General features: G+C 42.3%; 3 protein-coding genes across 4 annotated transcripts; all 3 read right to left on the reverse strand.

Moving 5' to 3' along the window:
- Positions 1-7,764: 7,764 nt before the first annotated feature.
- RIPK1 (receptor interacting serine/threonine kinase 1) lies at positions 7,765-30,953 on the reverse strand. Its single transcript, XM_058813394.1, has 12 exons — positions 30,731-30,953; positions 26,201-26,412; positions 24,474-24,627; positions 23,423-23,560; positions 20,882-21,110; positions 19,894-20,043; positions 18,653-18,729; positions 15,529-15,619; positions 12,800-13,360; positions 11,216-11,287; positions 9,230-9,382; positions 7,765-8,556 (listed from the first exon to the last, which is right to left on the reverse strand). The coding sequence occupies exons 2-12, from the start codon at positions 26,350-26,352 to the stop codon at positions 8,270-8,272; spliced, it is 2,064 nt and encodes a 687-aa protein (XP_058669377.1). The 5' UTR covers positions 26,353-26,412; positions 30,731-30,953; the 3' UTR covers positions 7,765-8,269.
- A 3,340-nt stretch (positions 30,954-34,293) lies between these two features.
- Positions 34,294-43,856, reverse strand: LOC131562643 (ribosyldihydronicotinamide dehydrogenase [quinone]-like). 2 transcript variants are annotated; one of them, XM_058812476.1, is made up of 7 exons: positions 43,758-43,856; positions 43,365-43,424; positions 41,806-41,970; positions 40,856-40,986; positions 38,038-38,151; positions 37,553-37,654; positions 34,294-36,402 (listed from the first exon to the last, which is right to left on the reverse strand). In XM_058812476.1, exons 2-7 carry the CDS (start codon positions 43,369-43,371, stop codon positions 36,229-36,231), a joined length of 693 nt encoding a protein of 230 aa, XP_058668459.1. In that variant the 5' UTR covers positions 43,372-43,424; positions 43,758-43,856; the 3' UTR covers positions 34,294-36,228. The 2 variants fall into 2 exon arrangements, with proteins under 2 accessions (XP_058668459.1, XP_058668452.1); XM_058812469.1 differs by having other exon boundaries at positions 43,365-43,417; positions 43,758-43,822.
- A 4,674-nt stretch (positions 43,857-48,530) lies between these two features.
- Positions 48,531-54,315, reverse strand: LOC131566664 (ribosyldihydronicotinamide dehydrogenase [quinone]-like). Its single transcript, XM_058818023.1, has 6 exons — positions 54,305-54,315; positions 53,053-53,217; positions 52,051-52,181; positions 50,999-51,112; positions 49,585-49,677; positions 48,531-48,704 (listed from the first exon to the last, which is right to left on the reverse strand). The coding sequence occupies exons 1-6, from the start codon at positions 54,309-54,311 to the stop codon at positions 48,531-48,533; spliced, it is 684 nt and encodes a 227-aa protein (XP_058674006.1). The 5' UTR covers positions 54,312-54,315.
- Positions 54,316-70,960: the final 16,645 nt, after the last annotated feature.

A 70,960-nucleotide genomic window follows, 5' to 3' on the forward strand; every position in this document is an offset into this window, starting at 1 on the left:
GCGCTGTGAGCGCCTCCCTCCTCTTCAAGAGACGGAGACGCGGCAGCGGCCGGAGTGCCTGCGGGGAGCAGAGATCCCAGCCCCGGGAGATAACGGGGGCTGAAGCCATGCACTGCCCCTCCAGCACTGCCCGTGATGCGGAAGCTCCTGTGAGAAACATAGGGGACACGGGGTCGTGTGTGGCTCCAGGTGTGCCGGGGAACGGCTCCCTGGGTGCAGGGACACTGAGGGCAGCTCTGGGCGGTGCAGCCTCCCCGATGGCCGTGCCCTCAGCCTCTCAGAGTCCAGACACTCCCAGCCCCGGGCAGGAATCATTAACCCTGCCTCGCCAATGCTATTTGTAGGGCCTGCTGGTGGTGAATAGGCTTTGCCCTGGCAAGTGCCCGTACTGATAAGGGCTGGGCGCTTCTGGAGCAGCCTGGCTGCTTTCGTTTAACGCAGCACATGGCCTGGCTTTCCTCTGCACATTCTCACAACTTGCACATAAAACACCAAGGAGACCAGCTGCTTTCCTTGGTGTCCAGCTGTGTTCATTGTTGTCTGTTTTCCAAGCATGGAGGAGAATGGATGAGTCTGAGTCACAGCCAGCCAGGGTGATGATGGAGAAGATGGTGAGGAAAATAGCAGAAAGCTGCAGAGCTGATACAAAGCTTGGAACAGACCTAAAGATCTCCTGCCTTATACCTGGATGAGGGGAGTTTCCTCAGGACAGGTCAGTGTCACGTATTCCAGTCCGGCAGAAGCTCAGAGACTGCCCTGAGAGTGAATAGTTATCAGCTTTCCTACCCCACTGCCATATGTGTGCATGGAACTAAAAAGTCTTAGAGACGAATGACACTCGTAAAAAATCCCAGTGCATAAAGAGATTAACTCAACTGTGTAAGCATACTGGTTCAGTTTATCCCCTGAGCAGATCAAACCATTTAAGATTAAGGTCTTTAGTAGGGATAATTACAAGATATCCTTCATCAGGACAAGCTGCCTTTGCTCTTGCCTGGTGACATTTACAAGCCCCTGCAGTTTCCTCAGTTCTTAGGCTACTTTCAGAGGCTCATCTTTGTTGTGAGTCTCACCGTCTAAGTTTCTTTCTAGTGGAAAATGACTGGAGGGAATGGCTGACTATTCTGTAGGACAAAGAAGTAGCTTGGTCTACTGCTGTAAAAATGTAAATTTTTTTCTGAATTCTGCATTTTCTTTGAATCAAAAGGAGCTCCTACCTCGTGTGTCACTATGAGCTTTTAGAGGGAAAGGTCTCCAACTTGTATGCAATTTCATGCTGGTTAAAATGCCTTCCAATCTATTCTTCCTCCATATCCACTACTTACTAAAGCTGAAGTAAACATAAATTCTCAGAATGTTTGCTGAAGGATGAGGTAGAAAGGGTTTGTCATACAGTATAAGGGTGGGGGAAGAGGTAAGTAGAAAGGTAAATCCAAATGCCCTTCCTAGATGAGAGAAAAGGGAGATAGGGAGATGGGGAGATGTATGTACCGCCTAGACCTGGGAAAGTTTCAGGTGGGTTAACTCCATTGTCAGAGTGACAGGAATTGGGAGGTCCCTCTGGAAAAAGGCTGTCACAGTGGAGCTGTTGCACTGTGTGTCATCTCCAGCTGCAGTCACAACTCTGGAGCATTGGAGGCCTGTAAAGTGGACATTCCTCTCCCAAGTGCCTGCACCATGCAACCCCTTCCACAGGCAGTGTCCTGTCTGAAGAGAGAAAAATAGTGTGGCATTTGGGCAGAAATGGCATTGGCAAAAGACCCTTGTCTGTGTATATGTTGAAGGACTGGCTTTGTGACAGGAGCAGCTCAAGGAGAGTTGCTGTCTGGGCCTGAGGGAAATGGCCCCAGGAAGAGATGTGAAAGTAGGACACTGCCAAGGCTGAATGCACGTGGTGGATGATCTGAGGACAAACAGGGTAAACTCACGGATTCAAACTGTGTTCAACCTACTCAGTTCATCAGAACATCCAGTCTTGTTAATAAAGCAGATTTGCACATAATGATGGGCACCTGGGAGAATAAAGTATTTCAGTTCAACTATGTCCTCAAATATGTTTTCATAAATTACTGGCTGAAAGGAGAGGAAAAGCTTTGAGCAACTCAGACAGAGGCTGCTCAAAGCTTTTTGCATTTTGGCTTGCTTTTACACACATGAAAGAGTTGAGAACTGGAGCACTAGTTTTCCTGACCACTCCCATAAAATATTTTTTTTTGTCCAATTACTTCTGATGGTTCAGGCTGGAAACTACCCGTTTCTGGGAGAAGAGGAAGAGAAGAGAAGAGAAGAGAAGAGAAGAGAAGAGAAGAGAAGAGAAGAGAAGAGAAGAGAAGAGAAGAGAAGAGAAGAGAAGAGAAGAGAAGAGAAGAGAAGAGAAGAGAAGAGAAGAGAAGAGAAGAGAAGAGAAGAAGAGAAGTAGCAGGTGCTCAGCAGGTGATGTGTTCCTGAGGACAGATTTCCCTTTTAACCACCCTGTCATTTTTTGACCCCCTTGGTGTTGCACCACTCTTCACTGTGGTCACCTACTACTGGTAGGGTTCCCCTCATATCCAGGTAATGCTCTGCAGGACATCACTGCTGCACAGTGGCACTTTGTCACCTCTGATGAACCATCACAGTCCCTGCAGCCAGGCTGCACTGTTGGTGCTGCATGGATTTGTTCCTTATAGACCTGAACACCAGGGAAGAGTTTTTCACAACTTCTTGTAAGGGACAAAACTGCACAACATTGAGAATTTCAGTATGCCTATTAAATTACAAGGAGGAGTCTTCTGACTCATGATTGGATAGAAAAAATGTGTCTACTATTTTTGAATTTCTGCAGGTTGTAGAAAATCTAGAAAAGACCTAGTCAGTTATTGACATAGTGGGTCCCTTGAGATCTGCTGGATCATCAGGCAGAAAGACTAATTCCAGGTCTCAAGAGGCATTATTTTCACCCACACAGGTGATTCTTCTATCAGGAGCTGCGATCCCATACAAGACACTGGAATCATCAACATTAGCAGGGATTTAACTCTGGAGTTTTCAAGAAGAAGCTCATTTGTCAGGGCCCTTGGGGCACTAATTGGCTTTAATGGCCACAATCAGCCTCAGCTGGGGTCTCCATACACCCTGGCTCATGGAGCCTAATTTCAGCTCAGAACAGTGCTATCACTCCCTGCTCTAGCTGTGCTACAGCCATCTCTGTGACTTGGGGTCTCCTGTGATCCAGGTACTGTTGTAGACTTTGGTTCCTGAGTCTGTGAACACACTGACTGTTTATTTTTGCTTAACTTATTTTAGCTGCTTCTATGAGGGGAAATGTCTTGCTACTTCAGGACTGTTTTGTTGCTTGGGCTCTTGTGCCTCTTGGATGTTGATTGTTATGTTTTCACCTTAGGATAAAAATCTTGTTGCTTTAGCTCCACAAAAAGGTACGATTTGGGTAGTGGGGAATTGCCAAATTCAGAACAAAGATGTGAAAATACTGATACTTCTGTGATTTGGTATTGACCTTCCAAACAAGAAAGACTGAATATGACATGACTTTTGAAGCTGTGAGGTGTGGGGAGTGGCAGTATGTGGTTTTGTAGCAGGAGGCCTGTTCAGTTAGAATATTAACCAAGCACAAAGGAAAGGATGCTTTGTCATAAGCAGAACAGATAATAGAAAAGATCCCAGATACCTTGGCTCAAAGAACATTTCAGACTGATGAAGAAACTAAAACACAATATGTAATGATTTTCTTTGCTTGCCTGCAGTTTTCTTATTCTAGCAAAGGCTAGTGTCTGCCAACTGAAGCAGTGTCTGTGTATCTTTTGTATGTTCATGAATAACTGCATTATAAATCTGACACACCTGTACTTGGGCACTTCAGTGGGAGGTGGTTTCATAATTTCAAAATTGAATATAATCTCAATCTTGTAAATCCAAGCATAATCTTGGTATAATTTCTGACCATATTTAGGACATTCTAGACCCAGAGACTTGAAATTACTCCAGATACTCAGCTATGAAGGAAGAAACAGCTTGTCCCTTGGAGAAGGCAAGAATATAATTTAGAAGATAGTTCTTTATTGGTTAATGGAAGGGGTTGTGCGAATCTATTTTGATGAACTTGGTGACCAAGATATCCTTTCCAGGGCTGCATTTAGGTTTCTTAGCTAAAGAGAGAGGGGTGTGTGTGGGGTGCACAGGAGTTGCAACCCATCATTCAAAATCCAGCAGTATTACTGGTTTATGAAGGAAATTAGTGTGGGTTTTTGTTTCAAGCAGCTCTTATCTCTCAAGTGTCTCTCTGAGCTCTATAGGCTGCAATGCTTATTATCAGATCACATCTTAGTTCTGGCAGAAGTTAGTATCTGTACCAAAAAGATGAGGAAACTGTGCTAAAGAGTAAGGAAGTGACCTACTTTAGAGTTGTAGAGGAGGGGGAAACCCAGCATAAGTCAGAATTCTGGTCTGCTGTGTTTCACTCATAGGCAATACTTCCTCCAGCACAAAGATCACTTCTAGTCTCTGCAGCCTATTCTGACTCTGCCTCCCCCCTTCCCTTTTCCCCAGGGGCTGTGTTAAGGGGCTGCACTTTCACTAGCTGCTCATGTGCATTGAGGAACAAATGAGCATGGTCGGCTGACTCCTATTGCTAATTGGTATGCTAGAAGGGAAACCTAGCATGCTGCAAGGAGCACTTTCTCTAGCCTGTAGAGACTGCAATGAGGAAAGGGTAGGAAAAAATGCTTGGAGGACACTAGGATGCTGTAAAGAAAACTCTCCCAAGTGCTACTTGGGAGCAATGTGTCCCTGCTTGTACTGGATGATCCTTCCTACTTTGTTTCCCTGTAGCTCCTTCTCACTGTGTACATGGCTGAGTTTGCCTAAGCCTCTGAAACATCTCAATTTCCTATGTGCCTCCATGCTGAAAGATGGTTTTCATTTGTTATTGAGCAGTGCTGAAAAATCCATCAGAGAAAAGTGGCATAGTTTACTTAAAGCTGTTTGATTAGTCAGAGGTTAAGTGCTGAGTGTTGCCTCTCCTTGGAAACTGGCCTCTGAGGAAGAGGAGCTGTATGTAGCCAGCTCAGCTCAGCGGTCACATATCAAATACTTGCAACAGTATCTGAGTTTTTAATGCAGCATTATTAATTGGTATTATTTAGCAACTCTTTTGGAAGGAGTAAAAATTCCTCATATTCCTTAGCTACTTGTACACTGTTAGTGGTGGCATAGTAACAAAATTAAACAAATTAATTGCTCTGAATGACATGGACTCAGTCCTCCCTGCATTTAAGCGTTTCAGCACAGATTGAGTGTTGTGGGATAAGGGTAGCTACTGGGCAGGGGTTGTACTTGACTTGTATTTGATCTAAAGTCTCCAAGCACTTACTCTCCTTAGATGGGAAAACATAATGTCCTTGTGCATAACTGGATGAGTTCACCTCCTGCTCTTCAAGGAGAGACCATAAGGAGGGCTGCTGCAACCCACAGCCTTTTCCTCCCTGTCTTGCACCTCACCAGTCTTAAGAAAAATCTCTGTAAGGCTGCTGCTGCCTCTGCCCTTGAGGCTGATGGCTTGCCAGTTTGATGTGAAATCACTCTTCTGTCCTTTCTCACCTTTGTTTTGCCATGAAAGGTATCAGATCTATCCCATAATACATCACTCTTTTTTCATCCTTGTCCCCATTATTTTCCTGCACTTTTTATCTCTCATGAAAGGTTGCTTTTCAAAACTCAGCTCCATCCTTAATTTTTTTCCTTGGTTTTTTTGAGCAGTGGGAGAGGCATAGGGGGTGGTGAATGAAACGTGTAATCCAGTAAGCTAGTATTAGCTTCTCTCTCTTCCATACTTAATGTTTCTGTAAATTTTTAGGTCAGGGAGAGCACCAACTTTTCCTTGGACCTCTTGTACACCATTTGCTTTTACATGTCACTTAGTTAACCTTGTATTGAGACTTAAAGCTTTGATTTCAATTATAGCTGCCTTAAGAAACAAGACCAGTCTTAATTAACAGGTAGTAAGAAGATCCACAGACTCCCTAGGTAGTTTATCCCAGTAGTTCATCATCCTTATTATTGAATATGTATTCTAATTTGGCATGCCTGGCTGCTGCTTTCAGGCATTGTGTCCTATTATGTGTTTTTCCACAATATGCTAAAGGACTTGTGGTATTTTAGCCCTTCTGCCCAGGAAGCTGAATGCTCTCTGTGATTGAGTTCTGCAAGGGCTGTAGTGGAGGAGTTTGTCTCCAGGTGAGTTCAGCTGTGTTCTGTACCATCTACAATGTCACATGAACTATGAGCACTACTCTAGAACCAGACTTGACAAGGACCAAAGCTAAAGTGACTTTCATCTCCCACGTCCTGCCTTAAATATCTAGGACTGCCCCATGTCTAAGTCTTGTTCTAAAATGCTTCATGTTTGTGCTCTACATCTCTGTTCTTCTTGTTTCAGAGAGTAAGGTCCAGATTTGCTTTAATAAAGAGGAAATGAAGCATTTAATGTAGGCCCATTAAATGATCACCATTCATTCTGTGTATCAAATAAGAAATCAAAGATCTTATGATTGAAAAATTGCATATTGTTTAAATAAAGACTGCAGATATGGGAGACTTTAAAAACCAATGGAGGCTCAGGAATTGATGTAGCAATACAGTGCAACCAGCATTAACAGGACATAAATGGACTTTGTGATCTGTCCAGGGATCTGTTTAATGAATTATCACAGTAACTGCTGGCTGTAGCTCTATGGACTGACGTAGAGAAGACACCCTATACCCCATCTCTCTATTTGCTTAAAGAATATTTTTTCTTTTTCTGGGAAGTTTATGCTTATTACATTAGACAGATAAACCACATCATTATATTGTACTCTAGAGTTTATAGAAAATTTAGCATGTTGCTAAGTCAAAACTGTAAGGCAATGCACTATATTTTAAGTAGGTTTAAAGATGACAATTATGGTGATGCTTGCTTTGATTACAGTTTCATTTTGCTTCCACTGAAATGGTGGGTATCAATGTATCAAGGAGCAGAAATCCATTCTAACTGCACTCCATTAAGTTATTAGCTTTTTTTTTTGACAATTAAAATTAATAGTTATGAGCACTGATGAACACCTAGTGCTCTATGCACAGCTTAAAAAATTACCAGCTCCAAAACATCTGCTTGAAATATCTGTAAATCTGATGGAACAGGAGGCGTTGTCCCTCATAAAAAGAATTTGGCATAAATCTTCAGACAAAAAACTTGCAGTAATTCTTCTTTCACAGATACTGCACAGTGAGATTATGTCAATATTAGGAAGTCAGAGTGACAAGGAACATTTCCAGGCACTGGGATACCATCATGTAAACTATAGATCTGTTCCAGTGTTCTCCAGAAACAACCTGAGTGCTGTGAAATAGTCTTTGCACAGCATTTTGGAGGTTTAAAGAACGTGCTACTCTGGCAGCAGGCTGTAGCCTGTTTACCCTTGGCATCCAGTAACATTTCCAGGCACATTTAACCAACTGATATAAATGCAGCCTGAGAGATCCAGAATGTAGTGACACTGAGTCTCCAGAGCAGATAGGAGAATGGGTCTTCAGTCAAGAGGTAATAAGGCACCTTTCACTTCTCAAAGCTCTTGTATTCTTGAGATTTTAATCTGGATTGCATACTGATTTAACATATTTTTTCATTATTTCATAAAGCTGATGAGTCTCTTACCCTGTAAAATATTTTCTACCAAACAATGTAAAAATATAATGCAACATTATAACTATAAAATATCAATTACAGAGTTTTAAAGCCAGAAATAGGTTTTGCTTTTATTTATGCTGGTATTGTGCATAATTCTATACATCTATATTTAATTAAAATTATAAAAATATCTGAAAAATATTATTGACATCAACCAGTCAAATATTGGCATGATAAATATTGGCACTTTTAGCAAAATGTAAGGGTTGATTTTAGTTTCTATACAAGTTTTTCAACCAATAGGTCAATCTTCGGAACTGAATGAGACTACCAACATGTTTCAAGAGTAGAATGTAGAAATTTTGAGTAATGCATTCTCCTTGAATTGATACTTGTCTTGTATTTTGTTGTTATCATCTTTGGACAATCGTTCTATTTGAAAGGAAGATGCTTTTTTTTTTATCCTTTGGAAGACCAAAATAATGTGATGTGCACTTTTTGATTTATTGGAGGTATTAACTGGTTGGTAAAAAAATAGGTTCAAAAAAAAAAAAGGTTCCAAAAGTGTGCAAAAGGAGAGCTCTGGAAAGTCTGTTCTCAGTAAACTTACTCTTCTTGGGTTTGCATCAAACTACTAAGCAGATCCAGTCTTTGGCAGCCAAAGAGGGCCTTGGCCAGTTTTCCAACTGTAGCACCTTTGGCACCTTCCCTCATCACCCACTTGAGCAGCATTTGGTAAACTTTTTCCTTTAGTCCATCTCGTTCGTAGTCATGATCGATTTCATCAATCTCGGGATCACTGAAGCCCAGTTTCCGAGCACAGTGCTTCCACTGCTTAGCCAGCTTTTCCCTCACTAGATTCAGATGCTTTTCTGTCAGGACAGTAGTATTGTCTGCAAAAAGAAGATGAGTGTAACAAAATTGCATCTTTCAACAGTTCTTCTGTTCCTTTCACTCCCTCTCTCCTGTCCTCCCCCAAATACTTATTGGTAATATCTACAGACAGAATCTTAGTGATGCAATCAGAAGTGGATTTCATGAAGGCAGCATAACCTAATGATGGCAGGCAAGAAATGTCCAGACAGAACATGTGTATTCACAGGTCAGTTGCTGGATTTGCTCTTTGATCTGAAGCTATCATAGGTTGTCACTTAAACCTGCAAGATTGAAAAAGCCTTTTCTAGAATTCCTAAAGAGTTGTATATGTTTTATATTCTGAGACATAAATGTTACTTAGGAATACACTGAGATAGTTTAATTCAGCATTGACCAATGAAAATAAATTACGTTTCAAATTTGTCCAACTTCTATCTGAATGAAGTTGTTGTGGCTCTTGCTTACATGGTTTAACTTTTAGTTTTCCATGTGTCATGTCAGGCACTGGACTCTGTGATCTGCATGAGTCCATTCCACCTCAGGATATTCTATGATTTAAACTATAAGTCAGGTGAGGATCTCCAATCCTAGCCTTGCTTCTGCCTGTGTGTGTTTTATACATTCCAAACCAAATGATTCTCAGGTAATTATGAGGTGAATACATGAAAACTAGGGAGGTATTTCTCTTACCAAATACACCCACTGCTTCATAATGAGAATAAATATCTTCCATAGCAACAGAACAAGTGCTGAAATGCGGATTCTGATCTTCAATTTTCATGTGATTGTAGGATCCAATTTGAATTCCAGAGCTGTTAGTTATGTTGTACTTGATTGAATCATCTGTATAGGGAACGTTAACACAAATTTACAAACAGCAGCATAAGGTTCAAATGTCAAGAAGTAACATAAGGAGGAAAAAGTTCCACTAATAAGGGGAGTGATATTCATTGCACTTGATGTAGAAATAATTATTTACTGGCAACTGTGAGTGTATTTTCACTGTGCAGTGATACAGATGTGTACTTTAGTGAAAGCCCAGTCTATTTTATGACAGAGTGCCACAACCAAGCTGATAGTTACTAGACTGTAAATAATGTTCTCTGTGCCTTGGGAATGCATCGTAGCAGTCTTGTTTTCTGCTGCCTAACAGCTTCAGGAGGTCAGCCTTGATTCAAATGCTCTTTTTGTTTACATTTTAAAGGCTCACCTCTGCCTGTCAGCTTTATTTTTCATAGATGTAAGTGCAACTTTACAGTTATGACTTCTGAGTTCTGCGAGACGACAGCAAATGTAGTTTCACGTTGCTCATAAAATATGATTAGTACAACACATAATTAGATCTTTGGTTTACTGTTGTCTGATTTCCACATGCAGCATGAAGCTAAGTCACTATTCAGTTTAGGAGAGGGCAGTTTTCTGTTCTCTTGACAGTGTTTTCTGAACTCTGCTTGGATAATTCTCCACTAAACATTCTAACTCTAGCTTAACTGGTGAATCTCATAACCTGGGTCTAAAATTGAAGTACAGACACTTAAAATGATACACCAAGCTCTGTATTTAATCACCTGGTATCATGGTTACATCCTTGCTACACACTCAGTTGCAATGTGAAGTGTGAGCATCTATAGTTATGTATGAAAATCTGATTAAGAAAACTTAATATATGCTAGCCTGGGACTGCAGGGCAGAAAGATCATATGTATGCATTATTAGATGAGGTTGAAAAAAAGGAATGCATTTTATCATGCCTCATAACATTATTACTTCTACTCATAACATTATGATTCCTGTAATTTTTTTAAGAGCCAGAGGACTCAGGAAACACATCATATTTGTAGTTAAAAATAGAAAGAAATCTCATGTTTGCTATGTTCTTATCTGGCAACAAAATGAATTTAGCATAACATATGAAAATATATACACATACTTTGTCAATATTACAGTATTAACAGGAAAAATTACTACACTTATAAATCTCCTTTCCCAAGCCTTTACACTTTGCAGCTTCTCAGGTTTGGGTCATCATTTAAAGGGGGCAGAGTCAAGAAGACAAAAACCTCCTCTTTCAAGTTTTCTCTGTAGTGTAGACCACTTAGAAACTGGACAAGCCTTTGAAAGGGTTAATGAAAGAATTCAGAGTGCCCCAAGCAAGACAACTTTAAAGGAGCATATATTAATAACTCCTGAAGGATGTTACATGACTTTAGGGGTTCAAGCCAGTAGAACTGTAGAGACCTGTGCCCCAATGAAGACTGATCAGCATGAAGCCTGTAGCTAGAAATTTGTACTAAAATGCAAACTAAGATAGGACAAAGTGTTCCAGATGTGTGTGTGGTTCCAGAGCTGGGCAGAGTGACAGCAACTTGAAGTTTAATCTAAGGAAGTGACTAGGTTAGGTGTACAGGAGATCTTGCACTGCTCTCATATTTTTAAAGTTCTTGCATTAAAGAATATGTTGTCCATGATTTATCAAAAACACATTTAATGCTGTGTTTAGGTCCTGATAGAGACAGGACTAAGTTTTACCTATTGATACTGAAAACTTCAGCTATGGTTAGAGGTATTAAGCAATAACAGAAATTATTTCAAGTTCCTGAAGTCTTTTGTTTTACTGGTCAGGATGCAATGCACAGCCTGTTGGCTACCAGGGCAGATGAAGGCCACCGCACTTACCTAAGCTTACTCTGGATACACTAGGATAGTATGCAAACGTTCCCCTTGGGAAAGAAGTGGAATCCCTGTAACCTGTAGAAAGAAAAAACCTCAAAGAAATGCCAAAAGCATTATGTAAATAGAAAAGTAGATATACTTAACAATGGCTGCCATATTTGTGACAATGTGAGTATACAGTGCTCTTAAATACAGAAATGAGAAGCTTTTTAATTAGCAAGATTGTGTCTCCTTGAATAACTCTAGTTTAAGCACTGATCTTATGAGGTTTTGCTGAGTTACTAATAGCCTTAACCATCCTTGGATCTCAGAGAGGACAATGGGATTCCATGTGGGTGTAGGAACACCGGGCAGTGTGGGATCAGAGCACACTGAAGTCACAGACTGAGCTGCATGTATGAGGTATTCAAACTGGCAAATTCCAAGCTCCCAAGTGTGAGTTTTTGGATACTCACAGATGGGCGCTGCAACTCATACTGGGGCAGCAGGAGCATATGGGTTAGAGTCACTCAACAAGTCAGTGAGGAACTGAAATGCAGCTCTTGTGCACCTCAGTCTGGTATCTGCTACACTATTTCACACAGTCTTCCTATAATAAATGTTTTCTTTATTTCTTTCAAACAGAAGGTTTTCCTTTATTAGTGATGTTGGAAATTCTAATGCATGTCTTCTTACATGACAGCCCTCGGATTCATGTCAGTAAATAAATTCACATAAACAACTAATCACAGCCTCTGCATTAATAATTCAACAGAAAAACACTTTTGTGGCATTCTGCTTGTAAAAAGCTAGGCATTTTCTTGTGAGATGACCTGGAAAATAACACCATGCTAAAAATACTCAAGAGTAGGAGCAGGCATCTCATGCTGTCTCTAGTTCCTCAAAGTTTTATCTTGTAGGTCTCCAGTTACCACTTATTTATATGCTTTGTTAATGCCTGATATTCTCTTCCTTCTTTGTCTCCATACCTTTCTACTCCATGGCTTACCAGCAAACACCAACAGCAGCTCTCCCTCAGCACCAGGCAGAGCTCTCTGGAGAAACCAGTTCCAAACCTCAGCTCCTTGCTGGCTCCCTAGGTTCAGGATCTCTCACCTTGCTGCAAGCCAAGCTAAAAAATAGCCATATATTTTTTGAAATGCTACAAGTGTTTCTTCATGAGTAGAACCTATGGTATGAATGTTACAGTTTTGAGAGTCAAAGTTCTGGTCAGCTTTACTAGAATGACTGGTAGCAGCTCCTGGTTTTTGGGAGCTGCTTTAGCAGTACTTGCTGTCTGCTCTTCCTTGGCTGTTGAGTCAGCTGTTGGGTCTCATACTCTTTTGTTACACTGATGCTTTAGAAATGGTTCATTTGCAATTGGCAGCCTGACATCAGTGAAAGCAGCATAATGAAGTCAAAGCTGCAGTGTTTTAACTTTGAGTCAACAAAAAGAACTTAATGAAAAGAATTCACCCTTTCTATATTACACATCAGCCTGCAATAAGCAGGTTGTTCCCTGAGCTACAAAACTCTCTTGACCACTTCACTGAATAGAGGAAAAGTGTGTTTTCAGAAACATAAGTGTTGCAAAAGGAGGAATCTCACCTGTATCTGTGTCTGAATTCTTTGAATACCAGTTTACATTGGTCGGTGACGTCAGGTTTTGTCCAGATTCTGGCACAGGATGTTTACTTAGGCTAAAGTTACTGGCTGAACACAATCCATAGGGATCCACCAGGTTTCCTGTTGGAAGACTGTTGGGACTGGGCCCATAATAAACATCTACATTCTGTTTTGGTGTTGTTGCAGCTGCCGGTGGCCAGAAATATGGATTAGTGTTTGATCCTATTTTTTCAGCTCTTGGATACAGTTCACTCAGTTGAGAAGTAGGGGATGGCTTTGCAAATGGATCGCAGGAAACTCTCCTCCTCCTCTCCTCCTCTATCATTTCAGGGCTGTACAGCACAGGTGGAACTGCTTTATCCATCCGGCTTCCAAAGGCGTGGTAGTTGTATTCATGCTCAAGTTTTCTTTCCAGATTATCAGGAGGTACAAATGAGGTCTCACAGCTCTCAACAGGCTGGTTCTCAGGGGAGGCAGCAAACAGGGCTTCATTAACCTCACTGGTCATGGGACCCTGGGAGCTGTGCAGAGAATTAGGCTGATCTGAAAGGAAAGCACATTAAATGTTTGAAAACATTCAAATGCAAGTATTTAACTTGTTGCAATGATCTATTAACCCACTTTATTATTATTGTATATCTAAAAGGTTTCAATAAAACATTACTTCCAGCATAAGACATTCTATAAAATAAAACATAGCTTTACTGACAAATAGAACAGATTTTTATCTAGGAAGTACAGGTTTGCTTAAGCTATCAGTGTTAAAATCTCACTAGCTCGAGTAGTGTGAGAATTCACTGTGTACTCTACTTGTATTTATATCAAGTTTTCAACCACTGAAACAAACATTCCTGGAGGCATTTGTAGGATCTGCTTTACTGGTGTGTCTCCTCTGGCATTAACTGGAGTTTGATCAGTTCAAAACTAAGGTGTAACAGGATGGAAAATAATGTCACTGTAATAACAGGTGTAATTTCATACAGCACATATAATTTGTCATTAAAATCTTATTTAAAATGATTATGTAAAATGTTCTGTCTGGGTATGTCATGATATGAATACTCTTCCAAAGAATACATTTTTACAAGTAATGTCTACCAGATAAAATAGTTTGTGTCATCTATACCTTTCAACCTAATTGTCAGTATCAAAGGAAGCTCTACTTCAGAACTGAGCTAGATGGAGTATAATCTGTATGATGCTGTAGCATTCTGAGACTAAATAAGAAACATAAAAATATGTTTGTTGCTACTTGTAATTATTTTTTAAGGGTAGGACTACAGATGCTTTCTTAAAGTTCTGAAAGCTTCACACTTTTCTAGAAAATATCATACATTGCTTGAAGCAAGGGACACTTACAGAGCACTGTAAAACTGGAATGAAGTGTATGTATGTGCTTCTGTTTAGCTCAGATAATGCTAGTGAACTGGGGTCCCCCCAAATTACATTATTTCAGCCCGTATTAGGCAGGACCAAAACTGGTTCCTTTGGGTGGCTGCATATTAGAGCACTTTCAGTAGGACTTGCTCTGCTTGTTTTGCTATCACTGCTAGAGAGGAAGTGGGAGGAATGGTTAATACAGAAATAACCCCATCCAAAGTGACAGCTCTTAGCAATTCAGTATTAGCATAAACTATGTGGCATCTGCTCTCCAGGGCAGGCTTGAGATAGATGTATGGACAGATCCTGTGGGATGCCTTCACTGCCACTGTCTGAGTGATGCCCATTGACTAGAGAGAAACCCCTGCCTTTGACTGACAGGTTGGCAAGATAGCATCTTTCTGCAGTGGAGATTCACAACAAAGTCTCTGGACTTAAAACTTGAGAGCATCTGCAAACTGCAGCAGTCATACATGACTCTTTCTGCACAGGAAATGTAACTACACTCACTTAAAAATAGAGCAGTGGGGCTGCCCTGAGTCCATCAGTTCTACTGAGGAACAGTTGTGGGAAACCTGGCTTTGGGGAAGATTTATTAGTTGCATGTTACAGTTTAACATTACTAATTTAATCGTGATAACTCAGCAGAATTTTATTTTTACTGGATTGTTTTATTATTTCTTGTAAATCAGTGTTGCAAATAAGATCCTGTGTCCCTTGACATTAAGAAACTTTGGTAAGAGAATTCCAGATACACTACTACAAAACTCTAACTTTATCATATTAGATATATTATCACATATTAGAGAGCCAGCTCTATAAAATGGAGCTCATCCAAGATTTGATGAAAGTATGACAGAAAAGAGAAAAAAACCTGTCTACCAGTGTTCCTCAGATTCCTTAGAGAGCAAAGTCCTAAACAAAGGAATAATTTACAATTATGTATCTTGGTCATATTCAAAGCATTCATAAGAAAGGATGGAGGGGGAAAAAGAAAGGTCTTAATGAAACTAAAGCCTACAAACCAAGCAGTTGGCATGACTAAAAGATGAGAAGAAAGATCAAGTATGAAAAGTAATTAACAAAGTGACACTGTAAAGCTGAATGTTGAACAAAATTTTTGGCATGGAAGAGGAAAGCATAAGAGCGTAAAAGGAGATAGAAATTGTAAGTGTAACTTCTGGGAGCAAATAACATCATCTCAGTGATTACAATTCTTTGAGGTGCTGAATAATTGAGTCTCTTCATAACCCTTAATGGTAAAGTTACTTGCTTTGTACACAACTTTATCTTTGGCAAATAGACAGAGTAATTATGTGCTGGTGACTTACCTACTTGACCATTGCTGCTATCTGCTGGTGCAGCATCTATTTGAAGGGATTCCATGCTATGCAGCAGTTCATTTGACTCAGGCTGCATTTTCTGCACATGAGAACAAATGATCAAATTATAGGCAAAGGCTTAAACAAAGGGAGTACCTGTAGAATATGAAACAGCACAGCTTCACTGTGAAGTGACCTGGATGAATAGACTCTATCAGTCTCTGGGAAAAGATTCCATCTCTTTCAGAGAGCACAGCCTGACAGGAAATACCCATTGCTTTGCTACAGGTGGGCAAAATCTTTTCTTCAATGAAGGGAAAGAGGACTGCAGTATAACAGCAGTATATAATACTCTGACTTGACCAAACAACATCTTTGCCTACATGAATGTGACCTTAATCCAGAGTGGCTCTGGATTGTCTGACTGGTATTTAATTGCCAGACTTTTCGCAAGCAATCTCAGTGAGGGGATGCTGCTGAGGTAAAGGTAGTAAACATGCATCCTGATTTGTGGATCTGTATTTAATAAGCTCATTCATCAACAGGGAAGAAGAGGTGAGAAATCATTAACATTCAGGTTTAGGCACATTGACTTTTATGAAGATTATTAGAAATTAGGGGTTTAGAGTAAATTTTCAGAAAGAAGCAGTGCAATTTCCTTTCTATAACCCTCATCCTCACTTAACTAGAGTGAAGGCAAAATCTACTCTTTTGATGTTCCCATTATTCGGGCTTTGCTGGAAGTAATTTTTTATTAACCTGCAAAAATTATTTCTCAACTTCCCCAAGTGCTGCTTACTCATAAAATAATTTCCAAAAGCAGAGTTTATGTTAGTATTTTTTAATTAAACCAAATAAGTACTTTCTCAGATTAAAAATCAACAATTCCTACCTATCTCTTCCCAAAAAATATACTTCCCTCCAAAAGCAAAAGGTAGCATTCCAACACACATTACCACAGGACCATAGGTCCTTAAATTTTACTTGAGTAATGGAATTGTTTGAACAGAGGGGTTAAACCAAATGACTTCTGGTTGCTTTCTTCCTCAACCATTCTGTGATTCTGTGATCCTTTTAGTTAGGAGGCTTCCATGATTGCTGGGCAGACAGCAGAGAGGCTATGCCCAAACTCTCTAAGCCAGGTTGCTACTGAAGCTGAACTTGTAATTCACATAATGACTTGCCCAGGATCCACTTTTCACAATCTGTGCCTTGATTGTAATGGATGCTTTCCTTCCTGAGAAAGTAATAAACTCACAGCCCATTTCCTAAATAGTCATTTTGTCCCTATGATACGAGAGGTGCATCTGTAGAGAGCTAATGCATGTAGTAAAATTTGCCATGGTGCTGATTTGGGGTTGCTGTCATAAATTAGACATATATATATATATAGTTCATAGTGGGAGTTTGATCAAATCAGTCCAAGAGATCTGCTTTATCAGTTTCACTTTGCAAAACTCTCTTGCTTTTTTGAACAGTTACTGGTGCTTCATAAACATCACATGAAATGAGTAATTTTTATTTCCACAATTGAAGACTTGGTGATAAGGAAGCATTTAAAAAAAAGTGAAAGAATGGTTTCACAAGGAAGTTTGTTTTGTTTTGTTTTTTTTCTCAGTTAAGAATACTCTCTGTATTGTCTGTGAGTGAAGTCTATACAGTCAAGTGATGAAACTCATAGTATCTGTGATAAAAAGGTTCCATTATCAGCCCATTTTTTCAAGAAGTTATGATTCTCTTATTTTCAGTCAGGAAATTATTATTTTAATCATAATTTTAAAACTTACAGCCAGAAAAGTAAGACAAACCAACTTGGACACAGGAAAACGATCTGATTTTAACTTTTACCTGTTAATATTACTGTGGAATACCTTCCTGGTCTCAAGCAGGCTGAGACTCATGAGACACTGCCTGAAGACAGGGCAAAAATTACCAAGAATTTATGAAGTTACTTTAAATTAGATTCTGCCACTTTTTAATTTATATGAATAACATTTTGTGAGTGAGACTTAGTGGATATATGACGAGCTTTTGCAAAATATCATCATAGAATCAGTGTGCCCCTCAGGTGGAAATAGACCTTGGGCCCACCTCCTGCTCAAAGCAGGGTCACTTATGGGACTGGAGTTGGTAGCTCAGAGCTTTGTGCAGTCAGGTTTAAAAACCTCCAATGATGGTGACTGGACAACCTCTGTAGGTAACTTGTGCCACTGCTCTGTTCTCCTCAGAGGGAAATGTTTTGGGTTTTTTTAATTTCACTCTTACATCCAAGTTTGAGTCTCTCTTGTTTCTGTATTTGTCTTTTTTCTCTAGTCCTCACACAATGTGCTGCTGTGAAGAGCTTGGCTCTCTCTTCTCAGACTCCTCACACACAGGGGCAGGCTGCTATTTCTTTGTCCTCCAAAGCCATTGCATGTCTGTGCTGAATTGCCATCTCCTACAAGGACTAACAAGGTCTGAGCAGACCTGCTGCCTGTGACACTGCTGGTGCCAGGCAGGCTCTGGCTGGTGCCCAGGTCGCTGCTCTCCACCACCCTGAGCTTCTTCTTGGCAGTGCTGCTCCCTGGCTGGGCAGCCCCTGGGTGGCACTGAAGCCAGGGGTTATTTAATCCCAGCATTCCTCCTGTGCCTTCTGAATTTCACAAGGTTTCTGTCACCACATTCCTCTAGCCTGCAGCTATCAGCCTTGTCCTTGTGACTGTCTTGATTAGCCCTTCTAGTTTGGCGCACACCTTATGTGTGTTCATTGTTTCTGTCAGGTCACTGAGAGAGGAGTAAACCAGGTCAGGTCCCAGCCCCCTGCACTCCTGCAGCTGCTTTTGGCCTGCAGGTGAAGTAGGACTCATCAACTGCTCTGGGACTCACCATCCAACCTGTTTTCACCTGCCCATCCAGACAGCAGCATCTGAACTTGGATACAAGAGTAGTTTGGGAGAAGAGTGCTGAAAACCTTCTGAAGGTTGAGATAAATGCCATGCACTGCTCTGCCCTCATTCACAAATCCAGCTATTTTATCACAGCAGGAAATTGTATCAATCAAGCATGATCAGTGTTGAAGTGGCAGAATCTGGCCATAATTGGGGTTGGGAAGAAGCAATGTGGGGAACTTTAAAATGCTTAGAAAGCTACTCACTTTTAAATTCTTCAGATCTTCTTCAATATTTTTTCCTAGCTCTTCATAGTAAAATGGCTTGTATCTTTCACTGATTTCTGCAAAAATAAAAGAATTAAGTGAAAATGGTTTTCAAAGGAAATTAAAAGTGAATTGTACTGTTAACAATCTTGATGGAAAAGGAATGACAAATGAAGACTTCGATGTCAGAAACAAGAAAGGTATACATACATTTATAATTTGTTATAAATAACATGGTACATTTAGTCTCAAAAAGTGACAAGAACAGGATGACTTCTATGGATTTGTTGTTGTTGTATTGTTTTTTATGGTGAAATCTGTCTATGATCAGTGGCTGACAACATCTTTCCTTGGCTTGCATATGGGGAAATCAGAAGCTAAGATCCAACACAAGCATAAACTTAATCTATTAGCACTACATTATATATGTTTAATATGGAGATAGTAGGTGGGTTCCTCATGAGATACACATTTCCTCTGAGCATTTAAATACATGCCTGTATATGAAGTTGTTGATGCCCCAGTCTAAATACAAACCTCAGTTTCCTGTTATTTGTTGGGGTCTTTTTTGCGGGTTGGGGTTTTTTTTCCCCTCTTTTTGTTGTTTTGGGGTTTTCTGGGTTGTTGGGGTGTTTTTGGTTTTTTGGTTTGTTTGGGGTTTTTTTGGCACTATGTATTGAGGCAGAAAGGAGAGACAATGAGATACAGAATTTTTACTTATTTATTCTTAGCCTCCTTCCCAGACTGTTCAGCCAAGACTTCTACTGACTGGAAGTGTTTTGCCATCTGACCATATGAAAGGATGATTAGCTATCAAAGTCAGTCACGTTGCTTATGGAAGGATAACTAGGAAGCTTTTGAATCTGGAGTATTTTGAATAGGGTATTTTCTCAGTCATGGTCAAGATATAGTATATCCCTTGATGTTAGTTTTTATGTAAGTTTCAGCAATAAGGTTATACTATGCTGAAAAGAAATTATCAAGGATAAAGTGTCTTAATCAGCTCCATTCACTTACTAGGATTTTTCAAATCTGCAAATGCTGGATCAGATCCCATTTTTGGTCATAGTACAAAGAGCATACTTTGTACTGTGACCAAAGAGAAGATTATGTGCATGGCTATTTCAGTTTTCAAAAAACACCCCATCTTATTTCAAGAGGAAAATACTCTTGAAATGTTTTTCTGCATTATAAGCTATCAATGGACACAAACAAATACAAGTCCTAAAGTAATGCCTTACCTGCAAAGGTCGGACGTTTCTCTGAATCTTCATCCCAGCATTGCTTCATTAAGTCAATAACTTGCACTGGACATTTATCAGTGATCTCCTTTATGTCTGGTCTGTTTCCATTCATGATGCCAAAGCAAATCTGAGTTTCATTTATACCATCTGAAAAATAAAATTTCCTATCAGGTTCTGCTCATGGGTTTTGCTACCTTTCCATAGGTAAAAGAAACAATGAAATAGCTCCCTGTCTGTTTCTGGGTATGTAAAACAGGATTTCAAAGAGGTCCAGGTTACAGTTAAAAATCTTTTACATTAGTGAATTTGAATCCACTGCCCTGACTTCCATGGATTAGAGACTTATTTTAAGATCAATGGATTTACTTTGATATGTATGACATGCACAGTGTGAGTAAGGGTGACAGAGGTACCTCTCTAGTACCTGCTTCTCAGGTGCATCAGCGCTGCACTAGATATGAACACAAAGATGGCCACGCAGGCAACATTTAGCCATTTAAATAGCAAAAATCCATTCTAAATTATAAACGTGTTACTCTGGAATTCCACAGCTGGCTCCTATTGTTCTACATAAGCCCATTGGTACACATTGAGAAATCAGCACCACACAGCTGAGAATCAGTAACTGATTGTGAGATCATTCTCATTTCCACGTGTAACTAGTCCACCTCAGGAAATAGTGTCCGTCAAAATTTCCATCCTGGCCCACCTGAGGTTTGCTTAATTTCTGCCACCAAGTCTGGTTTGTACCCACACCATGTAGATGTGAGTAGATTCAGCTTATGGCTGCATTTCATTCAGAGGTTCTTGTCCATGCTGAGAAGTCAGGAATGATGCAACTAATTCCTCTGACTGGCCATGAGGTGCCAAACCAGTGCTATTCTAGGCCATGGCTGATGCAATCTACTAATCTTAATTTTATAACATTAAATGCTTAATATTTGTAACTTATTTTTCTGATAGCATCCTTTGGGAAATAACGTACTTTCGTATGGCTCTTTGTTAGCAAAAATTGCCCAGATCACAATGCCAAAGCTGTAAACATCTGATTTCTCCACTGGTTTAGCATTAACACAGCGTAAATGCTCTGGGGCCATATAGAAAAGAGTCCCAGCATTGTTCTGGTACGTGCTCTTCATTTGCTTCTGTCGGACAGTTTCTTCTTGGGTCAGCCTGCTCCAGCTCTTAAAGGAGGCAACACCGAGATCTGCAATCTGAAAAATGAGACACATCAGAGCTGTAATGAAGAGGAGATAAACAAGTATTGCATTCAGTGTCAATTTTATCAAGTCTTAATACAAATCTAATAACTTATCTAAAAACTAAATAGTGAAAAAAATACAACTTAAAAAAAGAAAACGAACTATTTGGTTTTTTTCTTGTTTTCCTTTGGTTGGTTGGTTTGGTTTTTGTTCTAAATAAAGCGTCACTGCCACTTGGGAGCCATAAGGCTGAACTTTTATTATTTCTTCTATCCTCATATTGTGTAAGTGTAGAACATTTGCACAATGTGAGGATAGAAGAAATTTGGTTTCACTCACATTAGCAAACTTATTTGAAGTCTGCTTGCAGTGCTCACAGGAGAACAGAAGATTCATAGGAGAAGAATCTAAGATTCAAACCTAGAATCAATCTATGAGACAGGCAGATATGCCTCCTCTCTCACTGCCCTTCCCATTCAGATTCCATTTAACTCAACCACCTTAGATCTTCCCTCAGAAGAGGGAAAGAAGAGAATCTAAAATGATGGGATATGTATGACAGAGACGTGGAAAAGAATAGCATGGAATAGATTAAAGCAGAGATACCTGGGTACTGTGTGTTGACAATGTGATATTATTGAAACTTTAGGGTGCAGTTTTGCAACTAGATTAATGGCTGGTGATGAAGAAAGTAATCCTTCCCTTCTCTCCCATTTCCTATTATGTGCTTCCTCTGCTCCTCTTGTTCCAGGACTGACACCTACCTGGGAAGACCTGGTGCAAGGCAGTCAAGCAGCCTGCTGAACCAAGCGCTCCCCAACAGAAGGATAGCACTGCCAACAAGGTAAATGGTAATCTGCTGCTTTGGCTTCCTAAATCAAGACAGGCTGTTCTCATTAGCACCAGTGCTAACACAAGGGAACAGGAGGTCAACAGGAGAGGAAAGCTGAAAGAAAATGGGCATGTCTCTCTTGGCCACAGGCAGCTGTCAAACAGAGCTGAGTAACTCAATTACTTCAGATAAAATCAAGATGACACCTTGCCTCACTTCTAACTCACTTATTGCCTCTAACTAGCTTATTGTTCCTCTTGAGTTTCTGCAGCCCTGGGCTATGTTTAGAGGTTGTGTATTCAGTGGAAAATCTGGGCAACAATTCTGCTGAGGAAGTAGGAGTCCAGGTTCATGTGTAGTGATAGAGAAGGATATGACAAATCTTTCTACACTTACAATTTCCTAGAACCACTATTTCCCTTTCTAATGATTGACAATGTTAGACACATTCAAGCAGAGATAATACAACAGCTGCCTTAAATTATATTTTTGATCAAGTTACTTAAGGAAGTCTTATCTGATTCTGAATTTGATCCTGTGTTCCAGGTCAGTTTGTCATGAAATGTGATGATAGCCTAGTTGGGTCCTGTCTATATAAGAGAGATGAAACCAAACTCCCCATACAATTTACATTTAAAGCAGATCATGATGAGTTTTTATTTTTGGAAAGGAAATTAATTTATAATTCTTATTGCAAGCTGCTCATACTACACTTGCTACTATATTAACCTTGTGGAAGAACTACTTACTAATTTATGTGTGAGAAATAGAAAATGACAGAGTTCTCTTCACAGAAATTAAATCTATAGTTTCAAACTGTAATGGGGTCATTATTTCAACAACTCACCTTGGCCAGAAACAGGATATTTGATGAGGACTGCTGCAAATTCCCCTCAGGTTTATTCTGCAGTAGCCTCTATATTTATGTGTCTTGATCCAAAACCCCACTGAAGTTAATAGAAGGGCTTTGGAATAGGCTTATAAACCATTCTTTGAAGTAGTGTCCTGATGGGGTTTTTTTGTAGCTCCTGGATGTCATTTTAAAATGGCGACTAAGGGAAAAGAGGGATACAAAAGAGGAGAAGATAACAGAAGAAAGAAAGAAAGGAATAAAAAAAGGAAGTGAAGGCAGGAGGAGAAATTACAGCAATAAAGGACAAAAGACACCATCCATAAAACATTCTATTTTGTTTTAAACTTCGTATTAACATTTTTTTAATGTAATTGTTATGTTATTTACATTATTTTTTTTAATGCACTCAGTGATTTTTTTTTCCCACAGTTGGCGGAATACTGTGCAAATCTCACACTCAGAGGTTGTATAGGCCACCATAATTCAGCAATCCAGGGAACACTCTCTCAGTGATAATTCACTAAACTACAGAGGCATTCATCTACTGATTCCGCCAAATTAGGAACTCTAACCAGCATGGCTATGATGGGTTCTTCAACCCAAATCACCAACCTTCTCCATTCACATTTTAACAATTACCTTAATGTGGAAGTCTCTGTCCACAAGGATGTTTTCTGGTTTTAGGTCTTTGTGTACAAAGCCTTGCTCATGCAAATAAAGCATTCCTTCTGTGATTTCCAGCACGAAACGCCCTTTCACTGACAAAGGTAGTGAGAGCTAAAAGAAAGAACAAGAAGTGCCATCTGTTAAAAAATGCAACTACAACAATCAACTTAAAACTCAGTCTTTAAAAAAAATTCCTCAGTCCCAAGGGTACCTCTGCTTAAGCTATGGTAAGAAAAACCTGCATCTCCAGTTTTTCAATGAGGGAGGTGATTGTCGCACTCTACTCCACACTGGTATGGCTTGACCTTGAATACTATGTGCAGTTTTGGCCACAAGTTAAGAAGGATGTAAAGCCATTCGAGAGCCTCCAAAGGAAGGCACAAAGATGGTGAAAAATCTGGGGGGAAGCCATATGAGGAAGGGCAGAGGCCACTTGGTCTGTTCAGCCTGGAGGAGACTGAGGGAATACCCCATCATGGTCTACAGCTTCCTCATGATGGGAAGCAGAGGGACCGGTACAGATCTCTTCTCTCTGGTGGTCAGCAATAGGAATGGTAGAAAGCTGGATTAGGCAAGGTTTAGGCTGGATATTAGGGGAAGATTCCTCACCCAGAGGGTGGTTGTGATTTTTGGGGTTGTCCTGTGCAAGTTGGACTTGATGATCTATCAAGGTCCCTTCCAACTAGGGATATTCTATGGCTCTAAGGTCCTTCTTGGATTGAAATTTTGGCATTAAAATAATTCTAGAGTCACTCCATACTTAAAAATATTTGCTACATATTTAGCAAACTCTCCACTTATCTCTACAGCCCTTCTAGAACTTTTTAATCTGCAATTGATCTGCTCCTCTGTGATGCACAGGAAAGCCATTGCCTGCTGTCTCTAGAGAAAGCAGTTCTGCCACTGGATTTTTAATACAAAAAGAAGAAGAAATTCAAGACTCCGTTCTCTGACTATGGCAGTAACATCCTGTCCCTTTCAGACAGCTCACCAACCCTAAGGGAAGAAGTAATTGACTGCTCACATTTTGTAGCACTTTCATCATGTTTCCCCGGTCCACATACTCCATCACAAGTGAGTAGTTTCCATCTTCCAAAATGACACCGAGCAGCTTTACCACACGGTCATGCTGCAGTCTGCGCATAATCCTGCCCTCTTCAAGAAGGGAAACATTGTACCTGTAAAACAGAAATTACACTCAATTTAGGTGCCAGCCCAGAAAGAACAAAATGATGAAAATCACACTGATTCAGGCTGAAAACCATTGCCAAAAATGTCAACAACCCTAGAACCCCTGCAAGATTAACCATACTTTAGCTGTTTTTAATTGATACAGATTTGTTCATGCCAGGTTATATTCTCTAAGACTCTGCTCAAATGCCTAAAACAGAGACTGTTCAGTCTGATTTTAAGGCCTGCTTTTCAGAAACTGCAAAAGCATTCTTCTTGTAGGTAGCTGTGGATGTCCAAATCTTTTAACTGGGGTGAGAACTGGGCAGAGCTGAAAGAGCCTTGGAACAAGAAGGATCAAGATCCACTCCACTACTTCTTGTACAGGTAACTTACAGAGGTCTTATTTCCAAAGGGCTTCATGTTCAAAATGGATTTCTTACAAGGGAGCCACACACATACTAATGATGACACCTACTAAATGATGACAGCATTTGCTAACAATTACTGGTTTAACAATTATCTTGGCCTCAGTACAATCCATCAATAATCATAGGTACATAGCTGGGAGCTCACTAAGGGTCTTAAAAAAGGATAATATCCATTATATAATGAATAGAAAAGATGGTATTTTTATTATTGTTCCTGTTCTAGTCATCAGACGGAAGGATGTAAGAAAATATTGAAACTATACTGCTTGCTAATGCTTTTCTACCCTCTGACTTAAAAGGAAACTGCTTTCTCCATCTGTGTTCCCCTGTATTACTAGGGAAGAAACCAGTTGTTTTGTTTGCATTAGGTTCAGTTTAAAAAATTTGCTAAAGACTTACCATTCCATATTTTAAGAAATAAGAGAGTTATGAACCTGTGTAATGAAAAAATAAAAACACAAACCTAAAAATACACTTGGCAGTCTAGTCCATTCTAACTGTGGTCATCCCAAACTGCCATTGCAGGCTGCAAACTACTAGAATCTCTTAATTTGCTTTCTACCAGCAAAATAAAAATTCAGTTAATTTATTTATCATAACCCAAAGGAGAAAAAACATGAAATTTTGTCTCTCTCTAGTGGATGACTCATGGGAGAGTTTTAGGATTGTTATGGCTGTGAGGGAGTAGAGCTGCAATGTGACCTGAATACACTGAAATAGACATTCAATCTTTGAATTAAATCAGTGGGCTTGGCTCACTCTGCTCTTTCTCAAGGGAGACGGGTTTACATTTGTGGTATTAACACACATGAGACTGGAGTCCTGCTGATAATTTATGTGCATTTAGCTCCTAGTGGACATCTACAGTTGGATAATTTCATTGAAAACATATCTTCAAGTTTGAAAATATCATGTGGCCACTGAGTTTCTGCATTTCCTTAAGTGTGCAGGAGTCCTCTTGATTCTTAACAAGAGGGGGGAAAAAAAAGAGAAAATTTGCAGGACAGCTGTTAGTATTATTTTCTTTTCCCCACATAAAGTATTTCCAGAAGCCAAAGACCTGAAATTATTACACTCCATTTAGGTTTGTCTTAACTGAATTTAGAGGACTTAGACCAACTGAAAATCAGAACTGAGATCTGGAACTTACTCAGTGCGCTGTGGTCCTGTATACACTTTTTTTAATACTACAAATCCATATTTCTTGTGCAAGCATAAAGAAATTGTTCCAAATCCTCCAGCATCTAGTTGCTTTTTCTCAAGCAAATCCTTGGTGTTCATGTGGATATCTTCCAGAGACATGGCTGCAGTCTTTGTGGCTTGGCAATTAAAACAAAATCAAGCACCCTCGTGCTCCTGGACCTGCAGTATAAAGGAGGGAAAATGAAGTGTCATTGAAAGCATTCAGCTGTTCCACTAAATAAGTGTACATTGAAGGAGTGGGACAGAAACATTAAACTGTCATGACCCTTATGAATGCTCAGTTAGAAACCAAAAATGCTGCAGTTCTCACAGAATCAGACCTAAAGATTAATCCTGTCAACCCACTACTGTTATATTCAGTTGATGTAAAATAATTTATTCACCTGAAGATCTCAAAGTGCTGCCGATAAATAGTTTTTATCTATTCAATATACAGTAGATCTGTCCCTACACTCCATATGTGCAAAATCCAAACCCCACAAAAACCAGAAAAAAAGCCACGGTCCCAAAGGCAGGTAGTGCCTAATGATTCTGATAGGTATCTTGTTTTCTGAATTGCCTGAACATGGGCTGTCAGGGGCCCAGATTCCTACATAACCCTAAGCTACCTTTTAGGCATCTTTGCAAACCTAGGTTTAAAGGATTTGCTTAAAGCTTAAACCAAGCAACTGAATGGAGGGTGAAATGAAGGACTCAGCTTCTGAGGGAAACTTATTTGCACATGATCTCAAGGTGACAAGTGCTAGGAAAGAATACATATGGCAACTTCTCCTCTGCCCATTAAAAAGAAGGGGAACAAAGAAATTATGAAGGCTTGTAGTAACTCCTAAGTGCATCAAGACAAAAAAAGAGTTTAGGGGATCCTATGAAATGGGTAAGTAACAGATAAGTAATAGGTAAGTAAGCACAAGTGGATGCCAGAATAATTTTAATCCTTTGATAAGGCTGCAGTACTCTCTTGCCTAATGTTTCCCAGTCTAGACAGCCCCTGCCTTCAGCACATGCCAGCAAGCTGCTTTGCTAGCACTGGTGCAAGCCAACAAGCTCTGCTTTTTCCCCCCTCACTAAGTTTTTAACTTAAGCACCTTACATCAGGTAAAGAAAGAGTTTGCTGAGAAAAGACAAAGTGCAAGAGACTGGCAGGGCTGTTCATTTTCCACTCATCTTGGGTAACTACAGCACAGATAGATGGAGCTGGGAGAAAGGCACCACCTCTAAGTGCCACTACCAGCAACAGTAGATTGGCTTCTTTGGGTAACTAAGAGCTCTAAATTGTGTAGCAAAGGGACTCCCAAGTTTTTTCCAGACCAACAAACGACTGCCAATTCCTGTAAACTATTGTGCATTTGTATCATCCAATCTCTAATTGAAAAGATTGCTTAATGTTGTTGTGAATACCAGCTGCAGCCTAATTTTGACTGCCTCATGACCACACCCTCTTTGGGAAGTCTGGGATCTAAGGACTTAGTGTGTGTGGAAAGTAGGTACCTGAGGAAGACAGACATTTCAATGCTAAGCTGGAAATGGTCTGATCAGTTCAATACTGACAAACCAAAACAGGGAAGAATAAATTAAATTTTTAAAAAATTATGAATTGTGCCTGTAGAAGAGAGAGAGCAAGAGCTTTCTTTTCAAAGTACATATAGAGACTCTATGGGCTGCCGTAGCACAGATAGGGAACAACCTCCCTACACCCAGAGCAGTATCCTCTCTTCAGAGTTTTCTGCTTTGGCTTTATGGACTTCAAAATTATGAAAGCTTTGTTTTGCTGCAGTGCTAGCCTGCATTATGAGCACAGGCCTTAGGATATGGCTGCATTCATTTAGTAAGAAGGTAAGTCTTACTATGCCTAATAATGATCAGAGGAAATTGTTCTTGTTTTGTTTGTTGTGGTAGGGGTTTTTTTGGGTGGTTGTTTTTGGGTTTTTTTTGGTGAAGATTTTTGTTTGTTTGTTTTTGGGGTTTTGTTTTGGTTTGTTTTTGGTTTTTGTTTTTCCTTTACAGCCAATCAAATAGCAGGCAACAAATAACTCATAGCCGTGCCCATTGCTGCTTTCATAGCTGAGCTTTCATCTCCCTGGAAGTTTCTGGTGATGGTTCTCTGGATTTGTTGGTGTGGTCATACTGACTTTTGTGCAGATGGGGTGGATGTCACATATACAAGAGCCTAAATTCAGTCATCAGAGTCAAACATGGCATAAACTAGCATCTTGCTTCTTTATCTGGGTCTCCCTTCCAAGAATAAGTTTGAAGTCACTTATGTATGTTAATTTTTCCATGCTAACAGCAATTATGCAGCTAGGTAGTAGTTGTAAGACTTGCACGTGCTTTTCTTGTGAATGCAAAGTAGATGTGCATTTTTGAACGGCGAATCTCCAAAGTTGCATTAATACCACTGATAGCTTGGGACTGGCATTTGATACCATATAACCTGGTAAAAAATATCTCTGCCCAAAACTGCAACAGATGCAGAACTTTGTTCTTATTTACAATGTTAATTACCTGTTCCTTCCTAGCAAGCCACATGTAGTCACTATGACCAAAAGTCTTGGAAATTCAAAGGAAGTAGTAACTTCTAAAATCATAAGGTGTCTGTTGAAGTGAGCTGGGTAACATTTAAGAAGAGGGAATTTTCTTATTGGATGGGAGGGAACCTTCCCCCTTGGGCATGGTAAGATGCCACTGCTTTTTTTTGTGCTCTTATTAAGTAATGAGGTACTCTGAATAGAAGCTGTCTGATCTAATGACTTATTTCAAACCCAGAGTTTTGTTTTGTTTTTGTAGAATGAATATCACAGGAAAACAATGTCTAGCTAGGCTTTGAAGCAAAGACTACTTATTCTGGTATGCTATTTAATATGAGATATTGGCTTATGATAGCTTGAAATATCAATTTATAAAAAACCAAGGACAGAACCTCAAAAGCTCAGGTTCACTCCAACCTTACTGCTTCTTATTGAAATACAGGGTAATTTATATGTACTTAGGACACACCAATTCATGAATTAAGTATCTGTGGTTAAGAGAACAGAAATTTTGCAGCTTAATTCAGCCAACCCTTACAGAAGCTATGCATACTTTAGTGGTTAATTTATGTTCTGGAAAGTAGCTGTCATCTGTGTACTTGATTCATTATAAAGCAGTTTCTTCTGTATACTATTCTGAACATTTGTATTCAGTTGGGTTCATATATACCAAATACCAACATGTGTTATGAAAATTTTTAATACCAGTTGGTAGAAGAGAGGAATTTCAGTCCACCATTATGGCTGGTGTTCTCTAGAAGAGGACAGTGCAGCTCTAAGTGGCTTTGTGGCATTTTTCTTTTTAACACCATGGTTATGTCCTCTCCTTTAATGCCTAAAGGGCATATAAATTCACAAGGATCATAACCTGGACATTAGCTCATCCTGTCATATTCCTAATCACTGTTCAAAAGTGCTTTGCTCAGTTCTAACGATTTGTAACTGATCTGATGCAGTTACAAATCTGTAATGATGTGACCTCCATGGTTAAGGAGGGCTGAGCACATTAGCACAGTAATATGACAAAACATGGAGCCTTTGTAGTCTAATGATGCTCCCAGCACGTAAATTCTTAAGAGGTGCTATAAACTTTAATTGGAGAAAATTAGCACCTTTACAAGTAGCAAAATTCGTGGCCACTGAGTTATCAGTCAGTAATGGAAAGGAATAAAGAACAGAAGCCAAAGCTGGTATACCCAAAGGACCAACAGGAGACAAGCAGAAGGGCTGCTACAGGTGATAACAAAAATATTGCCTGTGTCAATGATGATTCAAAACAGGGTATCTCAGATCTGTTGCTGTAAATATCATAACCCACTCCATCTAAACCTTTCCCTTCTGCTCAGATTTTTCACCGGATGAATCTTTTCACTAATAAAGGGGTTTTTTTTCCCTTTTTTCTCTTGGAAATAGCAAAGAAAATACCTGTGTCAGGCCGCCAGCAGTTAACAGAAAGGATTCCACGGGAAGGGGAGGAGAAGCCAGTTCAAGGGAAACAAAGGTGTTTTGCAATAGAAGTTTCCACAGGAGTAGAGGCAGCGTGGGAAGAGGAAAGGATGGGATCTGTGCAGTAGCCAGTACCGGTGCAAAGCTGCTCCAGTCGGTTCTGGTCACAGAAGCGATTCCGTACGGCAATCGGGAAGGGCTGTCTGGCTGCGGCGCCCCACCGGGCCGCAGCTGTCGGAGACGGGCGCTCCCGCTCGGCCCCGCGCGGCCTGGCCGCAGCCAGAGGCGCCTACTCCCCGAGGAGCCGGGAAGCCCTAAAGCACAGCTGCTCTGGCCTAGTTCCTCGTTGGCCGATTTACCATATCGCCCCTCTCCTCCCGGCGGCTTCCTGCTGCCGCCTCCTCTCGTCCGCACCGCTCCCCTGCCCGGCGCTTCCCCTTCCCCGTGAGCCCCTCCAAGCGGTGCGGGATGGGACGGAGCGCTACATCGACACCAAGCCACCTCACCTCGGAACCGTCAGCCCCTCGGATCACACCGCGGCGACGCCTTCGCACCCCCCTTGGCGGGGTCGCCGCCGTGGTTTCGGTTTCGGTGCAGCAGCGCGGCCTTTCCAGCTGCTCCCGCTCCGGACTCCTGCCCTACCGCGCTCTGGCCTCGGAGGCCCCGACAGCTTCCCGGGGCGCCGCTGGCAATGGGGTTAGCCCCTAATGCACCTAAAGTTATGCCTCCGTCCCGGGGAGGCGGAGCGAGGGAGGCGGCTTGGAAGGTTCTGAGAGGCGCGGGAACCGCCCAGTCAGTGACTGAGTCATCGCCCGAGCTCTACGAGCACTGCCATCGCTGCCGGCAGAGAATCTGTCACGGTCACTGCCTGAGCCACTGGGCACCACGATCGTGGCCACGCCGTGACTTTGTCACCTGTCGAGCTCTATGGGAACTATGATCGGTGCAACACCCTGGCCCTGTCACCTGTCGAGCTGTCTGGGCACTTCAATCTCTGCCACAAAATGGCTCTGTCGTCTGTCGACCCCTTTGGGCACTGCGATCGATGGCACACGGAACTGTGGCACTAGCTCGAGCCTCTATGCATTCAGATCCGTGGCACACCCTGACTCTGCACTGCCCCAGCCCCCTGGGCACACCTTGACTCTGTCACTGCCCCCGCAATCTGGGCACTGCAGCCGATACCACACGGTGGTCCTATCGCTGCTTTCTGGGCGCTGAGATCGGTGCCACATCGTGGCTTTGTCGCTGCCTGTACTCTAAGGAGCTTCTCCCCCTCTAGCGCCCCTGACTTACCGTGCTCTGGCCTCTGGGAACCCTGCCGCTTCCCGGGGCGCCGCTGGCAGTGGGGCTCGCCCCCACCGCGCCTCCACTTAAATAATCTCTGAGTCCGGAGCGGGAGGCGGAGCAAAAGAGGCAGCTCGGAAGGCTAGAAGCAGCACCCAGTGGCCGAGTGCTCTCGGAGCACTGCGATCGGTGCCACCAAAGAATCTGTCACTCCTGAGCACTGCGATCTGTGCCACACTGTGCCATGGTCACTGTCTGAACTCTCTGGGAACTACCATCGGAGCCACACGGTGAATGTGGCACTGCTCGAGCTCTCTATGCAATAGAATCGTTGCCAGATGAGGACTCTGCCCCAGCCCTCTGGGCACTGAAACTGGTGCCACACGGTGGTTCGATCACTGCCTCAGCTCTCTGGCCGCTATGCTAATTCCCAGAGAAGCGACTTTGTTGCTTCCTGAGCTCTCTGGGCGCTCCAGTTGCTCCCCCACTGTGGCCCTATCGTTGCCACAGTGCCTCTCTTCGAGCACTACGATTGGTGTCACACCTTCACTCTGCTGCTGCTCCATCTCTTTGGGGGCTGCAAACAGTGCCACACTGTAACTCTGTCACCTGTCGAGCTATCTGGGCAGTCTGATCTGTGCCACACGGTGACTCTGTCACTTGAGGTCACTGGACACTATGATCTGTGCCACATGGTAACTCTGTCACTGCTCCAGCCCTCTGGGCACTGCGATTGGTGCCAGTAGAGAATCTGTCACTCCTGAGCTCTGTGAGCACTGCAAACGGTGCCACACGATGGTTCCATCACTGCCTCACCTCTCGGAGCACTACGATCGGTGTCACACCCTGACTTTGCCGCTGCTCCATCTCTTTGGGGGCTGCAATAGACGCCACGCTGTAACTCTGTCACCTGTCTGAGCTCTCTGAGAACTACGATCAGTGCCACACTGCGGCTCTGTCACTGCCTGAGCTCTCTGGGCACTACTATCGGAGCCACAGGATGACTGTGGCACTGATCAAGCTCTCTATGCAGTAGGATTGGTGCCAGATGTTGACTCTGTCACTGCCTCAACTCACTGGCCACTATGATAATTCCCAAGAAGGGGTTTTGTCACTTCCTGAGCTCTCTGAGCACTCCAGTCGCTCCCACACTGTGGCCCTCAGTTCTCTGGGCACCATGATTGATGCCACACTTGACTCTGCCACTGCTCCATCTTCTTGGGGGCTGTGATCGGTGCCTCACTGTAACTCTGTCACCTGTTGAGCTATCTGGGCAGTCCCATCAGTGCCACACCATAACTCTGTCACTGCCTGAGCTCTCTAGGCATTATGAGCCTTGAAAATGTGGCAATGTTATTGAGGCTGAGAGCAGGTTGGGAGTTCAAGGCATGTTGGAAATGCCTTTGTCTATGGAAGATTTGGAGCTGGATATCAGGGGATTTTTTTGTTCAGGAAGGCCTGAAGTAGGCTTTTGTTTGCCAACAGAGTTACTATCATACGTAACAGTCCTGGGACAGTTGCAGGAATACATAACCAAAAGAATTACCATAAGCCAAGTAGTTCAGCCTCCTCTGGATGTCAGGTGTGTAGTTGATACAGGTTCTTTACATAAGGGCCATTGCTTTGCCATTCATCTGTGAAAAGGATGGTGATGACGAGTGTCTAATGTCTTTACTGTGATCTTTCCCATTCTGGAGAATTGTTGAATTCCCTATGGTGCTTTCAAGCGGCAATGATAAAAGAGCAGTGGCATATCAATGGGGTAGGGCAGGAGCAGCCCACAATTATGTTTTTAATTTCTTCCTTTGATGGTCAGCAATGCAGTATGAATGTTCCTAAATCACCCATCTACCCTTATCTGCTCTTCCAGGGATGGCACTGTCTGCTTTGTGCCTCGTGCTGGCCCACACGTGCATCTGCCGGGAGCAGGGGCTCCTCCCTTCCCGCCTTCTGGAAGGTGTCTCATGGGAAAGACAGGCAGGACACAGAAGGATGCGGGCGGCTGTGGCTTTGCAGAGATAGGACAGCCTTGGTGATCACTTCCAAGATGAAGTTTTCTCTCTGAGTATCAAAACTGCCCTATGATGGACAAACTGAATAAACATCTAGTTTCTAAGATTTTGCAAAAATAAAAGGAAAAAGAAGAAAAATAGAAGTTGACAGTGGAACGAGTGGAACTGATGTAGGACCAGCACATTCCTGTTTTCCATTCATTCTGGATCAGCTGGGATTGAGAGAACAGGAGTTGAATGCTCTGACAGCTCCTGATGCAAGGGCTGATCCCACTTACTGTAAAGAGGAGACTCAGGACCAAATGTTGAATTGTGACCCTGAGTTCACTGTAGTTTAAATGCAGCGATTTTGTGTCCATCCACACTGTGAGGTGTCACAAGGAGAACATTATTGAATCTGCAGTCCAGAGAGACTGGGACATTTGTCAGGTAAATAAAGCAAATGCAAATACAGATGTGCTATCTCTGGTGGGCCAATTGTTCAGTTTTGGTCTTCTGCAAACCCAAACATTACAGAAATCTTTTGATAACACTTGACCTCTGAGGGTTTTTTTCCTTTCTTTGGTTGGTTGGTTTGTCTGGTTTGGTTCTTCTGCTGTTTAGCTTTGCATTGTGTATGGGGCCAAAGGTGTGGTCTAAAGGCAGGAAGAGAGATGGCTGAATTTATTTGAATTGCTTGGTTAAAAAACCTGTCAGTCTCATTCTGTGGTGATTTGCCAACAAGCACTACACAAAGAAAGAAACTGTAATTTATATGTATGTATGCTTAGAGGTCAGTCTTGCCAGTTATGACACTCCTTTATTAAATGAATAGCGAAAATAAACTGATCCAGAAATGCAATCTGAATTTACAGAGAAATGTCTTAATTCTTATTGAGGAGAAGGAAAGATTATCTTGAAATTGACAAAAAGTTTGGTACATTTTTAGTGCTTTTCTCCATAATGAATTGATCTGAGCAGAAGTCTTCAATTTTAGCATTAATGAGAATTTAATAAGGCTGTTAGTTTTCTTTTAATTGTAACTGAACTTGCATTAATCTCAACCATTTACATACTTTGTACTAAAAATCTCAGCCATCTTATTAAAATTTAGTGCTACCATATGTAGGGGAGCTGGCATGTGTCTGCCACATAGTGTCAAGCACAGTATCCTCAAAATACAGGTCAGTCTGGCATTCTTCATCTAATAGTTAACCCCACTAAGCTCTGCAATTGATCTAAAGCAGTAATGTTGGTTTGACATTGGAACTTCTGCTTTTACCTCAATTTCCTTCTTTCCTGAATAGTCTGCTAATTGAACAAAGTGAGAAGGATGATTTCTCTTCTGTGCAATTTTAAAATTTGTCCTCAGATTTGTCTCAGTAACTTTGTTGTTCTCCTTAAGTTTTTAAGGTGTGAATCTGCTTTCCCCACAATTTAGATGAGTAACACTTTCTTCCTTATTCCCTTTCACTTTCCTTTTCCTATAACAGAGCTGTTGAGCCAAAGCAAATTTCCTGCTTCTGCAACCTAAAGACTTTGGATGACATGCCCCACAGCAGACATCTGCAACAGCTTGGGGCAGCTCTGCTTCCTGGGAAATGTCTCTGCTGGATGTGGCCCTTCACTTCATATGGGAGCAAACAGGAACACTGACCCTTTCCCTGTGTGGCATTTCCCAGTCTGGTGTATCAGCTTACACTGAGCCTCCAGAACCTCAGAATGTTTATTACCCAGTTAGTCCCCAAGGAACTGTAAGGCTGGGGTGTGACAAGACTGCCACAAAGCAGGTATGGCAGATGCACAGAGGCCTAGGTGTCATTTGACAGTGACTCAGGGGACGAGCTCTCACAGAGGCCACATTCTTTTAATATCTAAGTGCAAAGGCAGCATTTAGGTGAGCTGGTCAGAACAAGAAATTCAGTAGCTAAGTGAGACCCCCCCCCCCCGCCTTGCCATATGCACAAACAGGTTAACAACTCTAAAGCACAAAAATAATCCTGCTACAGTTCCAGGTAAAAATCCTGGCTATTAAGAGCCAGAAAATTCATTTGTCCCATAGATCCTGACCAACAGACAGACAGCTGCAGTCTACAAAGGTAGGCAATTCATGCACTTATCACTACATTCATATTTAATTTTTCCCTTTTCTGCTATCTGTCCTAGCTTTAATATTGCTACATAGATAGGATCTGGAGAAGCCTAGGGCTGCCCACAAGGCTTTCCAGCTGTTAAAGACACTTTGCAATGGTACATCCTTTTGCAACACTACTCATGGTTTTGTTGCTCCAAGGCACAAGTGTAGCGCTATCACAATCCATCTTGGGCTTTTAAAGGTTGAGTATGGACACCATATTCCCTGGTAAAGGAAAAAAAAAAGTGGCAACTGGTACAAAAAGTGTTAAAATAAACTTGGCCACATACTGTTTCACAAGCAGCAATGGTACATCTACCATGAAATATCACATGTGCTATCAAGCACAGGAAGCAGGATGACACCATTTATGTGAACAAGGAGAACAAAACAAAGAATTTTGCACCCATCCTTGAAGGGAATCTCTTGGGAATCAGTGAAGATAAATGCCATGTTGTTAGTTAAACTGCTAGATGTAGTATTCAACATTCTTAAAATATATTTGAATTAGGAGATTAGTGTCAGGTATTTAGATAGAGCATCAAAAAGAATGGAGAAAAAGAAAATCTCTCTGTAGTCTTGCACCTGAACATTACTTGAAATACCACTCAGGAGAGCAGTCTATGGGCTCTTCCTTCCAAAGAGTCTTCAGGCGCTGGCTCCAGGCAGCCAGCATCTCCTTCCTCTTCTCCTCAGAGACATTCTCTGGAGCATAACAGATGTGAGGTTCAAGCACTTTGACACCACAGAAGTGCATGATTCCATGCTGGATGCAAAAGAAAAAAAATAAAGAAATGCCTCAGGAAATATTTCAATATTTCCTCTTACTTTCATTTGAAGAAAATGCAAGATTCAAGTCTGTTCTGTTTCTTTGACCCAATATCAGTCAGGTTCTCTAAACCTGTGCATTTGTCAGGAGAAGGAAAATAAATTGCAGAAGTTCGCTACTTATCCAGGCAGTCACTACTGAAGGCATACAGCAGAACGGCATACAAGATACAGAAAGGTAAGGGCAACTTCATTTATTCTGCTCTGGAGAATTTATTTTTAGCTGCTGTTAATCCCACAGAATCGGGGATTCTATCCTCTTTGGCAGCTGTTGACTGTTCACTTTGCAAGGATCACAGGAGGCCAAAAGTTCATTGTTCAGTTTGAAACTCCTCAGATGGGTGTCTAACTGCAGTGTTCCACATCTACTTCTAAGGTGGGGTTTTTTTAGCCTTTTGCCTCTGGCTCAGCCAAAGGTTCCTATAGAAAGGCTAGTACCTGTGGAATCGGCTCAACTTGCCATTTTCCCTCATTGTGTTTCTGAATTTAGAGTTGTGTTTCACGTTTTTGCCATGTTGACCTGCAAGCTCTGCAGTTGGACAGCTCCACAGGAGCAGGCAGCTGGTAACTGCACGGGAAGGAGACCATGGAATTTTAGATCATCTCCTGTATTGCATCAAGAAGAAGCTGGATAAACATGCCTTACTACCTGTATTTCCAAACCAGGCTGGATACTTCTGTAAAAAGAGGAATGCTAACTTTCGTGTGTTGACTGTTACTGCCAGGGTAATGTGTGGCTCCCCTCCTACCCTGCCTCCTCCCATGAGAAACCATGGGAAACAGAAATCCTGCATGGCTGAGCTCAAGGAAACCCTGTAACAGCAGGGAAACTGAAAAGGCTGGCAGTGTTAAGCTTTCTCTACATTTTAATCTGGAGGACAGGGGGACAAAACAATTTTAAAAGTCAGTAGACTTGTAAAGTAGTCCCAGGATTTTAGGTAACAGTCTACAATCTGCAGATCATTGGAACTGACAACTTGATTAAAAATTATTATATTTCATTTAAAAACCTCAATAAAACAATTGTTAAAAATAGATGGAAAAATAAAAAATTATGAAGACAACAACCAAATGTTCATATATTATACCTGCATGGGCCACAGGACATAGCGAATATCACCACCGATACCTTCTTTTGAATACATCTCTTGGCCTCCTCCCGTGGTGAATGAAAAGAGGGATAATTTGCCCTAGAATTAGGAAAGTAGTGGTTAATTAAGACATATTTAAAGAAGAGCGCCTGCATGGTGCAAGAGATATTCAGGTAAACCTGGACAGCATGGATTTCTAGGGGAGAGGGTGACTTCTTCTTTCCCAGACCTTACATGAAGTGGCAGTTCTGAGGCCAAGATTGATGCCATACAATTAGACAGTGGACTGTGTGTCTTTGGGAAGAGATAGGTTAAGGAAAAGGAATTATGTGTCTGACACACTTGTGTGAAGCAGGGCTGATACATTACTTCAACATAGTGGAAAGTGAGAGCTCCGAACAACTACAATGGAAAAGAATGAACAAGCCCCCATAGAACATGGTGCAAGCCTTGACCTTAATAAAAAAATTCCAAAAACATACCTGGAGCAAACCACCATCGTAAGCCTTTGACAAATCGTAAGCAAAGCCTTGGACCAAAACTCTGTCCATCCAGCCCTTCAGGATTGCAGGCATGTTGAACCAAAACAAGGGAAACTAGGCAAAGAGAAAATTACCTGGTTAGCACAGAGAGTCTGGGCCACCCTTAGGCCTGGTTTACAGGACTAATCCTGTCCTCCGAACCTGCTCAGATCCTGCATGTACCTCCTCCAGCTCTCTGTCAGTAGAGGCTGTAACTGTGCCTGGCAAATAAGCTGAAGTGCTTTCTGTTTGTGGTAACCTCAGGGCCAGATCTGAGCATCTACAGCACACCAACACTGTGGTGCATGTGAGGACTTCCATCCAGAATCAAGTTGGAATAGGATGAAGTAGGAGGGTGCCATTGAATTCAGATTTAAGACTGTACAGAATCCTGTCTCCTATGGCTGAAATGCAAAAGAATCAAAAATCTTAAATATCTGGTGATCAGCTCTGATCTGACAGTCTGGTGACAAAGGCCAGGAGATCATAGGAAAGACTTCTTTTCAAACCCTGCTGACATCATAACCCCAAATCCAATACTGAGAAGAAAAAGACTTCTTTAAGATTTGGACCTTTGATTTCTAGATTTTCAAGTTAGCCCATGGGATTGCATCCAAAGCTGTCATATCCATGGCCTGAATGGGCTCTTTCTTATACTTGGCTGCATCACTACCTCTAAACCTTTGTACACACTGCACACAGAGGAAGAAATTCTATAAACATGTAACGACATGTGGCTTAATGGTGAAAACAAAATGGAAACTCGGCAACCACCACAGTAACTACAAGTGGTGAGTTTAGTCTGTAGCAAATTTTGAATTCCTTCATGATGTCCTTAAGAGGCTTTTTAAAATTCTTTTTTATTTTCTCCAGCAGAACACACTCAACTCTTCATAGCATTTTACACATGGAAAGTAGAAGGCAACCACTTCCTTCAGGGGATGTCTTATGGTTTTTATCTGGGAAGTGATAGTCTGAAAATGACAATGACTTACAGTGAAATGCTTAATTGAGATATGGCCCCATCCTAAATTCAATCAAACCTTGTAGAGAAGAACATATAAAGAGATGTCTAAGGCCAACAGGGACACAAAGAAATGTAAGGCTACTACTTCCCTTCACAGTACTTTGGGATTTGCAAACAGGGACAGAGCTGGCATAGTGGAGAATGGACATGGGCTGTGAAGCTCTGTTATCAATTGCCAGTAGTGCTTCTGCAAACCAGCAACAAATGAGAACAGTCTACTTGGGAAAACCCAATTCCCTGACTTCACTGGCTACTCCAGCTCCTTGACCAGGAAATAATCCTTCCCCTGCTTTCTGCCAGCCTGGTGACATCCATGGTCACATATATCACAGAATCACAGAAATTCTAGGTTGGAAGAGACCTTTAAGATCATCGAGTCCAAACCATGTTCTAACACCTCAACTAGATCATGGCACCAAGTGCCACATCCAGTCGTTTTTTAAACTCTTTGAGGGATGGTGACTCTACCACCTCCCTTGGTAGATGATTCCAGTATTTGACCACTCTTTCTGTAAAATACTTCCTCCTTAATTCTAGCCTGTATCTCCCTTGGTGCAGCTTGAGACTGTGTCCTCTTGTTCTATCTGTTGTTGCCCGGAGAAAGAGACCTACCCCCAGCTCACCACAGCCACCCTTCAGGAAGTTGAAGAGAGTGATAAGGTCACCCCTGAGTCTCCTTTTCTCCAGGCTGAACAACCCCAGCTCCCTCAGTCGTTCTTCATATGGCTTGTGTTCCAAGCCCCTCACCAGCCTCATTGCTCTCCTTTGGACACGCTCAAGCATCTCAACGTCCCTCCTAAAGTGAGGGGCCCAGAACTGGACACAATACTCCAGGTGAGGCCTCACCAGTGCTGAGTACAGGGGAAGAATGACCTCCCTGCTCCTGCTGGCCACACCGTTCCTGATACTGGCCAGGATGCCATTGGCCTTCTTGGCCACCTGGGCACACTGCTGGCTCATATTTAATCGACTGTCAACCAGCACCCCCAGGTCCCTTTCCACCTGAGCACTGTCCAGCCACACCGTTCCTAGATTATATCGTTGCAGGGGGTTATTGTGGCCAAAGTGCAGGACTCGGCACTTGGACTTGTTGAACTTCATCCCATTAGATTCTGCCCATCCATCCAACCATTCCAAGTCCCTCTGCAAAGCCCTCTGTCCCTCTAACAGTTCAACACACGTTCCCAGCTTAGTGTCATCTGCAAATTTGCTAATAAAGGACTCTGAACCCTCATCCATGTCATCAATAAAAATATTAAACAGAACTGGGCCCAGCACAGACCCCTGAGGGACACCACTGGTGACTGGTCGCCAGCTGGATGCAGCACCATTCACCACCACTCTCTGGGCCCGGCCATGCAGCCAGTTCTGAATCCAGCAAAGAGTGCTCCTGTCCAAGCCATGGCCTGCGAGTTTGAGAAAAAAAACATTGCAATGCCATAATTCAGAGAGAGTTGGTAGAGCACCAGCTGACCTGCACCAGCCAGGAATCGAACACGGGTCGCAAGAATGGGAAGCTTGCATGATGCCACTACACCACTGGTACGCTATATCTTTGTGCATCCATTGGGAAGTTTGGCCCAGTGTTGGGGAGCTCATGGCATTGCTGTTGTTTCAACCTGCATCATTGTGCTACTCAGTTACTGGATTTGCTGTAATAATGACCCAGCTAATTGTACTACTGATCTGTAGTTTTTACTGTACCATTACCTAAAGTTAGCATCACAACTGAATTCTGTTTGAACTAATGACCTGGAAAATCAGCAGGTCTGCTTCCTGCACTTTCTTCTGCTCTTCAACTAGGTCTTTGGACAAAGCTCCTCTCTTGTAAGCTTCCCAGGTTTCCACACCATAATTGAAGGCTTCTGAGTTGTGCAGGTGACCTGTGGGTAGAAATGAACAGTCATTCCTTGCCCCCTGTGCAGTATCAGTGCCAGATAACAGCTGAGTGCAGGTTGCCATTCACAATTCTGAACTGGGTTACTGCTTTCCATTTTTCCTACGTTCTTGTCTTTGCTGGATATTCAGCACCATCCCAGCTGATGGTCACTTGATTTTAAAAAGGAAAGGAATGTAGGGTCACAGAGTTCTGAAACTTCACCTTCCTGCAGCAACACAGGAAGTGCAATATGAGGACCTAAGCTTGCCTCAGGACTCTGGGCATGCAGGTAGAAGATTTAAGAGAATGTTGTGAATTGTTCTGCCTCTGCCTTAGGGCTCCTTGAGGCCATCCTGCACTTGTATGCACTATGGAGCTGCTGTCCAGCCTCTAAAACTGGGAAATTCATCAAGGGATGGGGGACCAGTACTGGCCAGCTCTACTGACTCCATGAGCAGGTCATTAGTCTCCAGCAGAAGACAGGGGCAGTTGTAGCCTCGTGAACTCAACTCTAGCAAGCACCAGAGAGGTATCTGAAGGCATTTCCTCTCCATGAGAAATGGACTTTAGAGGCTGATTATGGACACATGTTAATGTTTTTCCTCCTGTCAGTAGTCTCACTGTGATACAAAGGTCATGTTCAGGAGTGGCCTTGTAAAATTAATCTCTTGCTGATCTGAGGGCTGGAGCACCTCTCCTGTCAAGACAGACTGAGAGTTGTGGTTGTTTAGCATGGGGAAGATTTCAGGAGACTTTTTTCAGCCTTCTGAGGGGGGCCTTACAAGTCACTGTTTTTTGAGAGGCATATTTTGGCTGAGCTCACCAACAATGTCATTCCTTGTTGCTCTGGGCTCAAACTGCATGGCGTACAAATCCGACACGGTGACACTGCAGCCCTGCTTGGTCAGCTCTTCCACAGCAGTCTTCAGCAAAGATCCATTGAAGGACTTGGGCTCTTGGTGTGCATAGACTATGAGGACTTTTTTCCCTGGAGGCAGAAAGGAAACCAGGAGACCATTTGGAATGTAGGAGGCAGGTGCAGAACAGCTGGTAGAGTTGGGGCTTGTTCCTGGCTCTTTCTGTAGTGTCTTTTCCCAAGGACACAGAAGCAGTGAAAGCAGAGTGGCAGTGGCAGCATTTGACTGCTGCTCAGCAGCACTGAGTGACTCCTGAGGCCCTGATTGCTGCCTGTGCCCAGCCCAGCAGTTCTGTGCTACACTGGGCTTTCCTAGGCGGAACTCAGTGGACAGATGGGCTGTTCCATAGCAGGTCACACTGCCCTACATCAGCAAAACCCAGCCCCTTCTCCTGAGACAACATTTCTGTTGGTCTGATTCCACTACCACCCAAAAAGTAGTGCTAGCTAGATTGCCCAAAAGGGTCAAGGAAACAACTTCTTAGAGGTCAGAACACCTTTTTATCGCAGTGATGGACCCCCTCCTGCTCTTTCATTTCAGTGCAAGTTATAACACTGGGGTAGACATTAAAGATGGTCCTGTCCCACTTCAGCACAATCACAGTAACTTCTGTAGAGAGCAACAGGTTTTTATATTCTTAGAGAGTAGATTGCCATGTGTATCTCCAACTGTTGTCAAAGTGGATTCAAGGTAAGCTAAGTGGCCAAGCAGGTGTGCAGGGATGGAATATCTTGGAGGCATGTAACAAGGCTCTGCTCAAAGAGCTCCACGGTGTGCTCAAAGTTTTATTGAACATAGGCCTTACAATTTTAATAATTCTCTTAAAAATCACTCATCAGTGAAACAAAAGATTCTGTATGGGGTTGTTGTTGTTTATGGATAACCAGAGAGGGAAATTTACAGGGCCTATTGAAAATGACAAGGTCTTACAAACATGCAGTTCCTGCTTCCTGACTGCCAAGACAAAAACTTAGGCATCTCCTGAACTCAGTTTCTCTGCAGCACAGCTTCTGGATGTGGGTACATAGCGTCCATGAAACTAGAGCTATGCAAAAAAGACTATTAAAACTTGCAGATCGAATGCTATTAGAAATTCAATGTGTCTATAAACCCTTGAAATCCCTGCTCCATACTGTATTCTGGAAATTTCAGTACCAGTTACAACTTTGCTGTTCCTGCCAGATCTCAACAAATGGAGGTCACTGACTGGACGTTATCACATACTCCAAAAGGTGCTAAGGTTGATTCTGCAAAAATGCTGATTTGTTTCCATTTCGGTGGAGCTGGAGGCACTTGGGCACAGTGTTTGGAGAGACTGGAGTTTTCCAAAGCATCACTTACTGAGGTAATTCCAGTCGTTTGGAAAAGTAAGACCTCAGTGTCCCAAAGGCCCAGAGGCCTCATCCCTGAGGTGCCCATCGGCCACTCTGGAGCGAGCAGCGTTTTCACCCGCGTTTCCTCTTACCTGCCATTGCTGGGGAGCGCTGGGGAGCTTCACTCTTGATAATCGGGTACTGCCTGAGAACTCAAGTGAGAGATTTGCTGGTGAGAAACATCAGGACCAGGAGCGGGGAGAATCGCTGTTTCAGCGGGAACTCAGGGCACTCAGCACAGCCGGGCAGTGGCCGAGCGCGGCCCGCCGGAGCGGGAGGGAAGCGCCCGGCTCCCAGCCCGGGCCCTGGAGCAGGAATTCTCCTCCGGCCGCCGGACCGGCGCCTGGCGGCGGCGGCACGGCCGCCTCGGCCCGGGGCTGCGCCGGGTGCATGGCACCGCTCCCGGTCCCGTGCCGCCCTCGGGAAAGCGGCTTCGGAGCAGCCCCCGGAGTTCCGGAGCCCAGCGCAAGCCGGGCTGCCCTTACCTGCTGGCGGGGCCCGGAGCACATCTGCGAGGGCTGGGAGCGGCCCTTCCAGGCGGCCCCGCTGCCCGCCCTTCCCGGGGCAGCGCCAGCGCGGGGCGGGATCGGGACCGGCGCCGCCCGCGGCTCCCGCTCCGCTCGAGGCCGCGCTCGGCCGGGAGCGCGCCCCCGCCGCTGTGACAACGTGGGACACCTGCAGCATCTCTGGATATTATTTTTATTCTGGGTTTCTGCTCTTCTCCAAGTACAGAGCTCGTCCTTCATTTCTGCCAGCAATGCAGTATGGGCGCTCCTAAACCACCCATCTACCCTTATCTGCTCTTCCAGGGATGGCACTGTCTGCTTTGTGCCTCGTGCTGGCCCACACGTGCATCTGCCGGGAGCAGGGGCTCCTCCCTTCCCGCCTTCTGGAAGGTGTCTCATGGGAAAGACAGGCAGGACACAGAAGGATGTGGGCGGCTGTGGCTTTGCAGAGATAGGACAGCCTTGGTGATCACTTCCAAGATGAAGTTTTCTCTCTGAGTATCAAAACTGCCCTATGATGGACAAACTGAATAGACAGCTTCATTCCAAGACCTTGGGGGAAAAAAACCAAAACAACTGAGTGGAATCGTTTCCCCTGGACAAAGTTGACAGTGGAACGAGTGGAACTGATGTAGGACCAGCACATTCCTGTTTTCCATTCATTCTGGATCAGCTGGGATTGAGAGAACAGGAGTTGAATGCTCTGACAGCTCCTGATGCAAGGGCTGATCCCACTTACTGTAAAGAGGAGACTCAGGACCAAATGTTGAATTGTGACCCTGAGTTCACTGTAGTTTAAATGCAGCGATTTTGTGTCCATCCACACTGTGAGGTGTCACAAGGAGAACATTATTGAATCTGCAGTCCAGAGAGACTGGGACATTTGTCACGTAAATAAAGGAAATGCAAATACAGATATGGAATCTCTGGTGGGCCAATTGTTTGGTTTCAATCTTCTCCTGCAATCCAAAACATTATAGGAAGCTTTTGATAGCATTTAACTGCTGAGATTTGTTTTGGTTTGGTTTTTCTAATTTATAGCTTTGCATTATTTATGGGGCTGAAGGCTGAAAGAGAGATGGCTGAATTTATAAGAATTGCTTGGTTCAAAAGGTATATGTCTCATTCAGTGTGGTTTTGCCAGCATGTACTAGGCAAAGTGAGGGAGATATTGCCATCTATCTATCTGCATGTGCTTTAAGGTCACATCTTTGACATATAGCTGATTTTTTTTTTTGCCAGCAGGATGAAAACTGCTGTGTGAAATTTGCAGGTTTCTTTGCACTATTGGAAAAATTGTATGGTCTGATGAATAAAAAGCAACAAATCTCCACAGTGCTAGACCAAGGCTACCTGAAGTGCTTACCTCATTCCTTAATCTTAACTAAAAAGTAAGCTTGTGCCAGAATGGGAATGTGTCACTGTATCTGTTTTCCTGGTATTAACTTTATGGGCTGTACAGTAGTAGTAAACTTTGCCAACAAAGGTTTCATTATTAAGTCTCCTTCCTCTCCTCTTGTAGTTTGCGATCAGGTATCTCTTTAGAGACTTTTCCCTCTCCGTTTCTCTGATGAATTTCAAGTTCTGTAGGGACCTGAGCATAATTATTCTCTGGCTGTCCCTGGCTTAACACTCTGCTGGGCCCAGCAAGGATAAGCATTCTCTGACACAGGAGATTTCCAGCTCTGGAAATGACTCAATGCTGGAATATTAATTCTGGGCTCTATACCCTGTCCAGAACTCCGAGGAGGGGGATGATTTGTGGGCAAAACTCCGAGAAAATACTTGTCTATAATCTTTCTGTAAAGTGCCTTTTAATATAACAGTAAAGCATTATCTGGTCTGGTTGATCCCCCTGCTGTCCAAAAGCCATGAATATTATGTGGTAGAGCTGATTTTAGAGAAAGAAGCTGTGATCTTAGTTAATTTTGCATCATTTGTGCACCAAAACTCATATTTCTCTAAACCCTCAGAGGGCTTAGGTGGGTGAAACTGCAGTACCTAACAAAGCGGATGCTTATGGAGAAGGGTTGCATCCCCCTGGGGAGTATGAATGCAGAATGGGAAGCTCCTAGGGCCTTTGGAACCACTGTGGTTGGTGACTGGCTGCAGCCACAACTTTTCACTGCAGTTAAGTTCAAAAGAGCACTCCCTGACATTTCCCATGGATGCTGAGCTGTGGCCTAGCAAGAGATGGCAGAAATATAAGGGTGTATGCATAGAGTATATTGAGAGGATTTAATTTCCTCTTGGAATCTTGTGGAGGGATAGAATATAGGAAAATAGTGCATAAGGTAGTCTCACACCGAAGGAGTTCCAGCTGCACTAATTACCAAAGATTAAGGAACAGGCCTGCCCTTAGTAGGCCACAGCTGTTTTCAATAAGAACATGAGTGCTACAAAAGAGAGTTGGCGTTTGTTGGCTGTGCTGTGAAGAGGAAGGAGTCAGTGCTGCAAGGAGCTGGCCATGAGAAATCACTGAGAAGGTATGGAACTTTGCAATAAGATAACAACAGATTCTTATTGAATTCCATTGAAGAGCCACCTTTGATCTGTATGTTTTGCTGGCATATGATTGTATTTGCAGTTTTGGCAATCTGTTATGTGGACAAGATTGTTGGGTCTTGGTTTATTTTCTCTGTTGTGTGTCAATAGAATGCTTCCTCATTTCATCAAGGGCAATGCAGAGAAAGCTATGGGGTATTTTGGCTCCACAGTCCTTGGGAAGAAGCTGGTCTTTTGTCTCCTTCCTGAGTTTTTCTAACATATCAGACTTCCTTTGTATTCAAGCTGCATGAAACTGAGCATTGTAATACTCCTAGAACGATGAGACAGTTATCCAGCACTGACTTGAGTGTAGCGTCAGCTTAAATTCGTTGCATCTTTTCAGTAGAATATAGCCTCTTTAGGCTTTAAGATATCCAGTGACACAGTAGGATTTTTCTTTAAAAAAAAAGGAAATAATACTTGCATTGTGCATGGTATTAGTTATTGGCTGTTTCTCTCTTCAGCACAAATTTTTGATGAATAGTTTATTACAAACTATATTCCTCTGCGAGCAGGCAGTTCACCTTAGTGATGCTGCTTCAGGAACACAATATTAAATGACAGAATGAACTACACCTGGCTTTAAATGTCAGTTTTTTTGAATCCTGAATTGAAGGCACCTTGCACTGCAAGACATCAGTCTTGGTTTCTGTAGGCTATGAGGCTTCTTGGTAACATAGTTCCAAGGGGTATCTGTTTGTTTTCCTCTGTTGTTCTGCAATTGCAAGCATGTTTGACCTGCCACTTCAGAACACCAAATACAAGAAATACTATCGTGATTTCCAGAAAAAAGTGTCATAGGACAAGATCAGACCACTGCCTAGACACCTGTGGAAGAGCAGGACCACCAGCAACAAAAAACAAATCCCTGAACTAAATGTGGAAAAGCATATTCCTTTACACCCCTTTCCCCAGCCTGAAGCGCAGCTACAAGTTACTCACCCAATTCTACTTCCATTCTCATGCAATCAATGCTGGTTTGGCAGGGTGGCATTTGACTTTTAGCATAATGCGATTTAGAAGGTCAATTATTCTGTAGTTCAAAATGGCTGTAACATTTCCAGTGCTGCGAAGACAGCAATACTGCCACTTCTTTTCTCTCTCCTTACTAACCACAGATGAGTGTCTGTTGGTTTTCTGTGCAGTAAAACTCTGCTGAGTTTTGGAAAGGCATGTGTCAGAACACATGTGCAGCCCAGCACAATGCCCTGCAGAGCACACACTGCAGGAACATCAGGACAAGGGCAAGAGCCCTTGGCTCACCACCCACTATCACTGCACAATTGATGGCTTTCAAAGGATTGCAACAGCAGCACCCTTGTGGAACCTGAAAACTTTGGCTCACATGCCCAACATGCAGACATCTGCAGCAGCTTGGGGCAGCTCTGCTTCCTGGGAAATGTCTCTGCTGGAGACACTTGTGGCCCTTCACTTCATATGGGAGCAAACTGGAACATGTGACTGGTGTGAAAAGGCAGGAAAAAAAAGTATTCCATTATGTCTCTACAAAGGTGAATCAAAATAGAGAAGTCCCTTTGATTTTAGGAAGCTGCATACTTTACAAATGGAAGTTGTAGTCTACCAAGGAAGACAATTCATGCACATACCAATATATGAAATCTGCTTTTTTTTTTTTTTCCCTTTTCTAGTATCTGTTATGGCTTTAATATTGGTTTTTAAATATATCTAAAAGCCTAGGCCCGCACACAAGGCTTTCCAGCTGTTTGAGACACTTTGCAACAGTACATCCTTTTGCAGCACTACTCACGATCTGGTTTTCTTGCTCCAAGGTGCAAGAGTGGACCTCTCACAACCAATGGCAATTGGCTTTCAAATGACAAGTTGGGTATGGGCAAGATATTCCCTGGCAAAGGAAAAAAAAAGTGTTAAAATAAACTTTGCCATGTAAGGTACTGTTTCACAAGCACCAATGATATAATATGCCATGAAATATCACATGTGTTATCAACCACAAGGAGGCAGAATGACACCATTTATGTGAACAAGGAGAACAAAACAAAGAGTTTTGCACCCGTCCTTGAAGGGAATCCTTGAAGATAAATGCCATGTTGTCAGTTAAACTGCTAGATGTAGTATTCAACATTCTTAAAATATATTTGAATTAGGAGATTAGTGTTCAGGTATTTAGAGCATCAAAAAGAATGGAGAAAAAGGAAATCTTCTCTGTAGTCTTGCACCTGAACATTACTTGAAATACCACTCAGGAGAGCAGTCTGTGGGTTCTTCCTTCCAAAGAGTCTTCAGGCGCTGGCTCCAGGCAGCCAGCATCTCCTTCCTCTTCTCCTCAGAGACATTCTCTGGAGCATAACAGATGTGAGGTTCAAGCACTTTGACACCACAGAAGTGCATGATTCCATGCTGGATGCAAAACAAAGAAAGAAATGCCTCAGGAAATATTTCTTCTTACTTTCATTTGAAGAAAATGCAAGATTCAAGTCTGTTCTGTTTCTTTGACCCAATATCAGTCAGGTTCTCTAAACCTGTGCATTTGTGAGGAGAAGGGAAGTAAATTGCTGTTAAACACGTAGGTTTGTCCTCTGTGGATGCTGTATGCTGTTCAATTTGCAAGGATAAGGGACAGTCTAAAGTTCATTGTTTGGTTTGAACCTCCTCAGATTGTTCCTGAACTGCAATGTGTTTCACATCTACTTCCATGTTGGTTTCTTGGATTTTTTTTTTTGTTTTGTTTTGTTTGTTTTGGTTTTAAGCTTTTGCCTCTGGCTCAGCCATATGATCCTGCATGAAGGCTAGTGCCTGTGGAAGTTCAGCTTGCCATTTTCTCTCTGTGTGTTTCTGAATTCAGAGTTGTTTCATGTTTTGCTGCATTTACTTGTGAGCTGTGCAGCTGGACAGCTCCTCAGGGGTGAGGAGCTGGTAACTGCAGTGGGGAGGAGATCATAGCATCCTTCACAAATTGGGTAACCATGGGGAAGAGAAATCCTGCATGCTAGGGCTAAAGGAAATCCTGTAACACCAGAGACACTGGAAAAGCTGACAGCAAAAGCTTTACACAGATTGCAAACTGGAGGAAGGGGGACAAAACAACTTTAAAACTCTATGGACTTTTGAAGTAATCTCAAGATTTTAGATCCCAGTTTATAACCTGCAGATGCTTGGAATGGGCAACTTAATTATTTCTTATTATGTTTTGTATAAAATAATCACTAAAACAATTGTTTTTAAATAGCTGGAATAGTAAAATTAAAGCAAAAAGTAATCAAATATTGATATATTGTACCTGCATGGGCCATAGGAGATAGCGAATATCACCCCTGATTGCATACTTCTCTTTGCTTCCTCCCGTAGTGAAAGAAAACAAGGATAATTTGTCCTAGAATTAGGAAAGTAGTGCTTGAGTTAGACATGTTTAAAGAAGAGTGGCTATATAGTTACCAAGATATTTGGGGGAACCTGGACAGCATGAATTTCTAAGGACATGATGTTCTAAGGACTGGCAGTTCTGTCATACAATGTCATACAATTACATCAATGGACTGAGTGTCTATGCTTTGGGCAGAGATGGGTTAAAAAGAAAACCAATTGTGTGTCTGACACCTTTTTCTTCCTTATGCAATATATGGCAAACTGTAGCTGGAAAGTCCTCTGTTACTGTGAAAATCTCTATTCCTGTCCTCTCTGACTGCAGATACTTTTTGCTCAAGTCCCCCTTCAAACTTGGGTTTGCTTAACCACCCTGTTTCTTCTGCTCCTGTGATTATGGTATTAGCCATGTGCTCAGCTTCTCTCATCTCAGCTTTAGCTTCTGTAATTGAACTAACATTTTTCGAGTGCACTATCCAAAATGTCCTGAGCCTGTACTCCATCTGAAGCTGTGATCATTGGGGATTATGCCTATTTCTGTTAGCAAGGCAGCCATTTCTGAAACTTAAAGAAACTGAAATGTTTGAAATTGTTAAGAACATCAGAACAAACAGAGATTAACATGCAGTGAAATAAATGTGAAACTAATATTGATTGCTTTTTGGTACTGCATTTGTTACCAAATAAGATCTATCAGAGATAGTGGGCCAGAATTTTCCAGAGATATTCCCAGTGCAGTGAGGAATAAAAAATGTATGATTTGACATACATTTTGCATCTTGCCAAATTAAAGGCTACAGAGAGGAAAAGGGTCAAAGTAGATAGTTGTGACAGAGGCTCATACTCTGAGTATTTCAGATCTCAGATTAAGTTTTATAGTTCAACTCCAACCTTTGACATCTAATCCCAAAGCAGGACTGACACATCTAGTGTGTCAGTCATTATAGATAAGAAGAGTCCTATAGTGGTGGGAAGAGAGTAATTATTGGAAATGAATTGATTTAAACTGTTTGCAAGCTGTATGCTACCACAGTACGCTCTGATACTTCTAATAAATGATAAACCCCACAGAGCAGGCCAAGAAAGATCTCTAGGGGATCACTTAAATATTTAGGAAATGCTGCAGTCTCCTTATTTTCTTACCCTTCAGACAGTGTGAACAACCCAGAAAATAACTCAACATCTTACCAAAGCATTATTTCAGAGTAGTGAAAAGTGAGAGCTCTAAACAAATACAATTGAAAAGGAAAAAAAAAAAAAAAAAGAATGAACAAGCCCCCATAGAACATGGTGCAAGCCTTGACCTTAATAAAAAAATTCCAAAAACATACCTGGAGCAAACCACCATCGTAAGCCTTTGACAAATCGTAAGCAAAGCCTTGGACCAAAACTCTGTCCATCCAGCCCTTCAGGATTGCAGGCATGTTGAACCAAAACAAGGGAAACTAGGCAAAGAGAAAATTACCTGGTTAGCACAGAGAATCTGGGCCACCTTTAGGCCTGGTTTACAGGACTAATCCTGTCCTCCGAACCTGCTCAGATCCTGCATGTACCTCCTCCAGCTCTCTGTCAGTAGAGGCTGTAACTGTGCCTGGCAAATAAGCTGAAGTGCTTTCTGTTTGTGGTAACCTCAGGGCCAGATCTGAGCATCTACAGCACACCAACACTGTGGTGCATGTGAGGACTTCCATCCAGAATCAAGTTGGAATAGGATGAAGTAGGAGGGTGCCATTGAATTCAGATTTAAGACTGTACAGAATCCTGTCTCCTATGGCTGAAATGCAAAAGAATCAAAAATCTTAAATATCTGGTGATCAGCTCTGATCTGACAGTCTGGTGACAAAGGCCAGGAGATCATAGGAAAGACTTCTTTTCAAACCCTGCTGACATTATGCCAGCAAGCCATGTCTAAGCCCAACAGGGACACAAATAAATGTAAGGCTACTACTTCCATTCACAGTACTTTGGGATTTGCAAACAGGGACAGAGCTGGCATAGTGGAGATGGGTTGTAAAGCTCTTTTATCAATTGCCAGTAGTGCTTCTGCAAACCAGCAACAAATGAGAACAGTCTACTTGGGAAAATCCAATTCCCTGACTTCACTGGCTACTCCAGCTCCTTGACCAGGAAATAATCCTTCCCCTGCTTTCTGCCAGCCTGCCTGACATCCATGGTCAGATATATCTTTGTGCATCCATTGGGAAGTTTGGCCCAGTGTTGGGGAGCTCATGGCATTGCTGTTGTTTCAACCTGCATCATTGTGCTACTCAGTTACTGGATTTGCTGTAATAATGACCCAGCTAATTGTACTACTGATCTGTAGTTTTTACTGTACCATTACCTAAAGTCAGCATCACAACTGAATTCTGTTTGAACTAATGACCTGGAAAATCAGCAGGTCTGCTTCCTGCACTTTCTTCTGCTCTTCAACCAGGTCTTTGGACAAAGCTCCTCTCTTGTAAGCTTCCCAGGTTTCCACACCATAATTGAAGGCTTCTGAGTTGTGCAGGTGACCTGTGGGTAGAAATGAACAGTCATTCCTTGCCCCCTGTGCAGTATCAGTGCCAGATAACAGCTGAGTGCAGGTTGCCATTCACAATTCTGAACTGGGTTACTGCTTTCCATTTTTCCTACGTTCTTGTCTTTGCTGGATATTCAGCACCATCCCAGCTGATGGTCACTTGATTTTAAAAAGGAAAGGAATGTAGGGTCACAGAGTTCTGAAACTTCACCTTCCTGCAGCAACACAGGAAGTGCAATATGAGGACCTAAGCTTGCCTCAGGACTCTGGGCATGCAGGTAGAAGATTTAAGAGAATGTTGTGAATTGTTCTGCCTCTGCCTTAGGGCTCCTTGAGGCCATCCTGCACTTGTATGCACTATGGAGCTGCTGTCCAGCCTCTAAAACTGGGAAATTCATCAAGGGATGGGGGACCAGTACTGGCCAGCTCTACTGACTCCATGAGCAGGTCATTAGTCTCCAGCAGAAGACAGGGGCAGTTGTAGCCTCGTGAACTCAACTCTAGCAAGCACCAGAGAGGTATCTGAAGGCATTTCCTCTGCATGAGAAATGGACTTTAGAGGCTGATTATGGACACATGTTAATGTTTTTCCTCCTGTCAGTAGTCTCACTGTGATACAAAGGTCATGTTCAGGAGTGGCCTTGTAAAAATGCAGATGTCGGGTCATGAATAAGTTTCTTATTAATGAAAGAAGTTTCTCATTAATCTCTTGCTGATCTGAGGGCTGGAGCACCTCTCCTGTCAAGACAGACTGAGAGTTGTGGTTGTTTAGCATGGGGAAGATTTCAGGAGACTTTTTTCAGCCTTCTGAGGGGGGCCTTACAAGTCACTGTTTTTTGAGAGGCATATTTTGGCTGAGCTCACCAACAATGTCGTTCCTTGTTGCTCTGGGCTCAAACTGCATGGCGTACAAATCCGACACGGTGACACTGCAGCCCTGCTTGGTCAGCTCTTCCACAGCAGTCTTCAGCAAAGATCCATTGAAGGACTTGGGCTCTTGGTGTGCATAGACTATGAGGACTTTTTTCCCTGGAGGCAGAAAGGAAACCAGGAGACCATTTGGAATGTAGGAGGCAGGTGCAGAACAGCTGGTAGAGTTGGGGCTTGTTCCTGGCTCTTTCTGTAGTGTCTTTTCCCAAGGACACAGAAGCAGTGAAAGCAGAGTGGCAGTGGCAGCATTTGACTGCTGCTCAGCAGCACTGAGTGACTCCTGAGGCCCTGATTGCTGCCTGTGCCCAGCCCAGCAGTTCTGTGCTACACTGGGCTTTCCTAGGCGGAACTCAGTGGACAGAGGGGCTGTTCCATAGCAGGTCACACTGCCCTACATCAGCAAATCACTGTCCCTCCTATTGAGTCAACATAGAAATACTTTCTATGCTGTAGAAGTTGTTTATAGTTAACCAGAGAGCAAAATTTATAGGGATTTTTAAAAATGACAGGGTCTGCAAAACATGTAGCTCCTGTTTCCTGTCTGCCAAGGCAAAAATTCAGGCATCCCCTGAGGTTAGTTTCTCTGGTGCACAGCGTCAGCCTGGAGCAACACCTGTCGAGTGACAGGCAAGTTTATGGTGTCACAGAAAACTAGTGGAAATTGAACTGTATATTTGATGAAACAACAGCTCATTTTCAACGTAAATATTAAGGGGCAATTATTTTGCGAGGGTGCACAGTGTCCATGAAATACACGCTATGCAAAGAAGACCATTCATACTTGAGGGTTGAAATGCCATCATAAATTCAACGTGTATACAAACTTTTAAAATCTTTGTCTATATGTTATTCTGGAATATAAGAAGCCGTCATGTCTTTGCTAGTCCTACCAGCTCCCAGCAAACAGGGAGCTCTAGGGAGTGCCTGGAGATGGACAAGCTCCTCAAAGTGCTAAGTTTGATTCTGCAAAGCTGCCAGTTTTCTTCCCTTTTGATAGAGCTGAGCGTGCTTGCGCAGAGTGTTTACAGACACTGGAGTGTTCCAAGGCATCACTTACTGAAGTAAATTCAGTCGTTTTGAAAAGTAAGACCTCAGTGTCCCAACTAAACACGGCGGAGGCACCATCCTTGAGATGCCAAGCGGCCACCCTGGAGCCAGCAGCATTTTCATCTGGATTTGCTCTTACCTGCCATTGCTGGGGAGCTTCACTCTTGATAATCGGGTACTGCCTGAGAACTCAAGTGAGAGATTTGCTGGTGAGAAACATCAGGACCAGGTGCAAGGGGAATCGCTGGGTTTCTCCCACCGCTCCCGGTCCCGTGCCGCCCTCTGGAAAGCGGCTCCAGAACGGCCCCAGCGCCCGCCCGGCTGCCCTTACCTGCTCCTCGGGGCCCGGAGCACACCTGCTGCAGGGCTGGGAGCCGCCCTTCATAAAATCACTGAATATCCGGAGCTGGAGGGCACCCACAAGGATCACCGAGTCCAACTCTTCCCGGCGGCCCGGCCCTAGGGCAGAGCCAGCGCGGGGCGGGATCGGGATCGGCGCCGCCCGCAGCCACGGCTTCTTTTCCCTCTGCATCTGGTTTCATTTGACACCCCAGAGTTGTAGCTCTTGTACTGTGAGTGGCAGCGAAGGGTCAGTCCGTGCTCTTCTCCCCTGTCCGCTGGTGATTTTGTGGACTTGCAGCGTGTGCCGGCTGAACCACCCCTTTCCTGGACTGTTCTTCGGGAGCGATCTGTTTTCCGAAACCGCTCTGTACTTTCAATCCTTCCCAGCACTCTTCTCTGCCCCCGTATCGTTTCTTGAAGCGAGGGAACCAGCTCTATGCATAGTTTTCACACTGTGGACCTGCCTTGCATATACCCAATGGTCTGATGATTTTCTGCTCTGTGGTGCATATAATTCCTGATGTAAAATTTGTACTTTTTCGACTGCTATGGAGCATTGAGCTGGTGAGTGTGTGAAATTATCTGTCATAATTAGAAGATTTACTCCTGTGTGGTGATAGACAGCTCAAAGCCCTTTATTTTAAAAGTAAAGCCAATCTAGTTGTTTTGTCTTCCATAAGCATCTCTTAAGGTTCACAGGGAGTAAAAATAACTTTCACTTGTCTAACCTCCTGAGCAGCATTCAGAGCACTGTGCTGGTCTTAGTTCTCATAGAGGTTAGAAACAACCCTTATGCTCTATGAACGACTTACCTATTGGAGGAATTTGGCACAGGTTTGTGGCCTAAAGACTGTTCTTCAGATATATTGTAGGTACACTTCCCTACTGCTATCTAAAATACTTTTACTCTTTATTTGTAGCCTCAAACTCTCTAAAGATTAATAACTTTCATTCCCTGAAAATCTAATCAAGAAACTGGATAAAAATTGATTTTCTATTGATTTTCTTGGGGCAGGCATTGGGCGCATAACAAAGGAGGTTGGAAATACTTCTTTTTTTGAGAGCTGCAGCAGTTGCTTATTGGTCTACTTATTTAGAAAGTTTATGAGTTGGACTTAATTCTGTCTTCAGATTGAGGGGAACCAAACACCCATTCTTAAAGAATGACCCCAAATCTTTGATTGTTTATTCTGCTAGTTGTTTATTCTGCAGTGGGTACATCATCAGTTCTTGTTGAAGCTGTTTCACTACAGAAAAATACTTTATGTTTTGGTGAAGGAAAAGAGAAAAAGTGCTTATCATTTTATTACTTAGGCACTGGGATGACCTTGGAACAGGAAAGCTTCAGTCTTTATGTCAAGAATTGCTGAAACATTTAACATGCAACAGCAGATGAGTGCTGTAGTGATGCATTGCAGAAGGTGAGGGTCATCCAAGTTCTTGTTCATAAATCCCTTGGGGAGAATTAGAGGGGAAGAACACTGAATGATTGGTAAAGGATTGCTTCCTAATGTCCAGTCTGAACCTGCCCTGGTGCAGCTTTGGACCATTCCCACTGCCGTTGGATCCGGGTGGGGAGAGCTCAGCACTTCCATTTAAACCACTCTGAAAATGGCCTGGTTTGTTGTTTCAAGGCAGCAAAGAGTTGAGTCATAAACACAAATTTCTTCAGCAATTGAACTAGATGAAAGTTTTTGCCTTCCACTTTATCAGATGACACAGCACACAATGTTGTGATGCACAATAGCTGTTGTATAAATTCATGTGGAAATGCTAATACTGTATTAGTGTGTGTACGTGTGCATTTTCTTCTATACAAATTCCATACTTTGGGTTAGAGTGCAAGGGATGGCATCTTAGAAAAAAAATTTCATTAGGATAAATGAAATATATTAGGTTATAACTGCGCAGGAACTGTTCTTATGCCTTTTCCTAGGATTGATACGAAGTTTACAGTATATCAGTGCTTTAAAGGTGCATCTAAAGGATATTTGTTGTGCCCTCTACCGCCCAGTGTGAGGATTTACCCTCACAGCAGAAGTGAAGCCTCCGCCACGGGACGAGCATTTAATCCCTAAAGCAAATTCCGCCCCAGATAAAATGTTTTAAGAATCTTTGCTGCCAGTGATAATAAACAGCAAGGAAATCGATGCTAAAAAACCATTAGTGTGAGAGAAATCCTATTTCAGATTTGTTTTCTGTGACTTTTGCAGAGAACACAGCCACTGCAGGAACAGTTCTAAGTGTCAGTACTGTGGTTCTGCACTGAAAAGGAAGAAAAAAGGAGAAACTGAGAAATAATATCTAACAGAAAATAGGTCTAGCCCCCCATACCCATCACAATGACAGTGTAGCTATTCCTAGGCTTGTTTTGTCATGTAATAAAGATGACAGTCACCCTTGTATTGATCTTTCTCCTTACAGCAGAAAGGTTGATGGGCTTGTGCAACAGGGAGGTAGGAAGGATGGACAGATGGACAGACTGTGGGACTAAGAGCCTCTCACTGTGACCTGTTTCTTCTCAGCCTGTCTGTATGGTGATGAGCAACAGAAATTGAAAATGGTAACCTCTGGGGTTAAATCTGTAATACACTCTCTAAATCAAAAGCAAACCAGGAACAGGGATAATGTCCCAGAAAACATCTCTTATCAGTTGTTTAGCTTATTTTTAAACTTCGTGATGTTAAATATTTAACACTATGAAATGCTATAAATTAAATATCTATCTAAGGCTTTTACCTGTTTGAAACTGAATTGCAGCTTTTGCTAGCAGATCTTTGCCAGGGTGTAAGAGGACTAGTTCAGTCAAATACAAATTTGTTGCTTTCAAATTTTTAATCCCTTCTGTAATTTTTGATTGAGGAGTCTGGCCTGAGACGCTCTTTTGAAGAGAGGCAGCAGTTTCAAATCTGACTATGAATTCAGTCTTTGTCTGTAAAGCACAGCATATCTAGGATTTGTCTTTGCATCTGAATAATAAGAATCTTTGCGTAATGTGACTGTCTTTATTTGCCCCATTTGTGATAACAAAAGGCAATAGGAAGTGTCTGCACTCTCCCTCAACTACTTCTGGAATATTCAATGTGAATATAGAGTGAAATTAATATTGACTGGTACTTAAAGAGGCAATAAATAAGCAGTTTAATTTCAGGGCAAGGTACTTCATAGCGTATTTGAACTGAGAATGACAATGCACTAGCTATGATAGTAAAGAACTTTAATACATTTGAGCATTGTTTTTTGAGAAGGTATTTTAAAATCTGCTGATATTTTACAACTCTACCTATCTGACTTTGAGCAAGTTTGAAACACAGTTTTAAAGATTGTGGGCTTTTTCAGGAGAGAGGTGAAGAAGGGACTAAGCAGATTTTCTATGCCAATAATTCTTCCCTTATATGAAACAAAAACTTGGGAGACCTGTTTCAATAGTCATTGCACTTCAAAATTGCTTTCTATCCCCAATGTAAGGTTTGCATTTGTCTGTTGTGGAGAAAAAAACCATGCATCATGTTGGCATTCTGTTTTCATATTCAAGCTGATGCTTCTTTGGACTTGAAAAGTGGTGCTGGAAAGAAGCCCAGATGCTGCCTGAAGTCTGTTATGGTGAGGGATAACAATCCTATGCAGCTGATCAGCCGTGGACAGGCAGCAGAACGTAAATAAGGTGCTGCTTCTGGTGAGTCCCATGACATGTGTGGCATTATGTATTTCAGAAGCAACTAATTTTAGATATTATTTCCAAAGGAATTTTTACAGGTTCCTCTCACATGCCAGAGTACTAGTCTGAAACATAGGCTGACAGGTGACTTGCAACGGCTATGGGGAGAAAAGCCAGGGAAATGAAGAGGGAGCACCCACTTTCTGAGCGTGCCATGACCTCATCCTGGCAGTTTATGGGACAGACCCATGACAGTAAATTGATGATTACTTTCCAGTTGCTGTTGAGCATTTCATTGACTTGGAATCAAGCTATGATATGGGATCAAGTCCTGGACAGGAGCACGCGATCCCATGAGCGGAGCACTAGCCATCCTGGTAAAAGAGTCATCAAAGGAAAATTGTTTTAACACACAGTGCCCTGCCCAGGGCAGGATTAACAACCTGGCACTGGAAATAGTGAGCAGCTCAGTGACAACTGGTTTCAAAACAAAGCCAGCTACTTAGCCAGAGCTCAAAGGAATAATGTTATGCAGATTATAATTCTGGGGGGAGGCCCCTCTGGATTTCCACCAAAACCAGACTGTCTAAGGCTTCAGTAGGAGCAAAGCAATGTCTCATTTTCTTTAGTGCCCTGACACCAGCTACCTGAGCCTGTTGTGAGCGACAGAATAGCCAGGACGGCGCTTGCCCTGCCGGAGCCCGGCTGGGGGTGCTGGAGAGCCGGGAACGGCACCATGAGGTGCTTTAAACTCCTTGAGCTGCGCGGAGCAGCAGATCCACCCCCGCACCAGGGTGTTTTCTCCCTTGTCCGTGTAGTTGCAAAGCAAATAGTGAATTCAAAATCTTTCTTGTGTTTGCCAGGTGTGGCTCTGCTGAGCAGATGTTTTGTTGCTTCCACCATCCTTTCTTGGTCAATTTTTATATGGCAGATAAAGAATCTAGATATCTTGGGTTTCACCTGTACATTTAACAGTTTACTCATAGAACAGATACTGTTATCACAGTACTTGATACAAACGAGGGTAATGATTTATTCTTGATGGATAGGCAAACTGATGCTTAGAGGCTAAGGGAGACTTGGCAAAAAGATACAACCACCTCCAATCTGCCTATGGACAAAACTTCAGCCAATTAAACTGTGTGCTGTCCAATCTGTTATGCTCAAAATCCACCAGGAGAAAACTTCCTGACTTAGGATTTGACCTGGAATTTTATAGGTAATGATTGTATAGCGTGAAACACAGGGAAAATCCCTGGAGCCAGAGCTGGGATCCACACTCCTCTCTGCACTACCGGGACCAGCCAGCAGGCCACAGCCATGCTGTGCGAGAGCTGCTGCTGCCTAAGCTCTCTTCTGCAGGTGGGAGTCTCTCCAGCACGGAGCTGCTCTGATTCCCCCCTGTCCTCACCTCCTGCTCTTCTACAGTTTCGCGGCTGAGGTGCCCTGAAGTATGAAACCTGTGATAAAATTATCTCCAGGGAGACAGGGTTTCAATTCCAGTCTTAATAATTGGGCTATAACATAGAAGGAGAAAAATAAAATAATGAGCACGTGCACGCTTGGGAAAAGCTAAGTGCTGACTTCTGTGTGTGAGAGTGGAAACCTGTTGGTAGATGTCCCCCTGGGATGTACCAAAATGGCTGGAGAAGCAGATGATTCAAGACATTTTCCTGATATCTCTTGTTTTTGCATTACTGTGGTCTAGCTGTAGATAATCTGACTTTCTGTGGCTCTGGGACTCCTGAGCCCGAAGCCTCTTTGCCAGGATGTCCGTGTTGGCCCTTCTCTCTCAGTCCATGGACCCTGTGCAGGCTGCAGCCAGCAAAGGGCTGCCCTGGGAGCAGTGGGGGTTTGGTTGGTGGCCCTCTGGAAAATGACTGCTTGCATCCCAACTTCTTAGCCCCTGCCAGGTCAGGGCCCGAGTGCTGCCAAGGGCTGCTTATAGGCTGTGATTCTTTCAGACAAATACTAGGTTTATAACATTGATATGGTTTATAACAATGTAAGCCTTTGCCGGGCTGCAGTGTTACTGTGTCTGATAGCTACTACTGTCCCCTTGGGATTCCAGTCATCAGAGGTGTGCAAGGGTAGTACTCGCAGAAATGTAACCACTACCCATATATGCCTCCTCCCCATGCAGGGAAAGGAGGAAGGCATTCCCACATAAGGTGTTCCTGCAATACTCTGCAGAAGCCAGTTTGGTAAGGTGCCCTGAAGGATAGATGTTACAGCCTTACAGAATGACCAATACAATGTTTTGGCAATTGACCGAGTGGAGGTTAGAGCAATGCAATTACATATTCATACAAGTTGTTATTAATTCAATGATTCCTTTGTGTTTTGGGAGTTCTTTGAGCTTTGAGAAATATTACATTTGTTGCTGTAGTATGAACTAAAATTCACACAACTCAGGGTGCCCCATTGCTTTAGATTGCTTCTAGCTTGTCTGCATGGAAGAGTTGGCAGAGACTTGTGTATGGCTCAGAAAGGTCTGTCCCAGGCACTAAGGGCCATTAGTCATACAGCTGTATGCATACTTCTCTCTTTTCATGTTGCTGTGGGCTATCCCCGTTTGCTCCCAGACCTCCCACGCAAAAGGCACAAGCACAAAGTTACTTCCCTGCAGCACCCTAACTAGCAGTGCAGATCCAGCACTGCTGACATAGAGAGAGCCCTCACATTTGAGAATTACTTCCTTGCCACACATGTGTGCTGCCCAGCCCCTTCCCCTCCCCCTCTCTTTGCTACCTGCACTATTGCAAACCCCAAGAGCAATGAGCAGAGCTGAGAAATCCCCCAAATTCAGTTATCCGTGCAGCTACTCAGCATGACTCTCACAGCACTCAACATGTGCATTGCTTCCCCCATTGGGTTTTTTGACCTTTTCTGTGGCCTATTGTCATCTAGCATCCTGTGTTCACACCACCTCACAAGCCAAAATAGTTTGTTCTGGATTAATTTCTGTGGTTCAGGGGTTCAACCTGACGAGTTAATGTAGCAGCAGTCAAAGCTTACAGCAAAACCCCAAGTAGAAAATTGAAAGACATAAGTTCCTTTCCCACTCCACCCTCTGCAAACTCAAATGATCAACCTAAAGGATTCTCCATACCTTTTTGGATAAAGAGACATCATAGCCTTTTTTCTCCCTTTGAATTGCTCTGTCCCATAACAGTATCCCTCACTACTGCAATTTTACCTTGTGGGAAGATAGCATAGCAAGGTATGTGTAATTTCTTCCCATTCTTGAACTACTGCAATGATAGCACAATTGTTCCTGGAAAAGTGTGCATTAGTGTTTGTGATAGTGAATACACAAATATGAAAAATTATTGTGGTTTAGAGGTAGGACAGTCAAGGGAATATGTGCAAGCTGGGGAAGTAAGAACAATTCATTTCTTCCACTGACAATGTCCTTGGCCATGGGAAAGTAGCACAGACTCCTGTTTTGAGCAGTCATTCACTCAAGTTCATTTATCTTGATTTTTTGGATGCCTATCTTGAAGCAGATGAGGTGGGACCACCAAAGAGCCACTCAGCCCTTGTATCAGCATAGTCCTTAGAGAACCCTTGGCAATAGGCACTCATGAGAGCAAGCTTGGGTTGAGCTCTCAGAAACAAAAAGCTACTTTTGAAAGAAGGGCTTTAAGGCTAAGGTTATGAAAATGCTGGTTATCATGAATGCTGATTTCAAAAGGTCAGCTAGTGCCCAAGATGAGTGTTCCAGGAGTGAGGGGAGGAAGGGCGTCTCCCCTGCTGCTGCTGCTGTTTCTCTGGGGAATCACAGCCCACAAGTGACATGAATGCTGACAGCATCCTGCCCCCCTGCTTGAACAGGGGCCAAGGGTGATGAAGCTTGGATGCACTCTGCTCAAGACTACCTTTGCTGTGACCGAATGTTGCTGCACAACAGAGCTGTAAATTATGACGGTGGTTTAGAGCTGATCTTAGGATGCCTTGCTGCCACATAATAGGGTTATCTCTTCAACCAAGGTTGTTTTAACTGTAAGAAAGGATAGGAAAATATAAGTAGAAATATGGGAGAAATGGGAACAAGAATGTGCACTACATGTTCCTGGGCTGTGTAAATGCATCAGGAATTGAGTTTAAAAAAAAAATAAGAGAATAGGAACCTCTATGTGTAAATAGTCATCTGCTTTATTAGTGATACAATAGGATTTGAACAGGAACATTTAGTCTGGGACTAACAGAAACCAATTTTTTCCCTTCTTTTTCTCCCAAAATCTTTAACCAAGATGTGCATACACTGCTCTCTTTCAAACATCTCTGTTTCATGGCAGACTTCAAACTTTTTACTTCATCTGTTGCAGTACAGGCAGATTTGGATGTAATAGAATACATAACCTGATGGTTTATGGATCATACTTGGATTTCCCTGAGCATTGCTCCAACAATATCATAGAACAAACATTGAACTGCTTGCATAACCTTGTAGGTGTCAGTGGTTTTGCTGCAGAGGCATTTAGTCAAACGATTCTCCCCAGCAATGTGTTTTGGAGCACAGTGGTGTTTTCAGGCCTGCTGGAAACATGCCAGGCTTCTGCGGAGCCTCACATGTGCTGGGGCATGATTTGGATTAAGGCTGTGAGAATGTATTGCCTTCAGTGTTCACTTATTGTAATGGTTTCATCCCTTATGATGTAGTGACTAATCTCTTTATTTGCATGGACATGGCATGTAATACTCCTAAAGCTCTTCTTACAGTTTCTGATGAGGGCTGATACTTGACATTCTAATGCTCATGTCCTCTCCTCATGACATCGCTTCTGGAACGTCTTGTTCTCAAAGACAAATTTCAATTTCATTTTGATTGCCATATCCAGCCTCCTTGCTTGACTTGCCACCCTGGAGCAGTATAAAACCTAAAATCATTCTTTCACTATGTTGAAAGGTCTCTAGAGAAAAATGACACTGTGATAGTTCTTTGTGTAGTACATGGCATCTATTATTTCCTTTCTCGCTTGCACAGCTCAATTGTATTTTGGAAAACTGCCTGCTTACAATTACATGCTGGGATTTATATAAAAGATTATGAAAATAACATTTGTTTGAAGCAGATGTTGGACTTCATGCTTGTGCAGGCCTCCAGGATCTCTGTGTGTGAGCACCTTGCTAACAATTTTTTTTTATCCATACCATCCTACTCAGCAGCTGTACTGAACAGTTGTACTGTTCACTTTCCTTTAAACCCTGCTGAGATCTTTTCTTGGGGTGGAGAATTTGTGTGATGAGAAGGAAATGGCAGTGGTCTAGTCAGATGTGTAGACTGCATCATTTTTTCCTGGCCCCCTGCAGAATGTAGAGGTGAGGGCTGAGTAGATGAATGATTTTAGGCTGAAGGTTTGTTACCTGACATACTAACCCCTCTGTGCTACAGGACATGTTGTGTAAAGGGAGAGCTGGCTCAGAGCCAGCAGCATCTAAAAAATGCAGAAATCATGTGCTGCCATGTGTTAGGGGTGCTGCTCAGGGAGGTTTCCTCTGGCTTCCCCTAGAGTTAGAAAGACACATGCAGAGCCAAGGGCTGAGCTGCAGCTTGTGCAAGTTTGGACTTTGGGCTTTAATGATTAACCCTGTTTTTCCCAGAGCTCAGGACTGTGCAGTATCATGTGCCAAACTGTACTTATAATTTTGGTTCTTAAATGAAAAATGTGGGTGTGTGGAGGGAAATGATTGTATGTAAATGATGTCATGCAATGTGAAAGAAGAGAAAGTGAGCCTTTGTTTCCCTCTGTATGTGATTTTCCAAATAGAGCAACCTTTGCTGCATTCAGATAGTGTAGAGGACTAACAGGAAAACAGCTGTCATCATGAAAACCAAGAACAAATCTTCTGTAGGATCCTGAATCAAAACTAAATAACTTGCATGAAAATAAGACTGTGACTCTTGGATGTAAATCTTCACTATTGATAATAAAATAAATATTTTTTTGTCAACAGAAAGGCTCATCCTAAACTGGGTACAAGTCTTTACTTAATCTTAACATTTGTGGGGTACAAAGTTTAAGCACTCAGCTGAGTTACCTCAGTATGTAATGTCAGGTTTTATTACTTGATAACCTGTGTTCATAAAGCCAACCTATGCAGTCCAAGATGCCATTTCTGTTACCTGCATAAATATATTAAATTTTACTGGCAGTTCCTAATGTCAGAATTTTAAGAGGGCCTGGATTAGCATTAATTAGAATAGCTAACAGTTACTTCAGACAGTCTAAATACAGCTGCAATTACAGCCACCTCCTCTATAAAAATGAAGCCAAAAGATTTTAACCCAATTTTTAATGAAGTTATATCTCTGTGTCTGTATTCCAAAATTCTACCTTGGAAATGAAGCCATATTCAGAAAAAGTCTCATATCTTTAGCTCATGTTTGCAATGTGAAAGGAAGGATGAGCTGAATTTCTTGAGATTTGAATTGCTACTGTTGTTAAATCTAAGAGGAACCTAGTGACAGAACTCCAGCAGACGTACTTCCCCAGTAGGTGCATCTGTAGGATTTGATCCATGGAACACTAATAAATAATATTAGGATTCTTGGCAGTTTTCTCTGTTACAGAACAAACAGACATCTCACAATCTCTGTCAGTCAACACTTTTATGGAGGAGCTGTTATAGAGGAGTTGAGATCAGGTCTGTTCTATAGTGTCTTTTCCATGTAACTACCATGCAGGAAAAAAAAAAGGCACTCAGAAAAAGACAAAAGCTTTTCAAAGTACCTGCCTTAATACTGAACCCTGTGAATGAAAATCCTGTGAAGTTTTTGATTGCATCAAACTGCAGCCTGATTCTGCAGCTTCTCACTTTACAATGCTGGCTTGTAAGAGCTCTTGCAGGAAAAGCTTGTGAAAAGGAGAAATTGTTTAAAAGTCCTGTCCTTCCTTCCTTTGTTGGACTGCTGTGGAGGTGTCTAAGTCCTCCTGAATACTTTGGGGTTTGTTTGACTTTGTATTTGCCTTGCTGAGGGTTACGCAGAAGGACTCTGAAGAGAATAGGCTTTGAGCTCACTTAGAAAATGCAACAAAAATGGTGAAGGCTGCATGAAGGGATTAAAAAGGGTCAGATCCTGAGCAGTCTGGCAGCCATGTAGAAGCTGGTCCCAGTGTAACAGTAGTGTGGTATCTTAGCATACAAGCTTTTGAAAAGGAAGTTTTGAGAGAAAGCAAAGGGACCACATACGTAATGAAATTACATTATGAGTAACAAAAGTGCTACCAGGCCTGTGGGCCTGCCTTTCTCCAGGATCTGTTTGAGCCTTCATTTCCTTGTAACTGTATTCTGTGACTGGGCATTGTTTCATTTCCACGCCTGTTTAGAAAGCCTTTCCCTTTTTGGTGGCCCAGACTGCCTCACACACAGACAGTGCCACGATGTCCCCTGTGGCAACTTACAACATGTTGGCCAGGAGTAGCCCAGTGCCATCCTAGCCCAAGGATGTCAAGGCTGGGTAGAGGTAGACAAAGATGGAAGAATTGGAAAATGAAATTAGGTGGAGCTTAGGAAAGCCTTCAGATGCTCCTGGGGCAACAGAAGAATGGTGGAAGCAATTGCTGCTGTTTGCCTGATGGTTGCTGCCTCTCTGAGTATACCCATCCCTTCATCAGTCTCTTGCCTTGCTTTCCAGGGGTTTGAACAAGACAAAATTGGTCACTTCAATATCTTTCCTGAACCATATGGATAGCATTTTTCCTTTGAATTCTTCAGAAATTGAGTGAAGCTGTAGATTTCTAATTTTACTATTCGTATATTCCCTGCAAGAGCTCCCTGGGCCCAGCATGGTCCCAGCAATGGGATTCTGTGTTGCCTTTTCCAACAGACAGAGAATTAGCCACACTTGTATTGTGATTTTAATCTAAATTCCTGAGAAAAGGCCAAGATCCATAGTTTCACCTCAAAAATCTGAACAGGTGCATCATGCTGTCTTGTATCAATTTTCCTGCCTTCTTGTTCTATTGCTTTAGAAGAACTTTGCCTGAATACAGAGGTATTTCCTAGTAACTGAACAAATCTCAAGTTTACTGATGAGTGTGAAGTCTTCCTGCCTTGAAACATGACCCCTCTGGCTTGGAATGGCTGAGTTCTGAGAAGAGAAGGGAAAAGATAAAAAGGCTGATCTCTTAAGAAATTCATTTGTGGTTTGAAGGAATTCTAGAAGTGTGTGGGGAAATAAACATGAGATGAAACCTAAACCAAAACTCTAATAATTTATTTTGAAACCAAACTTAAAAAAAACAAAAAAGGTCCTAAAATCTCATTATGTCCCTTTATTAAAGGCTAACACTATCTGCGAATTTTCGAGTGTTCTTTTAAAAAGTTAAACCAGTATGGTTTCCTCTTGATCTTTCTTGAGTTCAACTTGTGACTGTTACTAGGAGGAAGTCGGCTGCTGATGTTTTGCATGAAGTTATACTGCATTGCTGATATGTTACAATTTACACAAATTGAACTTCTGCCAATTACTTCTGTGCTCACCATAAGAAGCTGAATCTTGATGTCAAAGACAGATCAGAAATAGGATAGTGGTGTACTGATGGGGCTTCCTTTGATGGATGATTGTTTAGTTTTTGGGTTCTTTGGGTTTTTTTTTCCACAAATGCAGTGTGCTAAGAAATTTTCATTGAACTTTCTGTAATTAATTCCATTTAATATCAAGGGTTAGATTTGTAGATGCTACTCTAGTCCTTTTTAGACCTGCCTGGAAAAACACTATGACAAAGAAGCTCATTATATACTCATGATTTTCCCATCAAGGGAAGTCCCCACTTGATGGTGAAGCAAATCTAGACCTACCTCTTGTTTGGAGGCATGGAAAAAAATTTGCCCTTTGGTATATTGGCTCCAGGAAAGTCCTTATTCCTCCCAGTCTTCCTGCATAGTTATGGGGTTGGGTATATTACAGCTGTTACAGAAGGCACTTCTTGCCTTGTTGCTTCAGGTGTGTGCCAGGCACAGTTTCATACCCAAGTCTCCACTGAAACAGTATGTAAGATTAAAACCAGCACATCTCTCCAGCCAGGAGAGTCTGCAGGTCCCAGCCCTGTGCTTGATAACTCCCATGCAGGCATGAATGAGATCCAAGGCTGTGGTATGGAATTGTTCAGGAACGGTTAGTTTTGCTGTGAACTGTTCTCTCAAGCAAGAGGAACATATTCTACCAACATTTTCTGGTAACCCACAGCACCCACATCCTCTGCAAGTGAGAAGCAATAGGTAGCAAGGATGATAAAGGTGCTGTGTATGCTCCCTGCAGCTCACAGGTCACAACGAGGTTATTCATGATAGAAAACTCCTAAATGTTAGCACTCGGCTCCCAGTGCAGGGCAACCACTCTTTCATTCACCTGCAATTTTTCTTTGAAGAGCACATTAAAGGTTGCAAACAAAATTTTATGTTTGTTTTATGATATCTGAATTACTCCACTGGCACAGTATTTGCTATTACTGTACTCAGGTGAAAAATAAATTGTTCCTGCATTAGGCTCAACACAATGATGAAACAAGTTGCCCAGCACTATTCAGAGGAAGTCTATGGCAAAACAGCTTCAGATATCTTGCAAGTGTCACAGATTTGAGATCACCTTTAATCATTTTGTGCTTTCGTCCAGGTTTTGAGTGAGTGGTAGTAGAATGACAGCAAAAGGCAATGTTGTAAAGAGAAGTTTCTCAGGGACCAGTCAATAAACTGATGACAGCAAAGAAAATACAAGAGGCCCTGCTGTGGAAGGTTTTGTTTTCATTCTGTGTGCTAGGAGGAATCTGCTTCCTGGTTAGTGTGTAGAAATTGTGTGGTGTTTCTTTAAATAGCTGTCATTATCTGGTGCATTTCCCGATCTGAACTGATTTGAAAATCACTGTGGTCCTTCTACCACAAGTAGATGAACTGACATTTGTATCAATAGAAAACAGTTTGTATGAACCCTAGAGTGCTAATGGAATTTCTTTAGAAGATGTTTGGCTTGGGCATGAAGGAAAGGCATTTAGAGTATCTCAAAGATTTTGGAAAATATAAGCTGCTTGGTTGCCCCCATCTGTATCTGGTAGTTGGTCATTCTCTTCAGTATTTCAGGACAGCAAGAGACTGAATGGTCAATGATACCTAAAGTGAGCCTGATTTTGGTTGGAAAAGACTGTGACTTGCTTTTCCCACAGGCTTGTTTTCCTGGTGGTACTTTCTGGAACTTTGCTGTCCTGGAAAGTTCTCTGTGCCTTGCATCTCATCACAAGCTTTCTCTGCCATCTGGCACTCTCAGGAGCTGAGCCAGCTTTCTGCCTTGTCTCCCTACTCCCACTCAGAAGAGTTTTCAGAGCAGGGTAGAGTTGCACATACAATTGCAAGGGGGTCCTTTTTCTTAACCTAGGACAGCACTGTAGAGATTTTCCACTCTTTTTGTGTAGGTACAAGTGCTTTGCACAGTCTGGTTGACAGGCCACTTAGGGAAGTGGAGAAGGTGGCCGTTTCAGCTGGTTTTGCATTTGAGTTCAAGTGGCAAAAAAAGTGGCAGGCTCTTCATTTGCCACACACTTGCCCATTTCGAGGAATAAGAAACACATCATGGCTGGTGAAAGAAAGGCTCACCTGTCTGAAGTCTCAAAATAAATCCTTGTTTCTTGGTGACAACTGGCAAAAGCCTTCTGGAGGACATAATGAATGGAGAACCAGAGGTGTCTAAGGGAATTTGCCCTTAGAACAGGGTGACTTGTAGAGGGGACAACAGAGCAGCAGATGGGGGAGAAGAGTCAAATCTGTTGAGGGGTTTTGGTACATGGTTATTACACTAGAGGCAGCTACTGGTTTCACCCATAACTGTGCTACACATGGCAAAGTTATTTGAAGATATAATGTGAGCATATTTGAATAAAACCATGCAGCATTTACCCTTGCCTTGGCATTTAGCGCTCCAACTTGCTACCTAGCAGTTTGAAATAAGTTATGTACTTATTTCAAGTAAGAAAATAAGTTATGTACCTATTTCCTCAGTAGGGTACAGTAGCAGCAGGCCCAGGGTGTGTGTCAGGCTAACCAAGAGGTGCATTCTGGTGGCTCTTGCAGAACTTGTCTTGGGTCTTTCACTGAGGTAAACCAAGACATGGCCATGTGGCATGATTGCCACCTGGATCTGGGGTGTTTTTTCACCCCAGAGGGGAAGGTTTTTTGGTGCACTCAAATCCATAATGGAGCAAGACTCTAGGAGAAAGATTGCAACAGATTATAGTTGAAAAGGCTTGACATGAACACCTGCACACAGATCTCGCTGCACTGCTTAGTAAAGAGTCACATTTATTTGCCATGGGTCTAAATATTCCATTATATCATTTGTTCACTGCTTATTTCATCAATCTGAAGAGAAAGAGAGCATAATATGGACCCAAATATCTCCAGGCAAGACTGGTGTGTGTAAAGTAATGTTCAATCTCTAACTGATACTCATTTTACTGCTTTATTTTCTTTCATAAAATTAAAAATTTTTCTTAGTGTAAAATATCAAAATAACTGTTTGACTCTGACCAGCATTTTTACCTTCTAGGATTTTTGGTTTCACGTTTGATTAAAGTTAATTTTTTCTTTGGTAATGGAGTCACTATTAAAATATCTGTGCATGCAAAAGAAGAGAATATTAAAATTGGGTTATTGAGATTCATGTTATTAATTTTTAATTTCTTTAATTTTTGTATTCTTCACATAAAAGTCAGTCCCTGATTTAGACTGTGATATATTGACAGACACCCACAGGAAACTATTAATACAGATTTTTTCCCCTGTGGCTCTTTCTCAGTCATGCCTACTTAAAGTATGGGGAGAAAGTAATAACATGGATTAGTATCTGTGGCATAAGGATCTAGTGAAAATTTTTCTTCTCAAGATGCAGTGTAGAGGCAAGAAAGGAAGTAGGATGTCAAGTTGGAAGCTTCAGGATCTGATTTAGAAACAGAATATTTAAGTTATTAATTTCAGTGTTTGTCTGAATCTTCCTTTCATCATTGATACATGAGAAAAGGCAAAACTGGAATTATGGGTGGAAGAATTCATACTATGTAATGTATACCCACTGAAGTGGAGCTACAAAGTTTGCTCTTCACAGCAAGAATAAAGAATATTGGTTGCACTACTTAAGTGTAAACAAAAGATGTCACTATCAGACACAAAAAGCACTGAGGTAATTAAAGCTCGTTCTGAAACTCTTCAGATCTTACCCTTAAGCTTTAATAATGATTATTTTTAGTTTCTTTCTTTCTACAAAGGGAAACCACTGAAGACACTCTGTGAAACTACTTCATCTGAAAAAAACCCAAACCCCTACCCCAAATTCTTGTTTAAAATGTTCCTTTTTGATAGGAATGTTTATAGAAATGCTTCCAAGTTCCTGTAAATGCCCCCATGTTTCACACATCCACCACGTGAAGCTGGTCTTGACCCCAAAGAAGATGCGACTGAATCATTAAACCAAAATGAAAGAAGAAGAATATGGAGAATAGAAAGTGTGTGAATTGTGAGGACAGAACACAGAATAAAGTGGAACAAAAGGGGAAGTTCCAAAGTAGTAGATAATAGAGAAAAAATTACACCAAATGAACAGATTTTCTTCTGCCCTCATCCACATTTCAGTGAGGTTAAACTAAATGCAGCAGGACAATGTCTGGTGCAGCATGGATCTTGATTTTCATGATCCCACGGATATCAAAATCCTATTGATTCTTCAGAAGTAGGGCTGGATTAATGTGTCATAATCAGGCTAAGCAACAAGGCAGTATTTTTACAAAAGTAGCATCATTAGCAAGA

The sequence above is a fragment of the Ammospiza caudacuta genome, chromosome 1 (assembly GCF_027887145.1).
Source record: "Ammospiza caudacuta isolate bAmmCau1 chromosome 1, bAmmCau1.pri, whole genome shotgun sequence".
NCBI classification, from domain to species: Eukaryota; Metazoa; Chordata; class Aves; order Passeriformes; family Passerellidae; genus Ammospiza; species Ammospiza caudacuta.

Bases quoted from the DNA above. Each gene is read 5' to 3' on its own strand.
- LOC131566664 (XM_058818023.1), bottom strand. The intron at 51,113-52,050 runs GTCATTAGTTCA...CTCTTTGCCTAG, and splicing joins CAGACCTGCTGATTTTCCAG to TTTCCCTTGTTTTGGTTCAA. The intron at 48,705-49,584 runs GTACAATATATC...TTTTGCATCCAG, and splicing joins ATCTCCTATGGCCCATGCAG to CATGGAATCATGCACTTCTG.
- RIPK1 (XM_058813394.1), bottom strand. From the start codon at position 26,352: ATGTCTCTGGAAGATATCCACATGAACACCAAGGATTTGCTTGAGAAA. The intron at 11,288-12,799 runs GTGAGATTCCTC...TTCTTTCTACAG, and splicing joins GAATTCAGACACAGATACAG to GTTACAGGGATTCCACTTCT. The intron at 8,557-9,229 runs GTAAGAGAAATA...TTCTTTTTGCAG, and splicing joins TGAAGCAGTGGGTGTATTTG to ACAATACTACTGTCCTGACA.
- LOC131562643 (XM_058812476.1), bottom strand. The intron at 40,987-41,805 runs GTGAGCTCAGCC...TTCTACCCACAG, and splicing joins AACAAGGAATGACATTGTTG to GTCACCTGCACAACTCAGAA. The intron at 36,403-37,552 runs GTATAATATATG...TTTTGCATCCAG, and splicing joins ATGTCCTGTGGCCCATGCAG to CATGGAATCATGCACTTCTG.